Consider the following 72,089-nt stretch of genomic DNA (forward strand, 5'->3'; position numbering starts at 1 on the left):
GAAAATGACTCAAAAATATCATTTGAGGACCAGGGAGAAAAGAGCTCAGGGGGTCAACACAAAAATTGAAGACAAAAATATGGTTCTTGTTTACTCACTCATCAGAAACCATGCTGAAAAGTCAATAAATGTAAAAGAAACAATGTTGGAAAAATTTCATTTTGTGTATCAAGAGAGGTTCTAAGTCCTGTTAATGTTTTCAGAGCTGCTTTGGGATCCATACACATAACTGATGGCAAAAGATTTCACTTAGATTAGAATCTTTTATGACTCATGAAACCTTGCCTGGCTTAAGAATAAATTAATATTCTTAAGGGCAGTAGAGTAAAAGAATATGCTAATTACCTAACCTGTTTCAGTATCTGTTTCAGTGGCATATATTAATTGTAAGCAACTTTTCCTATCCCTTAATTTCCATCTACTGCATTTTTTTAATGTAAATTAATTGGATGCTCTTCAATGCTTATCTTTTTCATTGTTTTGCAACATGGGACAATCCTGATTGATTTCTGATTGAACTTCTCTTTTCCTGGTGAGGTCATTTTTGTTTTTCTCACTGGCTTTTCTTTACACATGCCTTCAAAATTCAGGTGCCCCTTGATTTTGTAGTCATTTTTCTGGATGCTCGCCCTGTTTGATCCATAGACTGCCATCAATTCCATTCATACAGAATGCCCTGGAATCCATAGCTCTACAATCCTATATTCCTATCTGTCTTCTTCATGTATTCCTTTGCATATTCCAAGGGCATCTTAAACTCAACATGCCTTGATGGAACTCATTACCAGGTTAGCATTTTTCTGTGGCATTCCATGTTTCCTGTTGTTTATAATTGTACCACAGAATCATCTAAATTCAAAAGCTTGCCATTGCCCCAGGTCCTCCTCTACTCCTCATATGCCGTATCCACACCCCAGCTCTATTCTCCTTTAGAATAAATCTCAAAGCCACATCCAGCTCTAGGCCACTGTGAGTTTGGGTTCCAGTCCTTGTAGGAACAAAAAAGAGATTTGGGATTTTGCCTTTGCCTCAGTCTCCATCCACACTGTCATTAGAGTGATCTTCCTAAAACACAGTGTTGATCTGCTAGTTTATTTCAAAAACTCCCATTGATATTCAGCTGGAGAGAGTATGCAATTCTATCTGAGGCTTGTCATCTAGACGTTTCTTTCTACCTTTGCCTACTTCCATTCTCCCTAACTCCAACCTCTCATGGTATGTATATATGTATGTATAACAGCACTAATTTCCTTCCCCTTCTCTAAATCTGCCTGCTGCCTTTACATATGGTCTTCAGCCTGTGATTTCGCTATCCTTATCCCCCCTTGGTAACTTATATTTACTGATCAAGACTTAGTTCAAATGTCATATTCTGAGTGATTACCCTGCACAGCCAGGCTCATTCTCATTTAAGCTACTACTACACTTTAAAAATAATATTTGTGGACTGTTTTCCTTCTAATTGTCTATTATTTATTCATGTGTCTTTTTTCAGCTCTTCTAGCACATTAGATTTTTGAGGGTCTCAAAACCCTCTCTTCTTTTCCTACTTTCCTCTATTTCATTTTACTCATTACTGTTCACTAATAGATATTCAATAAACTCTGGCTTAATATGAGAAATGCTATGATTTAGAATAGAAGGGCAGATAAGGTGCTTCCCAGATAAGGTCAAGTTAAAAGAGTTCATCATTACCAAGCCATTATTATATGAAATGTCAAAGGGACTTATGTAAAAAATAGAAAAAGATAAAAAACTATGAACAGTAAAATGACAACAAACTCACAGTTATCAACAAATGAGCCCCCCCCAAAACCCCCCAAAACTAAGCAAACACTAGAACAGGAACAGAATCACAGAAATGGACATCACACGGAGATTTTCAATGGGGAGGGGGAGGGGAAGAATGCAGAGGAACGTACAGGGAATGACAAGCATAATTGGTAGGTATAAAATAGACAGGGAGAGGTAAAGAATGGTATAGGAAACAGAGAAGTCAAATAACTTATATGTATAACCCATGGACATGAACTAAGGGGGGGAAATGCTGGAGGGTTGGGGGATGCAGGGCAAAGGGGGAATAACTGGAGAAAATTGGGATAACTAATAGCATAATCAATAAAATATACTTAAAAAAAGAAAAATGAAGGAAAGAAGAAAGCAATGTATTGTGAATAACCAAAAGACTGTCTGATCATGGGTAAATACATTTGTAATATATGATATAACTGCTCCCTGAAAAGAAAATACTAATGCATTTTGTCCCATTTCTTTCTTTTCTTTCATTTGATAGAACTACCTTAATTTTTTTCTCTATGTGGAAATTTTTATTAAAATTTGAGTGTTAAAAGAAAAAAATTTAAGATAAATATATCAATACATTCAGATTAATGTGTATTATGGTCATAGTTTGCAATAAACATTCTTAATTCAGTATATACTTAAATACCAAGTTATTGTACTGATGGAAACCATCCAGGATAGATTCTATTTATTTGGTATAGATTTTTTTTTGCTTAAAGTTTTTAATCAAACAGATGATCTATATTTTTTGTTGAAAGAAAAAATATCCAGATTTCCCTGGCATGTTCTGTGTATAGTCTACAATGAATTCTTGTGCATAATATAAATGTTCTGATGACATGCTAATTGCATTCTAAAAATAGTTTTCACAATTGAGAACTTTAGTTTTAAAGATCAAACAACGTCCTTAAGGGTGGTTTATTATTTTTTCAATCTTTGTTGAAAATAATTCTTTTATTTTTCTGAATTAGTCCCATTTCATTCTTATTGACTTTTTGTCAGCAAGATTCTTCTGGGCCTTTTAATTTGCACAGCACATACATGTCACCTTTAGTCACCCTTGCTCTCCCACTCGAGCATAGAAATTCAACAAATGCAAAATCTAAGATTTGACAGACAGCTGATAGATAATTATTTGTAGTTATAGAAGTTATTTAATTACAAATCTATTTCTAGGCAGTCACAGTGTTGAATAATGAGAATTTGACATTAGATGAAGCAGGCTGAAAAATCAACCTGCCATGTACTAACACTCATTTCATCTCTCTGAACCTCAGGATCTTCCTCTGTCAAACAGACATTTCACAGAGTTTATTTAAAAACAATAATATTTTTATACTAAAGCACTCTGTTCTTTAATCTTTTATTTTTGTTGTTACCCTTATAGTATTATTACCAACTTGTAGGTTGTCATTCTTCACAAAGTCACATGTCTTTATTCTTACATGTTTAAACTTCAGTCATCTTCTAAATAATATTCATTTGATGGAATATGCCTATTGAGACTTTTCTGTTGCTCAAAATAGTTTTCAGATTCATCGATTTTGTTGCCTTTTAGTGCTTCTGCTGTTTTTTTTTATTTTACCTGTTCCAAATGGGTAAAACATTTCCCTGTGAGGACATATTTCATCAGGGGAAACAAACAAAATAAAGTCACTCAGGGAAAGTTGGTGAATAGGGAGGGTGGGACAAAGGAATATTTCCATTTATGGTCAAAAATTGCTGAATACTCATCACAGTGTGGGCAGATGCACTCCAAAATCACTCATCATGAAATGGGCAAACACATTGAATCTGCAAAAAAAATTCACTGAAGTCAAACACAGCGTCTCACAACAACGCCAGTTGGTACACTGATACAGATAGGTTCCTAGAATATTCACCTAGAAGGAGAAGTCTGTTTTATAAGGGCCCCACCCTTTAGAAGATAATTCTGGATTTTTTTGGTCCCTCTCATATACTTAAAAAAGAAATATGGAATATATATACTTGAAGACATGTAGTCCATAACTTATAGTATGTTCCATTAAAAATTTACTCATTGGAAAAAACATGAAGAAAATGATCTTATATAATATTTTACTTACTTCAATGTATAATCAACAAACATTTATTGCATACTTATCTTTATGTGCAATATATTCTATACTGAGCAATGTGCAGAATATAATATTTTCTGACACAGGTAAGTTCTTATCTTCTGGAAGTGTACAATTCTACAAACAACTCACCCATTGATTATTTGAATTATTAATTCAATGGTAACATTTTCTCATCTAGCATTTATCTGACATGTACTTGATTGAGTATTCAAGTTTAGTCAAATGACTGATACTTCTAATATATCTAAAATATGCTTTTCATTACAGTTAAGTAATTATAAAATAATAATTATAGAAATGTAAATGTTAAAATAAAAAGCAATAGATGCCTTTCTGGTAATTTGTGGTAGAGATATTCTTTGAGGCACTTGAACAATTGGTAACAATTGTTTCTGAACTGCCATCTAGTTTTTCTCATTGTAAAGGATTTTGTTTGAAAAATATGTGTACATTTCACATCCTCAACTTTTTAGGATCTAGGGTTGCATTAAATGTTATGTGCTAGAACACAGTGATGAGCACACCACAGTCTGTGTCCTCAAGGAGTTAAAGCACATGCACACACTTATAGTATAGCACATGGTGTAAATGCCTTCTGAGGCAATTCACACAGAACTTGAAAAGTTTGATCTTGATGTCAGAAGTGCTGGATATGGCTATAGCACAGTAGGTAAGACTAGAGGCTGAACTGCTTAAGTTTAAATACAAATCCCACCAGTTACCATTTGCATGCAGTGTTGACTCTCCTAATTTGTCAGATTCGTCCTCACTGGTAAAATTTATATTCATACCTACCTCATAGGGTACTTGGGAGGATTAAATGACTCATTATAGGAAATAGCCTAGAATAGTTTTTAAAGCATGTTATCTGTTAAAAAAATGTGAACTTTATAAAATTGACCTATAACCTTTTATTTTTACTCTAAAAAAGTTACTTAGCTTCCTTTGTGAGTCCCATTTTCTTAACTTATAAAATGAAAGTGATAATATTTCATTGGCTGACTGTGAATCATGAATTAAAAAATCTAATGAATGGGTTTAATAAAGACAAAAATGGTAGCTGCTATTATAAATAAAGGGTCATAAACTACAGATAATTCAAGGGGTGGATTTGACTTTTCTTTCCTCCCTTTAAATCTCTTTCCCTGAATTACAGCTCAGAGAATATTGTAACAGGGTTGGAGAGGAGGAGAAGTCACACTATACCAGAGGTTGAGACCTGATTCTATTCTTGACAATGTATTTACAAAATAGATTGATTGACCAATGCCTGCAGAAGATAATTATGGCAGAGTCCTTTTCCTGCCATAAAGAAACTCATCATGGTGGCTCAAACCAATTATATTCTTCTATGTAGCTCAGAGGAAGTAATGGTGATCAGGAGGTCATATTGGACTTGAGCTATGGAAGATGTATTGGGAGAATGTGAACAAAGATGCAGAGACAGCCCTGGCTGGCGTAGTTCAGTGGATTGAGTGTGGGCTGCGAACCAAAGTGTTGCAGGTTTGATTCCCAGCCAGTGTACATGCCTGGGTTGCAGGCCATAACCCCCAGCAACTGCACATTGATGTTTCTCTCTCTCTCTATCTCCCTCCCTTCCCTCTCTGAAAAAATAAATAAAATCTTTAAAAAAAAAGATGCAGAGACAACATCCCAAAGGCATTGTGGTTTGAGAGAACAGTAAAACATTCAGTTAGCAACAGTAAACAACAGTTAGCCCTGTTAAAGTCTGAGGGACAGGTTGAGTTGATCAGCAGAAGCCATGCAATGAAGAATCTGCATTTAAGTAGTGAGCCCTGATTCCACAGGCTATGTGAAGTTAGTAATGATCTTGCTGCTGAGCAAAGCTGGTGCAAGAAGGACTCTTAGAGGAAAGTCAGTTTCTCAGCTTATTGATCCTGTAGACAAACTAACGGAACCTTTTTGTATCATATTACATTGAAATAAAAGGAAGTTCTCTGAACTTAATAAGCAATAGAAGAAATCATCCCACCACACCGGGTCCTTAATCATTCTTAGTTGTTGTGAGGGCTAAAAATACCTGAATAAGGCCCTAAAATATAAATATTGACCATTGAATTAGGGACAAGTAATTTGGGGTTAAACTCATATTCTATGCTTCAGTAACTCAGTAGTGAGAATATATGGTGTGACCAAGGAACGGAAGAGAAATACCTTGACATTTATGAAATATTTTACCCACTCACCCACCCCTAAGCCACGAGGACCTGCAGTGATTCTATTTCCCATTTAATTTAAAAATATTGTGCTATGGGAGTTTATTTCTTAACATGAGATACTTTCCAAATGTTTACACAAGTTTACAATGTTTAGCAGCATTAGGTATTCAGTTGCCTAATATGTGCATTTTATCGCAATGCTGTGATGCCAGTCAACAAGCACTAGCAAAACAATATTTTCACTAGCTGCCATTACCTTCATTAAACATCCAACCTCCCAGCGGGGCTCTAACTCCATAGGCAAACCCATCACCAGCTCCCACACTTCAAGAGAGTGCATAAGCACCAGCTGTCAATGGCGCTTTCAATCCAGCTGTCAAGCCAGGTGTGGTAGGCACAGCTTGGCTCTGATGTTAATGATGGATTAATCAAGGCGCTGTGTGTGTATGTGCAATGGAATTTGTGTGTACTCTGCTTCAGGCTGGGGTTGCAGGCAGTCTTCAGTGTATTCCTTGGGGGCTTCCTCTCTCCTTGCCAATAGGCCTCTACACTCCACTTCAAAAGCAAACAAACAGCTTATCTGAATTAAAGAACCCCCTGAGAAGTTCACCAAAGCTCCTGATCTTGACAGAAAACTCAGAGCTGCTTACTTGATAGATCGTGAAAGCAGGTGGAGGTATTCTTTCTCTCCTAACTTTTGCTGAGTAGACTGACCGGTGGGTATATTACTTATGCATCATAAACCAGTGACATGTTAGGATATCCATAGCTCTTAAGATAATAGGGTTTATCTGTATTAAAATATTTCCTGTAAACTCTCTTCTTCTTTTTAAAAATATTTTTGCAAGATGACCTTGATAAACTTGTTGGTGATTGGAGTTGTTTCTCCTTCCACATCGATTGCCTCTTAATCTTCAGTTAAGCTCTTCTCAAAGGCAACACACTTATACTATAAGTTATAGAAGTTATAAGTTATAGGGTTACAGAATTTTAAGGTATAGTCTCCATTTGCCCACTAGTCATGTCCTACCTGTTAACTTATGGCCAAGACTTGGGGACCTATTACTCAACAACTCAGATGTGTTGATCCCAAAAGTATATGCCATTGTACCTTGGATGAAAAGTGCAGTCTCCCATTTTTTTAGAAGAAATAGCAACAGTGTTAACAACAACACTAATAACTACAATTAATTGAGAACCTATTCAGTGCTGAACTCTAAGTATGTTATTTTCATAATCTCTTTATTAATCCATTTCACAAAAGTTAAACTATAGAGAAAGGAACTTCCCAAGCATGGTATAACTCATAACTAAGAAAGGAATGAATTTGGAAAAGAAAGATAGTGAAGAATCATGAGGGATTGATTAAGGGGAATGGGAGAAACCAGAAGGAAGCAAACCTAAGATGGGAGCAACCCAGAAATGATGGCACAAGGCCTGTAATGAAAAAATAGGAACTACTCTGTGGGATTAGGGATGATTGAGAAATGGCATGAAGAGGAGTTTGAACTGGACTGTATTTTTCTCACAAAGAGGAACTGCTATCAATTCAGTTTTTAGAAGATAATGGCAATAAAGAGGATGCATTGAGGGGAGTTGTCTGATAAGAGAACAATATTAAGAGTGGTATCACTGAGGTGCACGCCTTACCCCAGGCAGACAGAAAAGCACAAGTATGAACAGTGCACATTCACTGACCTACAGCCTGCTCTGGGAAGCTGCCTGACCAGGGCAATGTGTGACCAGTCCACATATGAGTACTTGCCTCTTCATAATAATAATGGCTGACATCTGAGTGCCTTCCAAACACTGCTTTAAATTCTTTACAAGTATTAACTAATTTAATCCTCATATTGAGGCTATGAGGCTATGAGTTACACACAGTGAAGTGTAGGAATTTGGTGATGAACCAATGGGATAAGGTGGTATGTTAGGTAGATTATTATTTTATTTTATTTTTTATTATTTTATTTTCTGTTAGTGGCTATAGTTTTCCACGCAGTAATATTTATAATGTAAATTTAGATTTTATATCCATTGTTGTCAATAACAAGTTGTCATTTTGTCTGAGAATTCTCCAAATAGGTGTAGAATTTTGGAGACTGCATTTTTTGGAAAAGTTTAACATTTGAAGAATGGCAATTAGTTCATACTATATACTGATACCAGGAGAATATTTTATACACTACCTTGCAAGTTCTCACCAGAAAAATTAATTTGGAATGGCTTAAATGTGTACTATTGTCAAATGGATTTAAAACAGAGTGAAGGAACCCTAAGCAAAGGCTAATGATAGCAATAATAATGATAAATCACAATGCACTGGGTTAGGAACAAGGAGCACAACTGGCTGCTTAAGATGTCTTGGTAATGTTAAAGCTGCAAAAAGCATTAATAAATGAGTATGTAGTATTGTAATCTGAAATCTTTTGACAGATATCTTGGCCCTTGCTCCATATAGTTCCATGTTGCTATTATTATTTAATTAAAGATTAAAAAAATCATACCAATTAGCCTGCATAGTATCTCAAGTATCACAAATATTTCAAGAACTGTCATTTGTTATTTATTTACATTATACAGCCAGGACCCCTCATTTGCCAAGGGAACAAATTCTTAGTTTTCAAGGTAAAGAGAAAGAGAAATCTACAGAGTTTAATTTTAGTCAATAACAATTTTTTGCAACATTCATACCACTGGAGTTCTCAGGAGTCATAAGTATTTAAACCCCCAAACCTGTGTTAACCAGCTTGTGTGTAGCTTAAAATAGTCATAACAGAAACATTGAAAATAAATTTAAAAACAAAAGTATATTCATTTTAAAAAGATTTTCTATAAAATAATATAGTGTATATGCAAATTGTCTTAGATATGACAATTTGTAATGGTATTTGCTTGACAATGTTTACACTTGTTAATGACTTCAGTGACTTCCCTTATGAATGATGATTGATCTACTTAATTATCATATTAAATCCTTGATCATATGCCATTAGGTTAGATGTAATAAGTGATCTGTGTGATTTTTAGTGTAATAAACTAATTAGACTAATTAAAATCAATATGTGTGCCAATATTATACTTTGAATCCAAATGCTCCTTCTTACTGTGCTGGCTTAAAATCAGTAACTCAGTAAAAAGGATCTAATGCTGATTTATGAGCACTTGAGGGCCATGAGGCAGAATAAATTGCTTGTGGTTGTAAGGACAGCATTAGTGAAGGATAAGATACTAAGTGCATTTGTAAGGTCAGCAGGAAGGGTGTCCTTACACATGTAGTTATATGGCACCTTAAACCTCCTCTTCATATATCAGAACATCCCAGGAAAATTATTTGCCAGTGTGAGTACCCTGCACTTGTTCATAAATAACTTTGCAAAAATACAAGCATTCCAATTAGTAGTCAGTGTACCATCTAATGAAAATACACATATTTAGTTTAATGGATGTTTTTCAATAATTGATTTATTTTCTGTTAGAGTGAAGGAAACACATTCTAAAGTAGAGGTTAAATAAAAATGCATAATTCTTTAACTTTGAATCATCCATTATGAATTTAAAAATCTATAGAAATTTTAGAGAACCTATAGATAAATTCTTTAAAACTAAGCCCCCATGATGCTTTTTTGAGGAAGCCTTCCCTGACTCTCAAAGTTATAATGTATCATTCCATGCTCACTGAAATGCTGCTTCTTTCTTTTCTTTCACTATTTATCCAAAACTTAATTGTATGTTTGATTGATTAATGGTGATTGAACTTCTGGACTGTAAACTCCATAAGGGCAGGGACTACACCTTGATTCTCCCCTCTAACACTGCACAGCACACAGAAAACAAAATCTGTTTATTTAATTTTCTTTTAAATGTATGTAAGTTTATTTGCTATTTCTAAAGTTTAAGTAAATTTTATATTATTTACAAAGTAATCTAATTTTTTAGATTACTACAGTAGTCAAATACTATAATATGTTAAAATTTGTCTTTGGAAATAATCTTTAGTGATTTGATTGTGAAGCTATGTAAAGGAGACTGACTCTGAAGGTATTTACTGCAGCCCATTCAGAACCCATCTCCCATTCTTTTCTTCACATTCTCCATGGTTTCCATTCATCATGCATTCATTTATTCAAAAATAAACACATGCTTATTGAGAATTTATGTGGGGCATGATTCATGGTTCTTTGATAAAGACTGGTCCAAAGTTACTCTCATCTAGGAAAAAAGATAAGACATACGTGGATAGCTCTAATCTGAAATGATATGAGATAAATCTTAGAGAGTCTCAAATAACAACTAAAATTTAAAGAGGGGCCAGTGACTTTCTAGAAGGGTAATTGGGGAAGGCTTGGTAATGGAGTTCATTCAAACTGAACTTGGTGGCTCTAAAGAGATCTCTGTCAGGTGGGGATGGGAAGTGACCATGCTTGAGTGAATGAGAGCATGATAAACCTGCTTATGTTAACATAAGGTGAACTCCTGTAATCCAAACCAACTGGATGGGTGGGGGTAGCAGTCTAAATATAGATTATTCCTTCCTATTGCTTTCAAATACTTAGAATAATTGTGAGTTTTATAAAGTGATAACTAATAAAGGTTGTAAGTAATTTTTTTAAGTGAAGTATATGTATAAGTAATATTACAGGTTGTTGAGAACTGCTAACCTGTAATAAGATGCATGGATGAAACTGGAGAGCATTATGCTAAGTGAAATAAGCCAGGTGGTGAAAGACAAGTACCATATGATCTCACCTATAAGTGGAATCTAATCAACAAAACAAACAAGCAAGCAAAATATAATTAGAAACATTGAAATAAAGAACAAACTGACAGTAACCAGAGGGGAGGTGAGAGGGGATGATTGGGGAAAATAAGGGAAGGTCCATCAAGGAACATGTATAAAGGACCCTGGACAAAGCCAAAGGGCTTAGGTTCATGGGTGGGAAGTGGAGATGGGTGGGGTGAGGGGCTATGGTGGGGTGAAAATGGAGACAACTGTACTTGAATTACAATAAAAAAAGAGAATCTTATGGGACACTGATTTCAAGCCATTCATTCTAACAATATTTTATTACATAAAAAAAGCATGCACTAAATTTCCTTGGTGGTGGAGGGGAGGGATAAATGATATCAATAGATACATTAAAAGAGTCTTGTGAGGAGTGCTCTTAAATCTTAGGTGAAACCCTAGTAATAGCTAACATAGATAAGGATGGACCTCCTCTCATTAGAACTAGGATTAGTCTATTCTCTTGTCCTTATCCTCATTTTTTGAAACAGAATCTAAAAGCTTCTCATTCCTGCTCAATACAGAATGAAAACACTTGTGTGGGGTCACACAAGTTATGAGACATGGAGTTACCTCAGAGTACTGACAATTCCAGGTAAACATATTTTATTGTTATTATTTTTATCCCCACATGGAGCTTCAAATGAAGACTGAGTAGTCAGTTGTGCCATTGTTTGGCTTTATGATTTTAGGCAAATAGCTCAAATTCAAGTTTTGAGTTAAACAATAGCTAATTTTCCTCCCAATTATATTGTTCTATGATTCCACTAGCAATAGTATTTTAATCCTCATGGAACTATTTAAATTAAAAGTCTTTTAATAGAATAATCCTCTAGTGGAATTAAATAATGTGACAAAATAAAATCAGATCATGTTTTTAAGAAACAAAGTATAAATGGAATTTAGATACTTTGGAGGAATAGTGTTTTGGGTAGGGAGGCTGTCACATAGGCAAGATCTACTGAGAATGTTGCTTTTTAGAGTTAGAACTAATGTTCTTACTTCAGTTTTGTTTTTTATATTTAATAATCCCCACCAGTTGCCTAAATTGCTTCCCTTCCTGTGCCCATGTGTCTATACCTGTTTCTTTTTCTGTATCTCTTTCTCTATAGCCTCCTCCTGTCTCTCAACTGATGAATTCCTAGCCTGAAGAGTAAAGATGTGTGTAAACAAGATGGTATGATTTATCTGAAATATTTATTTTATTTTTTCTAAATAGGCATATATTTCAATCTAAATGTATTTATTTTGATAATCTATCATTTATTTGCCCTACTAAGCCTTCAAGGAACAAAAGCTACATTATATCTGTCTAAATAGTTAATGGCTATACCATGATATTTTTATCATTGTTCACTAAATATCTCTAGTTCATTTTTCCAGGATGTCCAGTGGTCTTTGACTTTTAATAGTGGTTGCTGAAAAAAATAGATGACTGTGTGCTTTGCTTTTTTGAGGCCAGTCTCTATTATTTGATTCCTATAAATGAAAATAGGCTTCATTGACAAAACAGCAGTAATACCATTTCACTATGCTGATGGAATTTTGCCTCATCTCCCTGTCATGAGTCAGGCTACCTGTAGTGTTAAATTGGAAAGGGCATTGGCCTTCAGTTGTGACCTTAGATTGGTCTTCTCTCTGCTACATATGAGCATGTGACTCAAAGCAATTCATTGAAAAGCATGGATGATAGCATCTTTTGTACTTTAGCATTATAGAGATTATGTGAAATACTATATGTAAGGCAATCAATAAACTCCAAAACACTATAAAAATTAAGATTTACTATTAATTCTTTCAAGTAATGAGTGTCACTTGTATGTCTAATCCTTGGACAAATATGAATTTTATATTGCTATGATGTAGAAATGAAAGTTAAAAATTACAATCTGTGTACCAAAGACTGCAGGTAATTAGAATAAGCCTTTGACTTTAAAGGGAGTTGAATAATAAACAAGCAATCAAAACAGGGGTCCCAGAAAAAAATATATTATGTTATTTCTGATTGAGGTTGAATGATAGGACTTGAATTAGCTATATATTTATAGGTGTAAACATGTTCAACACTCTAATATCTAATGTATTTGTGTCCTAAGTAAACTTTGTGAACTATTTTAAATCAATGGCATAAAGCAGGGAGTTACACATTGTAGTTATACATATTTCTAGGAATCAAATATATACATACATAAATTGTTTGTGACTTACTTTATTTGACATTCTAATAGTGATAGTAAAATTATACAATTATATATACGCCTACATATATTTTAACTTTGAGTGTGCAAGTGTTATTTTCATATTGTGTTCAACAAAATATTTAAAAGGATATATATTAAAAGGCATTTTATATATTTTTTAGCATTGGAAGTTTTGCAGTTATCAAGGGACATTTTAATATTATAATAGTGCATGCTTAATATGTCATTTTATGTTTAACATGTAGTTGAAATTAAGACATTTTCCAGGTGAACACTTACACTGATTTTAGTAGCATCCTACTTTTGATTTGTTATTTTCAAAGTGGCACTTTACAAAAAGAGGAGTTCAAACCACAAACATTTTATTGTCATGCTTAATGTATTGTTTGTGCATTTTGGGAACAGGTTTATTTTTTAGAAGTTTTTGTATTTATTTTAAGGAATTACCTTTCTTGTCCTTTTTTGTGTGCTAAGTGATATTTTTGAATTTTTTGAAACACTGATTTTCAAATACATAGATAGTCATGTCACTCTCAAGAGTTTTTGTTGATGGTCGCCATGTAGGACCAGGTCACTACCTTCTTGTGTACATATGATACGAGACCCCATCTATTTTAATAATTATGAACACATTTTATGCTTGTGTGCATAATTGTCTCTCCATATTAGATTAGAGGGCATGGCTATATCTCATTTTCCTCACTACTCCTGCTCTGTAGATTTGGGCCTGACATTTGCTAGTTTCTCAAATAATATTTTTGGAAAAAATATTGAAATAGGAAATACTATTGAAATATTTTGTTTATTTTGCTGGTAGGAAAATAATACCAGCTAAGAAAGAATTTCAGCTTTCTAAATTCTGCCTTTGAGAAATATCAAATTCTTCATGTGTGTTAGCAACAGTCTTTTCATATAATGACTCCAATATACCTATAACATGCCATCTGATTCTTTATATACAAAAGGCACTGAATATGTGTAATAGAAATTTTTAAAAACTATTATAAGACTCAAAGAAGACTGTAGCTGAGAAAGTTTTTTGTAACAGTAAAAGGCTATAGAAATGTAGTACTTAGCAGAAGACATTAGAAGTTATAGCACTGATAGTTGTCACTGTCATCATTAATGACATGGGTTTGTTCTGGTGAGGCAGTCATTGCTCATCAGCCAGGCTTCCTATCACCATGTACAAAATCTTAGTTACTCTCGACTTCATACCTGGAATACCTACCTACTCATCCCTTCACTTATCCTTATCTCTGTAGTATTAAACAAGCTTGCATCAAATCCATTCATGGAATTCTTCACTGACTTTACAGGATATTGGTCACCTTTGTCACTTTTGTATCTGACACATAGAATCCACTTGTACTTTTTCTGATAATAACAACTTAAATATATGTTTTAGTGTTGTTCAAATCATTAAGTTGCACCACATATACCTAGCTTGGGCATGTCAACCAAGTAGACCAATTGAATTTTAAATTCTTAGAAGAAGACATCATTAGAACTGATTAATCTTTGTGTTTTAGATTTTTTTCATTATTTCTGTCATCTAGTTCTCTAAGCTGTCTCTGCATCTTCCAAGTCAGTGCTTCAACTCAAAAAACTATTTTTCATGTATTGTGAACTATGCTATAACTTTCTGATAAATCCCCTCTTGATACAAGTTAATTTTGGTTATGCATGACAAAAAACACTGATACTTGGTTCATATATCTGTTAGTATCATGATTATTATACCTAATTAGAAGGAGTGTTTGCTGTGTGTGTGATTTTAACTCCTTTTCAATGCTTGAGACTTTACATGGTTTTTGATTCTTTATATGTACATATTTATATAATACTGAATGAACAATTTACCAATAAGCGATATCCAATTGAAGTATAAATAGCAGAAATATGAACTTTAAATATTATGGTATATTTCCTGTGGTGTTTAAGTTATAATACCTACCTGCATTTATGCTGTCAAAGGGAATGGCTCAAAATAACATAACTAAAAGGCAATTACTTCACCCTTTCCATGTTTAATAACAAGCAGACAGAAAAGTGTTGTTTCCTAAAGCCAAAAATCAATATTAGGGGTTTATGATCCAATCATCCTGTGCATAGAAATAACTTAAATTTCCAACTAATATATAAGATCACTAATGTTTTTTAGCCACAAAATTAACACAACATTCAGGTAAAAATTCTGAAGTTGGTTTCTAACCAAAACAATATCCAGTTATGATCTTATTATTTAATTAGATTTTACTTTAGTTTAGTATTTTTTAATGGATAATGTTATCTCTTTTTGCTCACTGGCTATGTAAGTATGAAGGTTGAGAAAAACAAATGATCATCTCATAAGTTACATTTATAAATACAAACAACAATAGACATTAAAAAAGTAATAATTTTATGTCTAGGCATGAATTCTATAAACAAAGTGAACATCTCTCTGAAGATTAGATGGACAATGGTTTATGGCCCTTTCAATTACTTGATTTGGGAATGCTAGAAAATTTTTTTTTCTCTTTGAAAATACATTTTAGAATATGTCATTCAACTTAGAGAACTTAGTGAAAAGTTTAGTGATTTATGTTTGTTGCCTTTGTCATTTTTTTACTTGTATTGAATTATGGCCATATTGTGTTTGTTTATGTTATGTTTATTAGTATTATTATTTTAAATTCGTGCCTCACTGCTTGCAGACTTGCTCTTGATTGGTACAGTATGACAACAGGTAATGGAGACAATCGCAGTAAAACAGTCATCATCACTGCTGGGATGAGAATCCCCTCTTCTTTGCGTTTTTTAACCTTCCTCAGCTGGAAAGTTTTGACATCTGCTGGTTTGGGACAAGGCTGAACAGCTGTCAGCAGTGGGGTAGCTGCTTTCAGCAGCAGTTGGCGGGATGGCAGGGTGCCAGCTTGTACCATCTGTGTGCCTGACATTTCATTCTAATTAACAGTAGGGTTAATTGTTCTGGCAGGCTCCAATGTAGTGTCTAACATTACCCAAGGGAAACATGTACAAGTGGCGGAGTGGCAGGGAGCTGGGGACAGCACTGCTAACAAACCCATCGAGGGAGAGTGGTTAACAACTACTGATGATTTTACTAGCTGGCCACATGCAATAAGGCGGAGGGATTTTTTATTCTGATGAATTATGCCAGGACTGGAATGATGTAGAAGGAATCAAGCTTAGAAAAGCTGAGACTGCTGCCTTAGGGCAATTGTGAGGGAACAATTTGCATGTTATTACTGCATATTCATACCTAATTGTGTTAGACTTTGCTAATAGAGCAGAATGACAGTATGAAAAATCAGGACACTGCTTTAGAGGCAACAAAGCCAGTGTTTTTTCTTCCTACACTGTGAGTGCTGAATGATCATTTAGACATTTAGTTGCTCAATATGACAAGTCTACTATTTGTTACCTTGACATATTATAATTTATAAAGCAGTATTCTAATTTTATTTTTAGTTTATTCTTCTCATTTTATACAATATTCATGATAGCAATTTGAATGGGGGATATTCATAGCTATTGTGAAGAGTTGTGATTCAAATAAAACTATATTTCGTATGAAGCATTACCAGTGTTTTATGATGTATTAATTTTAATGTTTAAGTAGCTTTTTCATATGTTAATATAACATACACCAAGAGTTGATGAGAAATCCTTATTATAGTGGTGCTCATTCACATTGCCTTAGTTAATGTCTCAACATTTCCATTATATAAAGGGTTATTTTTAGTGTGGCTTGGACAAAGAAATTGTCAGGTGGTAGAGAGCTAAAAGTCTGCTGTTTTAGAAAAGTGGCTATGTACTGATTCACTTAATATCTAATTCTATCTTCTAACCGATAATATTCTTAAGAAATCTCAAACACAGTAGTATACTTTTTATGTTATCCCACAATGCCTTTTGAAATGTTTTTATGTTATCTCAGAGAAGACAATGCATTTGAAAATGTAGCTTTAGAAATCCACTTTTAAAAACTGGAAAGATCTATTTTTCTTTCTAATTTTATTTCTTTTAGTTTGTAAGGCCATAGTCATATCCTCAAGTTGCCTCAATCTCACATTTAAATATCCATATTGTATTGCTTGCTCTGAGAGTCCAAAAAAAGGTGAAGATAATGAATTGGGGAAAACTTTTCAGTAGTTTTGTTTTTGTTTGTTTTGGTTAAATTAAAGTACAATGAAAATTTTAAATTTAATTCTTTAACTTTTCTTAATTTATTGATTTTAGAAAGAGAAGAAGGAAGAGGGAGGGGGAGAGAGGAGAGAGAGAGACGTCAATTTGTTGTTCCACTTATTTACACATTCATTAGTTGATTTTTGTATGTGCCCTGCAAACATGAAACCTTGGCATATTGGATGACACTCTAACCAACTGCACAACCCAACCAGGATTATTTCTTGTTAATTTATTTCTTGATTAATTTATTTCTTGTAATTTCTGTTTTTTTCAAAGTTTAACATATTTAGTTCATAATTTATTCTAAGCTTTTATTCTATACTAAGCAGTGTTCCTTGTAAGTAAAAATTTTGCCTTATGCTGGTTTGCTTTGTGCTTTCTTTTTGGCTTAAAACACAACTCTTTTCCAAAATAAATGTGGTTAGTTAAATAATATATAGTATAAAATCTTTCTTAACTTGTATTTAAATTTAAAACCATGGAATTTTATAAGTACTACATAGTTGCAGCTTAACTATGTAGTAAGATATTAGAGGACTGTAATTCAAACAAGATATGATATGGCTCGGTTAATTTACGAGATCCTAAAATATTGACTATTGGTTGGTAATCTCATGGCTTTGGACATAGAATTTTAGTCCCCCACATAAGTAATGTCCTATATTTGTACATTTCTGACTTAGAGGGTAAATAGAGACTTTTCTTAAGTATATGAGTCATCTCTCAACCAAAAATATGCTTTGTTACCCTTTGTGTGTTTTTGTCAAATTTTTATATATGTTTTTTAAAGAATGAAAGTTAATACATCATTTTACAACCTTATTCTAATATATCATCCAAATTTAAGCAGTTACAGAACACCTCAGTTGAAGTCCAAGCATAAAAAGATTTCATAGAATATAAATCTAACTGCTTTTTCCAAATATGTTGTGTTGCATCAGACTGTTTTTTTCTAACTCTAACTGTTGAAGGGGAAAAAAAGTAGAATTACCAATGAAAACCAAACCAAAGCGAAAGCAAACAAACAAACAGGGAACTAACTTCAACCTCTATTGCATAGGGTTCTATGCTATAGCAAAATAGGATTAGAGAAATAGAATACATTTTATAATAGTTTTACTATATTCTTTCTGCAGCATTCTCACATTGGGGCCAGGGACTATTTACTTACCCTTTAAACTGGATCATTCCATGTTTGGCTATCCTTAACTGCAAGGGAGTGAGATATTGATTGTTTTCCTTTAAAAGTGAAAGGGAGTTACTTGTATCAGAGTTATTTTTTGTTCCATAAGTTAATAAACTTCAAACATAACCTATATAGTTAAAAGTTTAAGAGAAATCAATAATATAATGTAGCTATAACTTTTCATGGGTATTATTTGTGAAGCAAAATTCTTTCCTTTGTGTATTTTTATCTGTTTTATAAATGAAAATATGTGGAACCATTAAAGTGAAGAAAGAAAATTGCTATTCTAAAACCAATAAGTGTGCCTTTTAAATTTATTTTCCTTTTCTTATTTATTTTTAATGAATTTATTGAGGTGACAATAGTTAGTAAAATTATATAGGTTTTAGCTGTATAATTCTATATCACATCATCTGTATATAGCATTGTGTGTTCACCACTTCATGTCAAGTCTCCTTCCACCTTCCATTGCCATTTATTCCCCCTTTACCTTCTTCTACTTCTTCCCACCTCCTTTCCCTCTGGTAATCACCATACTATTGTCTGTGTATATGAGGTTTTTTTTCTTAAATCCTTCACCTTTTTTACCCAGTCCCCCCATCCCCTCCCCTCAGACAGCTGGCAGTCTGTTGTCTATGAGTCTCTTTCTATTTTGTTTGTTAGTTTATTTTTTTCCATGTTTCCACATATAAGTGAAATCATATGGCACTAGTTTTTCTCTGACTGGCTTATTTCACTTAGCATAATACTCCCCAGGTCTATCTATACTGGTGCAAAAGGTAAAATTTTCTCCTTTTTCACACCTGAGTAATATTCCATCGTGTAAATGTACAACTCAACAGCAAAAAGTAAACAAACAATCCAATTAAAAAAGGGCAGCCCTGGCTGGGTTGCTCAGTTGGTTAGAGCACCCTCCCATGAACCAAAAGGTTGCAGGTTCTATTTCCTGTCAGGGCACATACCTATGTTGTGGGTTTGATCCCAAGTTGAGGTGAGTACAGTAGGCAACCCATTAATGTTTCTCTCACATTGATGTTTCTTTAGCTTCATTATCTCTAAAAAATCAATAAAAATGTGTCCTCAAGTGAGGATTTAAAAAATGGGCAAAGGACCTGAATAGACACTTCCCCAAAGGGCCCATATGAATGGCCTATAGACATGAAAAGATGTTCAGCATCACTAATTATGAGAGAAATACAAATGAAAACCACAATGAGATATGACCTCACACCTATAAGAATGGCTATCATCAATAAATCAACAACAAAAAACAAGTGTTGGCAAGGATGTGGAGAAAAGGGAATCCTTGTGCACTGTTGGTGGAAATGTAGATTGGTGCAGCCACTGTGAAAAACAGTATGAAGTATCTTCAAAAAATTAAAAATTGAACCATCTTATGACCCAAAAATTCCACTTCTAGGACTATATCTGAAGAAACACAAAACACTAATTAGAAAGAATATACCCCTCTATATTATTGCAGTGTTATTTACAATCACCATGGTTTAGAAGCAGGACAAGGCCTTTGATTTTTGAGCCACATTTTTTATTGGTTTCTAAGGATAACTTCATGATCACTTTTATCATTATTTACTTCCAGAAGGTTTTATTACTTGTTTTCTTTTAATTTTCTTTTGGTGTCTCCTGTACAAGCAAATGTTCAATGAATGTTGAGATAAATTCATTCCAACTCATATCTGCAGAGTTTATAGTACAACTGCTTTAGCTGACTCTCAATCTTACAAATACACCCCATGATTTCCCACAATACCAAAGATCACATTTACCTTTCAGGCAAAGGCATGGTTCACTCACTGGTATTCTGGCAGCCTGCTGCATAGTTGCAGGCAAAAAAAAAATGAGTCATGGCAAAGTTGGCTGGTATATAAGTGGTTTGTAAAAGCACTCAGCATCAAATACTTCTCTCACTTTCCCTGGAGTCTGAACACAGCTGTTAGCTACTCCTCTTAGAGCAAACTTATCAGTAAATATACAACATATTTTCTTAGAACATGTGATGAGACACCATGTATCTGGGAAGGATCATGCAAAGCTAGCAACTCAATTCATTACACATATATCTCATACAACACTGGGCAGACCATGGATGATTCTGAAAGTACCAGAAATATTGTATTTTTACATCATTTAATGCAACTATTGGAAATCACTGAAAAAAAGTTAACCAAGCAAACAAACAAGGTACTTCTTACACCAGACAAAACACCCAAACAATGGGTATAAACTGGGACATTCATTCCTGAACAAACTGGCATGTGTGGTCATCATATCACATATTCACTTCCATGAATAATGGTTGTTTCTGAATTTCCTATTCTTGTTTGGACTATTGACTGAGCTGATAGCCAGAACAGAAGCTGCCAGTGTGTCTGCTCCATCCAGGAGTCTAGCTTCCCTGAGCTTCTGTCCTGATTCCTGCTGATACTCTGGTTTTCAGAGATGTCTATCTTGGGTTTGAGGCCAGACAAATTTTTATTTTCCCTTTATATATTTTATGAATCACTACCATGTACTCAGGGCATAGTGTATATATCAAAGTACATTTATTTGCCATCTTGAGTAGAACTTTCAAAGATTTTTTTTCAGCAAAAATCTTTGCCCCATTCTGTAGTATCAAAATGCCTCAAAATATAAAATATAGTATCAAAATATAAAACACCTCTTTTATATGTTAATATAATTTCATAAAACAAAATTACTTAGAAAATTCTCATCTTTAATTAATAAATACTTACTTAGAAGTTCTAACATCACTAAACTCAAGACAAAAATTAATTTGAAATAATTATATTAAAATAGAAATAAACTTGTCTTGATTATTTCCATTTGTATGTTTAGTTTTCATTGGAAAACTAACATTTTTTGAAATAGCAATAATTCTGGTTGTAGCAAAGCTAAACTGTAAATTTTGTTACCAGCATGTAGTGGAAATTTAATTTCTCTTCTTCACAGCAATCAAGTGTTACTTCTATGATCATATTAAAAATATTAGATATGAAACTATATGTGAACTAATGAACATAGAGTCACCTGAGCAAAATAATAATTTGAAATCTAAGTTACAGATTGCATTTTACTCTTTGCTATACTTTCTTGAAGAATATTGTTATGGAATATTTTGGAGTAGAGTGATTATGAATTTAAATAATTTGTTATGTTAAGAGGAACATATTGATATTTTTAAATAATAAAATTTACATTCATCATTTTTCCTGTTAATAATACAGAAAAATTTGAAAACAATCATTTAATTTGTACAGTTTTGAAAATACATTTCTGATATATCTTATAGACATTAAAACAAGCTATGGATTTTGAGGGATTTGGACATATGTACATTAATTGCAATAAATTAGTTCAGTTCTCATTTCATGTGCTTAAATAAAAATAGCATTTATTATGATTGAATGATAGAATTTGGATATGATATAAAACATTCTCAGTAAGAAACTAGTGTAATGGCATGAATTGTGAATGTTCAGGTTAACGGCAGTTATTTTAGTTAAAAAATAGTGTTCTGAATATGATGAGCAATAGGAAGATAGGAAATAGAGATAGGAGACCAATTATAGAAGTCCATTAATGCTAAACAAAAAGCTTTGGCTTTTATCCCTTGAGCCGATGGGAGGAGGAAAAAATTTTTATTTAAGGGGCTATCACGATCTGATTTGTGCTTCAATGAGATAGATATATTGGAACAGGAAGTTGAGAGAACATTTAGAAAGCCAGTGTCTCAGAGAGGTAACCAGAGTGGTGTTTGTAGATATAAAAAAGAGAGAATAGACAGAACACTATTTTGGAGTTAAAATAAGAAAGGGATTGTTAACAAAAAATAAGAAAATATTGATTTTGGAGCCTGGGTGATGGAAATGTGGTGGTGTCAATGGGAGTAATAAGTAGCATGCAAAGAAGTCTGGTTAGAGAATGAAGATGATAGCTCCAGTGTTGACAATGTTTAATTTGTGGTATTGGCAGGACATTCAGGTGATTGCCACTGGCCTGCTGGGAATGTGACTGCTGCACATTTGTTTCTTCAAATGACCACTTGAAAAAGAAATCTAAAGCTTCCCTTGAAGTCCAAAAGAAAATCACATTAGCATCACTGTCGGGAAGTCTAATCAAAATGTAATTTACAAGGTATGTGTTTTGTGATGCCTTTTGCATTCATCTTTAATTCTCCTACAATGGACTCACTGTATATTCAAAAAGCATTTGGTAAAGTTTGATGGTCTGGTTATGAGCTGAACTGTGTCCCCCACCTTTTACCCTAGGATATGTTCAAGTCCTAACCGTCCCTCCCTTCCAGTACCTCAGAATGTCATCTTATTTGGAAATAAGGTCATTGGTTAAAATGAGGATACGCCAGGGGAGAGAGGCTTCTAATCCAATTTGACCTGTGTCCTTATAAGGAGAAGGCCCTGTGAAGACAGAGACACACAGGGGGAATGCCATGTGAAGATGAAAGTAGTGATTGGAACTATGCTGCTGCCAAGCTAAGTAATGTTTCAGATTGCTGGCTAACCATCAGAAAGAAGCAAGGAGAGTTTCCCCTCCAGGTTTCAGACAGAACACTTCCCTGACACCTTGATCTTAGACTTCTAGGCTCCAGAACTGTGGGACCATACATTTCTCTTGTTCTAAAGCACCTGGTTTGTGGTGCTTTGTTATATCAGCCCTAGGATACTAACATGGAGAGTAACATAGGCGATGAGGTACATCAAACCAGTTTTCAGTCCCTTGCATGTTTATACTACATTTTCATGGAAGTGACAGCTGCATATGGGTGGCCACAAATGTATATTTTCAGAATTTCCTGAACTTTGGGGAACCATGCCTCAAACACCAGGTTAGTATTCTAACAATGTCCCTGGACATTTATTTTTAGACATTTCTTGGCAGCTCCATCTTCTATTTGTTTTTAAAAGGTGCAAATACTGTTCAGAACTACATACCAAGTTATAATTTCTATGAACCATTTAATATCTTTGGAGACTAAGCCCATGGAGATGGCACATCAAATTCACTTTAGGTTTAAGCAGCTTGGTGACAGTTTTTGAAAGGAATGTCTGGGTAGAGTTTTCTGGGATAATGAGAACCCATCATACATTATGAAAATGACATATTTATTACTTTTTGTACTCATTAGTTATTATATAATGTCTTTTGACATGAAAAATCTGGTCATTAATTCTTCCCTTGCTTGAATTTTGAAATATATAAACTAATTTTTATTTCCTTGGGCTATGAATGCTCAAGTAATTATTTTGGGGAACTTTTTTTGGGTAAAATATTCTTATAGACCATCACAAGATCCATTGACCATTTTCTTTACATTTAATTTTCTAAAGATATGTAAATATTAATCTTAATTTTGCAGATGTTTTTATTGAAGATAGTAATATTAAAGTTTCACCAATAATCAATTAGTTAATAAACAATTAATATCATTTATTCTTTTAACATAATTTAACACCTATTTCAACCTGTTTTTATTGAAAAGATTTCTATTTTTCTGTGATTCATTTTCTGCCCACTGCAAGCTTTAAAAGGAAAGTGACTGGATCTATTTCAACATATTCTCCAACTAAACTGGAAATAACAGTTCTTGCCTACAATTATTTCTAGTCAGATATGTTATGCTATTTTAAAGAATGATAAGTACTGAGCTAGTTTCTTCAATTCTTCTATCTTTGTACATGAAGAATTTTAAAGAACTTGGAAACACCTCAAGTTGTAGAAACCATGACATCTCATACTATTCAGACTGTTGATCACTCCTCTGTATGTAAATAAGAAAATGCATTGCATAATGGTTCCTTTCCATATTTTGAGTGTGTGTGAATAATTAATTGATGTGTACAGGTTCTCACTCACACAAAAGTACTGAATGAAATATATTTTTTTAGAAAGAAAAGTACCAGTGATTTTGATACATTTTGAAGGTCAGTAATGTTCAGCATAGAGCAATATGTGGAGAACAATAGCTCCTTAGAGAGTGGAAAACATGGTACTCTCATTATCCATAATCTCAGCTGGTCACCATAGTAACAGCATTTTACTATTTTCCAAAATGTAAGCCTTTATAGTTCCATAGACTTCACTTCCGAGGCCTCCAGACACGTGAGCGGCATCTAGTGGCTGAGACCTCAGCTGAAATTTTTGCGCTTTACTGCCTGTTGTTTTAGGTTCAAAACTGATGGCATGCACATGGAGCTAACTGTGCCCATATTTCACCCTCATTATGAGAAATATCTGTGGGTTGCCTACAAAAAAGAGTAAAATGTAAGTAAGAGAAGGTTATTTTACTACTCCTCCCATTAGGAATAATCGGGCAGGGGAATTGGAGAGTTGTAGAGGCACTGTGCATTATACAGAAGGACATTGGAAAGGTCCCGTTTTCCAAGATAGTGAAATGGTTGCTTGGAGAATGTGTAGAATTACTTTATGTAATTGGTAGTGTACGGGTTTACTGAAGATGTAAAGAAATTACTAAAGAATTCTGCGAGTAATCAGTGATGCTTATCCACTTTAATTTTCCTATCATGTATCTTCTGTCCTTTACTATGCAATTTTCAGAAACTTATGTAAAAGTGGTTATGATATATTTCAGATACTTACTGGAGTCAAGCCTAATTCTGATAGTGAATCAGGTAATTCAGTAACTGTATTTGGTCCTGAGGGAGGTAGCATAGAGGTTTGGAAAAACATGGACACTGGATGGAGACCCCCACATAGCTCTCTTTCTTTCGCTTCATAGATATGCATTCTTGAACAAAAGCTACAGCTATGGTTCTCAATCTTGGCTGCATATTAGGAGAAAATTCAGTATCCAGATTCCATCCTGGACCAATTGAAAGAGAATTTCTGAGAGTACAGTCTAAGCACAACTTGAAAAAATCTGAGCATTCACACTTCAGAAGTCATTGGTCTAACTTGAACCTTATTTTTAGCATTGTGAATCACTGACAATCAGCGATTCACTTGGGAACTGGTTAGAAATTAATACACATTTAAGTTTGAGACACAGTGAACACCCATGGAGATTATAATTTGGGAAGTCTCATGTGAGCCTGAGAATCTGTTTTTTAAAACTTAGATGTTCCTAAGTGTGTTTAGTTTCCTTTGTAACTGAGGCTACTACCTGACAGTTACTGAGAGGATTAAATACAGGCACTTAGGCAGACTGCCATGAACTACATGAATGTTGTTACTCATTCATGAATCAAGTTAAATTAATCAGCATTTATTGAGTATTTGTGTTCCAAGTGCTGGATCAGGGTTACATGAAAGAACTTAGTTAAATGACCCACACAGAGAAATCAGTCTTGGAAATAGGTACTTCTCAGTTCATAATTTTTATAATATTGTTCATTTGCTTATTTTATACATAGCACACACATTTTAACATAAAGAAACTTCAAAAATATTTTAATTCATAAAATGAGAGCTAAATGTTTACTATATTTCCAAATCTGTATTTAGCTTAGTGGAATTATTATTTTTTAAAGAATACAATACATTTCCTGCCTCTAAGAAATATACATTATAGATGGGTACTTGAAGCATGTTAAAGTAACCAAAAGATAATACCAGAATAAAATTATATAGATGAGCTAAATATACCTTTTTTAGAGATGTTGTAAATTTTTGAGAAAAGTTGTATGAGGTCTGGTTTTTTTTAAACAGATTCTAACATGGAGAATTTTGTGTGGGGAATTTATTTAGAGCCTCTTTTGGGAACAACACCAGTGTGGGAAGGTGGATGCAGGACTGGGTAGAGGGATGTATGAGATGCATTTGTACCAGATAACCCATCTCATCCCACAGGGTCCCTGATATTCCAAGAGAGATTCCTTCAAAAATCTCCCCACTTGAGGCCACAAGGCCAGGCCTTTGTACCTGCATCAACCAAACTGTATGTGAGCTGCCTCCAGGACAGGACGAAGGTGGAACCTTGGGGGAAGCAGTTCCCCTTGGTTGAAGACGACTCTCAAGGAAGGTTTCAACCTTGAGGCACCAGCAGCCAACATTCCAGGCAGCTAAGGGAATTGAGTTCTTCACTTTGATGGGTAAATCTGAAATCTGAGTAGTGAGTCACATTTATCACAGAAACACTTGTCTGTTTAAACATACCCAGGGGCTTTTTCAATCTAACTTTCAGTCTATCTCATATATAGACCCATTCTACATTTCAAGACTAATTTTTGCCATCTCTGAATAAAACCCTTTGCCCTAGCTAAACTAGAAAGCTGAAGTCTTCCTGGAACACATCTCAAGCCCTCTGATGATATGTTTTTGTTCCTTTCTGACTGTTCGCCTGAAATTTCCTGGTCCATTTTTCTTCACTTTTCATGGCCAACTTGTTAGTTTAATAACTGATTTGAGTACTATTGTTTCTAATGGAAACATCCAAGATAAGGTTCTCAAACTTGAATGTGCTTATAAGCCTCAAGATCTGGGTTTGTGCTGAAATGCAGATTCTGATCCAGTAGGTGTGGAGTAGAGTCTGAGGGTCTGCATTTCCAACCAGTGGCCATGCTGGTGTCACTGAAAAGGTTTACCTTGTCTGTACTTGAGCAGCTTTGATCGATATCATCTCTTATTTCATGTAAGCTATCTTTTAGTAGGGTTATTATTTGTATTAATAAAAATTAATTCCTTAACTAAAATGCAGGTTTCTGTACATTATATATATATATATATATATATATAGTAATTACATCTGATTTTTTTTATGTTTTCTCACAGCCCTTGACACAATGCTACTGTGTATTGGGAACTCTGTATATATCTGTTTATTGGTTTTGTAAGAAAGGATCAACATGTAGTTTGTGATTTTTCAAGCAGAGCATGTGAATTTTTAGGAGTTTGTAGTGTTATGCTTGCTGAATCAGAGCTACTGGCAGTGATATTTTCTGAGTAGCTTGTAGTAATGCTGTCCTGCCCTGGCTGCTGTGGCTTAGTGGATTGAGTGCCAGATTGCAAATCAAAGAGTCACTGGTTCGATCCCCAGTTAGGGCACATGCTGGGTTGCGGACCAGGTCCCCAGTAGGGGGCACACAAGAGGCAACCACACATTGATGTTTCTCTCCCTCTCTTCTCCCCTTCCCCTTTCTCTAAAAATAAATAAATTAAAATCTTTTTAAAAAGTGAAGCTATCCCTCCCCTACCCCAAACAGCAATGTATTCCACATCCTTACTGAGGAGTTTTGGAATACTTCTTTGGCTGTGGTTGAGCTGACCATACATCACATCAGGTCCAGGAGAAGATGCCATATCTTTATAATATTCAAGACACAGAAAATAAAATAATTGTAGCTAAAGAGTCATATATTTTTAGTTTCCATATTACAACCCAGTTAGTTTCTCCATTTCCTCTAGCTTCCAAGAAACCAGTGATACCTGTTTATGGCCCTTCCTGTTCTGGAGATGCAAATATGTTAACTCTGCAGAGCATCAATTGAAGAACAGTTTCAATCTTATTTCTAGGTAACTCTTGACATTAACATTTGATTGACAGCTGTAACAAAATAGCTACCTATTTTTTTTTACCCAGATTAATTTAATTTCTACCTTTTAAGTCTCTATTTTCCATCCCCTTACTCTTTTATTTTATGGTTTTAATTTTTTTTTTTGTAAAAAATGCAGACTAGGAACTGTGGTTCTTTCCTCAACTGATTTTAGATAAATTAATCAGAATGGGTAGTGGCTGAATCTAAAAATCATATATGTTGGGAATAAGCACCTTGAAGCTTCTCATTAGATAACCATCTTGTTATTAGGTAAGTCATGAATTTACTGCTAAGCCTGTGTCTGTTAATGACATAGTGTGTCACAACTGGCTGCCTTGGGCTATTGTCCAGGTGGACATTTTACTTTTGTCATCATTATAATTTTATATGTTTTGGTATAAAGTTATTGTTATTCAGACTATGAAAGAATTTTAAAGATGTTTTGCAGCATGCTTCTAATTCTTTAGGAAGCTAAGAGAGTTAATATTAAATATTTGATGAGGTACAATCATTTGAACAGACTCTAATAAGCCCTTTTAGTCAAAGACTACAGAATTGTAATGAGTATTTCTTGTTACTGGTTGACAGCATATGTATACTCATAAATTGGTTATTTTGTTTGAAACTTGAGCAGTAAGCATGGCTGTGCATGTTGATGTTATTACACAAATCAAATATGTTTAAAGAGGCTGGGTTAGCAGAGTCTCAATATTAAAAGCCATGGTTGATTCTTTCTTTTGGTCTTAATTTCTGTATCTCTTTATAATTGATTAATGGTCATTGGCAAAGTGAGTATGAATAATTTATGATTCACATAGCTGCTGGCTTATTAATTGTTTAATTTCAGAGAAAATAACTATCTATTAAGGAAATTCAAGTCATCACTCTGAGCAGCCAAATAAATTTATACAGTTTGTTATGGCATTGTCTAGAAATAGTCAGTGCATCAGACACATACTGTATTTCTTACTGAGCTTAAAAAGAAGGATATTAATAAAATATTGAAAATATTTTTAAAAGTAAAACGGAGCAAATGATTTGGCATGACTAAAGAATGTGTACTCTGTGTTTTCTACCTTTAAATGTTTCCTTCTGCTTTGGTGATTCTATGTAACCCACCAACCATAAAATTAAGTTAATTGATGAGTGATGCTTATCCTGTAGAAGAAAACATAATTATAGAAAATAAAGTTTTAATTAACATTAGATGTATTACAATTTCTTTGGAGTATAGGCAAATGATTTTCTGAGAAACTAAAAGAAAAGACACATAATGTGTGAAAAATTGGCTTCCTTTAGCAACTGAATGGAAAAACACTGCTGTCTTAGAAATATACATATTATTCTCATCATACTTGGTAATAATTTCATTGGTCTTAGAATTATTGCTGAAAATCAAAGGCTGATATAAATTGTATTTAGGATAAATGTTTATTGTTTTCCCTTGTTTGGTAGAATACTTTCCAATAAATCTAAAAAATGAAAGTTTTAACAGCATTAAAAATAATTTTAAATGGAGTTGAAAAAGACAAATTTTACTTTCTTGAACCATAACTTATAATGTTATATGTTCAAAGACAGGGTTTGTAAAATGGTCAATGTAGTTGATTTTTTCTGTCTTTAATGGATTTTGGTTGTGTGACCAAGTCCATTTCCCATTAGAGAGTGGGAGTACTGTTTGCCCTGAAGGTGGAGTGTGTTTGGATACAGAAGCAGAAGAAATGAAATGATGTTAATGGTTTCTCCTCTCCATCATCTCTTTCGTGCACTTAGCACACATCATCTGCAGCCCTTGGCAAGCAGCTACAGAGGCCACAGTGCTAAGATGTGGAAGGGAGCCTGAGCTTCACTTTGGTAAATATTCCCACTTTCATGTATCCTTTTTGAGAGCTGGGAAGACAGGATCAAATAATGCCATGTGATCTTATAAAATAAAAGTAAAAAAGAACAAAATAGTATGTGTATGTGGAAAAACAAGGAATGAATGGTATTTTTGTTATCTTGGTTATGTATGGACAGGTCCCACTTTTCCTAGTGCACTGTTAGCTCCTTACAGGCACGATGGCCCATGTTTAATTTAGTTTTGTATAACATGTTTTTATATGAATAAAGTGTGGGTATGGGCTGACATTTGCTTAGATTTCCACAATGTTACATCCAAATAATTTCTCCATCAACAAATGTTAAACATCCTGACTCTTTCTTCGTTCTCTTATGTTTCTGAATATTCTCAAAGTCACACATGCCCAGCATCCTCCTATACACATTAGCTTAAAAATTAAGACATTCTTGTTACTCTTTTGCTCAGGGCTAACCTTTATATTGGTTCAATTGATTGCTGCCTCTAGAGCACTGCTCTATCATTTATTTTCTCTCTTACTTTAAGGACTTTTCCCTCTTTTATGGCTGCTTCTCAGCTTAGTAGCAAGCTCACAGTTCAACCACAATAAAATAATGACATAAAAAAATTGATAAATCAACCTAATTTGAGCAGGTACCCAACTTCAGCTGTTACTACATCTCTCTTCTTCCTGAGTCACCTAAGCTTTTCAAGAAAGGCATTACTATGACTCCAATTCTTTTCTTCCCATTTGTGGCCAGCCCAATGTATTGCAAGTTGAGTTTACTCATTGATGTAGGTTGTTTAGAATATATTTTAGATTCTAAGCTATTGTTATTTTCATGATTTGTAAATACCTTTTCCTGGTAGATAGAACATTTTTTTCCCTCAAAGAAGTGGCCACTGATTTTGTTTAACTCCTCTATTTCCCTTCCCCCCCTTTTTTTTTCATTTCATTGATGCTTGTTTTGTCTTATGTTTTTATTTCTTTAATCTTCTCCTAAATTTCAGTCTGTGAACATTTAAGTTATTAATGTTTACTCTTTTTCCCTTTACATATGTCTTTTCTAAAATTATTGTTTAAGATTGTATATTTTCTTCTTTTATTAAATTTTATTGTTGTCTAGTACAGTTGTGTATGTTTTCTTAATAACACTTGAACTTCCCCCCAAAGATTGACAAGTAATATTTTCATTATTCAATGTTATATATTTATAAATGTTTATTATGCTTTCTTCTTTATATCATGTGACATTTGGAAATATCTTTTAAAATGTACAAGTTTGCTTTTCTGTTTTTTAAAATATTTTTATTTTAATTTAATATTATATACAGAGACATGTTATCATATTTTTCCATGGAATTCTGTGGCTAGGCCTCTTGGTGTAGCACATGATTAATACTAAGAGATTGTCATGTATGTGTATAAGAAAATATATGATTTCACGGTCAGGTGTTGAGTGCTTTTTAGATGTGTGAATATACTTATTAATTGTCTTACTAAAAAATTTTACATATTTACTAATTTTTTGTCTTCTTGTTTTTAGTTATTGAGAAAATTTTGTTAACATTTCCTACCACAATATGGATTTTCTCTTTGCTTGTAATTATTTCATTTATTGCATTTTATTTCTGAGATTATAATTTTACTACCTTTTCTTCTCCTTAATTGATAAAATTTCTTTTTTCTTAATTATCTGTTGAATGATTTGAAGTGTAAACATGCTATTGTGGTTATTTACTAGACTTTAATATACACACATAACAAATCTGTTAATAATATAATTTACTATCTTTGTTTTTCTGAAAAAGCATGTGTTTTATCATCCCCTTTGAATGATAGTTTGACTGGGTATTGAAATATGGGTTGAGACTTATTTTATTTTTGTACATTGAATATATAACCCTATTGATGCATGTTTTTTATTGGTGCTTGCTGGAAGTCTTGTAATTCTTTCATAGGTAATATGCATTATCTCCATAGTTTCTTTTGAGATTTTTTCCCTTTGTTTTTGTTTTATAGATTTATTACCATGTGTCCAGATGTGGATTTATTTTTATTTTCTCAAAGGAAACATTGTGCTTTTCTTTCAACTAGTCTAGGAATTTTTCCATCTGTATTACTTCAATATGCCTCTTTTCACTTTTTTTCTATTCTTTTACACTGAAATTCCTATTAAAGATATGTTATAATTCATCATTATAATCTCTATGCCTCTTAACTTCACTAGTCTGTCTGTTTTAAAAAATTTATTTCTATTGCTATCTTTGTACATACCATGTAATTTTCTCAGATTTATTTTTCAGTTAACTAACTTTCACTTTAGCTACTTCTAATAGCGTGTTTAACCAATTGACCTAATTTTTTATTAAGATAACTTTGTATTTCAGTATTACAAAACAGAGCACTTCTATTTTATTCATTCTCAAATATGTTTGTTCTTTTATGTGAAATCATGTAGTGTTTCTTCTTTATGCTTTAATCACTTTAAAGATATTTTATTTTATATACTCTCCATGATACTGTTTTATTTTTTGCTGTTCCTACAGTCTAATTGTACTGTCCACTGCAGCTGATAATTATTTTTCATTATTGAGTGTCTCCTGTTGTGTTTTGTTATTATAGCTTGCATATCTTGAGGGAGGCAGTGTGTGTGTGTATGTGTGTGTGTGTGTGTTGCTATCATGAGGGAATGTTCTACAATACAAGCTTGTTTTACTCCCATCATGTGTTCCAGAAGTATCAGTAGACTGGATGGATGGCCATTACCATGCCATAGCATTGATATGACATTTATATGAATTTAGATCCCAAGATCATTTAAGGTGCAAGCCTGTGATTACATTTACTAGGATCATGTTTCTTAGTTACTTTCTGTGTTACTGGAAAATTTTTCTAGATTTTTTTCTTCAGTGGGAATCTGGTAAGCTCAAAGTATAGACTTAATATACTCCAACTTCCTGTCTTCCAGGATCTTAAGTTTTCTTCCTTTTCACCATGTGGTCACTATAGCCGAAGGCCAAAATTCTTATACTAACAGGGTCACTGCACCTGTAACCTGGAATAGGCAGAGTAGATCATATACTAAATGACCTGTGTTTTATTTAAGCTAAATGTATTGACATGTCTATTGTTTATATTTTGAATGCTTTTTTTGTAATTTTAAAATATTGAGGTATAATTGACATACATACAACATTATATTAGTTTCAGTTGTACAACAGTCATTTGGGAGCACTGAATCCTAACCACTAGACCACCAGGGAAATTTGACAATGGGGACGGACTCATAGATGGAGAGCAGGATGACAGCTAGTCGGAGGGAGGTTAGGGAGTGGTAAGATTGAGCAAAAAAGAAAAGGACTCATGGACATGAACAACAGTGTGGTGTTTACTGGGGGGAGAGGGTATAAGACAACTAAAAGGTAATGGAAAAAATAGAATAAAATCTATCACTAACACACCCCCCAAAAAATAAAAATGTAATTTAAATATCTCACTTCATGAGTACATTATGGTTTTGGACAAGAAACACTAGAGATACAGGCATGGAAGAAAGACCATGTAAGGTCACAGGGAGAAGGTGGCTCTCTGCAAGCCAAGGATAGAGGCCACAGGAGAAACCAAACCTGCTCACACCTTTATGGACTCTTGAGAACCAGAACTATAAAAACATAAATATCTGTTGTTTAAGGAAAAAATGAATATACTCTTGATATTTGTGTATATTGTGAAATCACCACAATAAGTTAGAATATAACTTATTCTATAAGTTATATTTTGTGAGATCACCACAAAATAACTAGAGTCATTATGTGATTCATTATACCCCCAAGAATTGTTTATCCTATAACTAGAAATTTGTACCTTTAGACTCCCTTTACCTATTTAGCCCATCCCTCACCCCTCTGCCTCTGGTAATCATCCATCTGTTCTCTGTATCTGTGAGTAATGTGTTTTTTCCTCTAGATTCCATGTGTCATGAGATTATATGGTATTTGTCTTTGTCTGACTTATTTTACTTAGTCATGATGCCCTCAAGGTCCATTCATGTTGTCACAAATGGCAGTAATTGACCTTTTTTTAAAAAAATATAAATATGTTTTATTTTTTCAGTTGTTTTAACAAATGCCTTTTATTTATTTATTTTATTGCTGGTAAAGTACAGTTGTCTCTATTGCCCCCACCCACCTTGCCTCCCTGCCCCACCCCTTCCTATCTCCCACCCTGGAATTTACCCCCTTTGGCTTTGTCTATGTGTCCTTTATACATATTCCTCGACAGACCTTCCCCTATTTTTCCGCATTATCTCTCTCCCTCCTCCTCTCTGGTTACTGTTAGTTTGTTCACTGTATCAGTTTATTTCAATATCTCTGGTTATATTTTGCTTGCTTATTTGTTTCATTGATTAGATTCTACTTATATGTGAGATCATATGGTATATGCCTTTTACCACCTGGCTTATTTCACTTAGCATAATACTCTCCAGTTCTATCCATGCTGTTGGGAAAGGTACAAATTCCTTCTTTTTCTCTGCTGCATAGTATTCCACCCTGTAAATGTACCATAGATTTTTTATCCACTCATTTACTGATGAGCACTTAGGTTGCTTCCAGCACTTGGCTATTGTAAATAACACTGCTGTGAACATTGGGGTGCATAAATCCTTTTGAATTAGTATTTCAGGGTTCTTAGGGTATAATCCCAACAGTAGAATTGCTGGGTTAAAAGGCAGTTCCATTTTAGTTTTCTGAGGAAATTCCATTTTTATGTTACAGTTTTACCCTGGAAGTCTTACTCTTTACTTATACATTATCATGTAAAAAAATAATTACTGCTTGTTAATCTCTCAATGATGATTTGGTCATCCAAATGAGCATCAGTTATTTCTATTTGCTTTAGGTCTAGTTATAGGAAGCCTACATGCAGATTAAAAGGCATGGGCAAATGGCTGAAGGAGCACTGACTTTACAAACTTCTCACTGACTCAAACTTTCTACATACTTGCTAAAATTTCTTGCCATTTTGTCTTTTAGCCACATGTCTCACACAGGTGGCTTTACATTTACAGGTGGGTAGTAGTGAGGCTAAATAATGGCCCCAAATATAACAAGTGCTAATCCCCGAAGCCTCTCAACACTATATTATTTAGAAAAGACCTTGAGATGGGGTGTATGTCCTGCAGTACTGCCTGGGTCCTGAGTGCGCTCTTAAGTGCCTTGGTAAGGGAGGGCAGAGGGAGATTTGACATGGTGGAGTAGAAGGAGATATAGGGTCACCAAGTTTGTGGTAATTCATTCCAGCAGCCACAGAAACTAATGTAGGTAGTTAACATGACTGCTTTTCTTCAAAGTTAGATAGTAGAGTAGTGACTGCACCATAGTCTCATCCTGATGTCTTCAGATATGGCCATAGAACTCAAAGTACATGCAGGGTAGGGTAATTACTTCAGCATTGGGTTAAGGGAACTGGATCTGCGTTCAGGATCTATGCATTTGAATCTCACCTCTTACTAGTTTTCTAACTTTGGACAGATTATTTAACCACTATAGATAAAGTACCTTTATCTATAAAATAGGGATAATAATAGTTATACCCATGAAATACAATAACAGTTGCAATAACTGTTGCAACACAGTTGTAGGAGGTGTTAACACACTTGTAGGAGGTGTTAAGAGGATGAAAGTTGATATAAATTGAGCAAATAGTAGGTTGATAATGAATGCTGGTTATTTTTGTTATTTTTGTCCTAACATATGGACCATAAGCATTGTTTTTCATTGTGTTCAGTTTGTTAATAGGGTTTAAATAAATATTACTTAACACAAATATTTTGTACTATAGTATTTGGAGTTACTTTTTTATATATTTTTTTAATTCATCCTCCAATGACACTGTTACAAATATAACATCAGGTCACAACTATTCCAAATTTATAATATTTTTAAAAGGTACCAGGGGTTAGGCCTTTAACTTACTTTTTTTTAAAGATTTTATTTGTTTATTTTTTAGAGAGGGAAAGGAGGGAGAAAGAGAGAGAAACATCAATGTGTGATTGCTGGGGGCCACGGCCCACAACCCAGGCATGTGCTCTGACTGGGAATCAAACCTGTGACTCTTTGGTTCACAGTCCGCACTCAATCTACTGAACTATGCCAGCCAGGGCTCCAAATGTATAATATTTAAATTGAACCATTTTATGGTACATAATACTGTATTTCTTTAAAGAAAAATTCAGATCAAATCTTGTGATGGGCTACTTTTTAAATAAAATATGCAAAATATTAAATTTTTAGTGAATATCATCTTATTTTGTTGTATGCATAATGTAACATTGCAGGAGGCAGGATATTGTCTAATAATATTCCCAGAAAATATATTGTCTAATAATATTGCCAGAAAATAACCATTTTGGGGGGTAGTTCTATAGTGTTAAGCCTATTTTTTTCCTTTTGTTTATTTGGTGCTAAATTGTCAATGTCTTCTTACTCCCCATTGCACACATATTGATTTCCACAGCTGTATATTAGCTCACCAAAGCCCTTCATATTTTATCACTTATTTGGTGCAATAAAAATATTATTTTTCCATAAACTCTGTCTTTGAAACTTTTCAATTATCATTACTGTAAATAGGGATTTGGTGGAGAAGTAAAATAAACCCGAGCTTTCTCCTTTTTTCCTACCTCCCTCCCTTCCTTCCTCTTTCTTCCTCTAACTTAGGAGTAGAAGATAATGACAGTGTTTGACCCATTCTGGGGGCTGGGCATCCACAAGGTATCCAGAGATAGGCAATGCAGATTTGTGCCACCTTTACAGAGCAGTTCAGTGCAGCATTCTACATCACACTGGCTATGTGGTACAGCCTTCCTATTCTATTCAGGTAAGAATTTCTCAGTCGTTTTTGCTGCCCATTGCACACTATATCTGTGCTTCAAGGTCAAATTGGAATGACCTACTTATCCTTTCAGCCAAATTTAGAGAAAATATGTAAATTAGTTTGACTAACATTCAGAGACATTTATTCTCACATTTAAATATTTTTCTCAGTTGACTTTTGCCCTTGTATTTTCCTTCTTACAATCATTACAAATTAATTTAAAATGAGATGGAAAGGTCAATGTCTTTTTTGGGGGGCGGGGGTAAATGTTTGCTATGCCTTTTCCACATGTTTAAAAATTTCAGCAAAGTGCAAACTATTTTACTATTCCATGTTATTTTTACATTTTGTAAAATAAGCTAACAATACAAAACTCTTTCATTGTATCACCTTTTTTCTCTATTCTTTTAAAGTCAATGAAGAAAATGAATATCCAATGAAGCACTGTTTCACCAAAACCCAAGTCATTCGGAGGGTGGACAGCCCAATGGAGTCATTCTACATTGCAGAGGTCTTGCAAATGAGATTTAAAAACCAATTCAGATTGTCAGGGAGAAAGAAGAGGAATCTAAATTTATTGTAAAAGAATTTTAAGGGTTAAAAAGTACATTTTGAAAGCCAGTGGTTTAGTAAACCTCGAGAGATGAATACACTACAGTGCAGGCAGACCTTGTTTTTACACTTTACAAGTATAAATTTTTAAACCTACTGAAGCAATATTTTTAAATCTAGTTATATTTTACTAGCATGTTTTATTTCAAGGAAATATTTGATAGTGTTTTTAAATTAACATTTAGATTATTTTATAATAACTTTTTATGGATTTTCAAATAATCGAGATTTGTAAATCAGTGAACTTCTATTAACTAATGCTGTATCATTTGCTGAGTTCCAAAAAAACCCGATTTTTTTCTCACTGAGATGCTACTTTTAAATCACCATTAATAGTTTTAAATCCTTATTTGGATGTACTGTTACCTTATTGGGTGATTATATTTCATCAAACTGTTTTTAATTTTTTACTAAAATTGGGTAATAACAGGTTTTTAGGAGCAATTTTAATGTGAAAGCAACTGTCTATAAAACCACGTTTTATCATTTGATGAGAGTCTTCTAAGGATTTTGAAAACTTCAGCAAATGACAATTTTAGCATTAATGTTTTTAAAGATAATTATAGAATTTTTAGTGTCCATCATCAATTTTGTGTATGAGAAATTGATAGGCTTCCCTTGCATTATTTTTTTGCCCCCATGGGCATCTTCTGTCACAATTGTCATCAATATTCTCCTAACATGAGGAGCAAGGAGGTGAGTGATCGGAGGAAAGGCGGCGACCTGGTGAGCTCTTCAGTCTTTGGAGCACCTGTTATCCATGGATTTCAAAGCACTTAATTCTGTTTGATGGTCTTGTGAGTTAAGAAGTGCTTTACTTGGCTGTGAGCTTGTCGTAGATCTCTTGTACATTATTGGAAAATACAAGCCCTAAGCTATTTTCCTGACTCCTGGGTCAATGTTTAGGTCAAGAGATGACACTTGAGCTTTGGCTAATGGGCATTGTAAGGTAATGGTTAACATTACTAGTACTTTGTTTTCTGTTTATCCATATGTACAAAACCTACAAAATTAAATCCTTATACTGCATAATCTTAGTAGATGGAAAATTATAATCTCCCGTGGAAATATAAATAATTTAAGGAACATGTGATTGTGCCATGAACAACTGAAATTGAAGAAAAGAATGACTGAAAAAGACGTGATAAAATATAATTTGGGGGAACTACATCAAGGCATAAACCTCTTAGGAGATGTTTATAGGCTTTGACTTTGTAAAGTAACTTTGCATTTGGCTGTGTTTATTAGCTAATGGGAATGTATTTCTGTACACTGAACAAGCATTTTTTGGCAGGCAAACTGCACAAGCTACAATGAGCTTCAATGTAGTGCTTTCATAGCCCCTTCCCACTGAGTTGAAAGCCTTCTTATATTCTCTCAAGTGTGTTTCTTTTCCCATGGAGGATGGCTTTGTTGGAAATTGCTTCCTCTCTCTTGATTATTGAATCAGATATTATATTCAGTTCTTCAATACTTTATAGAATGTTGGTGAAAATGAAATATAATGAGTGTGATTCTTTTCTATATTTTGAAGGCTATGTAGATTCAGCTCTAAAGAATTTAGTGGGATGAAGCAAGGATTGGAAAAGGGTTATTATTTAACTGACTTTTCTATTTCTCTGTAACTGCTCCCTCTGCCTCCCTGCCTCCACCATTATAACGCTTTTCCTTTCCAGCATTTTCTTTATATTTTGATAGCCAGAGTCAGCCCTCAGCATCCCTATGTCTCCCTTGAGCACACCCACTTGCTCTAAACCAAAAGACTCACATAGACCAAAGGCAATTTGCTGTAATTCCCAAACAGACCAGGGTTCTATATTCCTATATTCTAGATTTCTGTTTTCATTTTATTCCTTGTTTTTCACCATTGATATTAACCTGACCTTAGAATGTTGTTCATCTACTAAGAAAAACTAAAATGCAATTAAAGTATACAAAATGAATATAGAAACATGTATACCCACATTTCAATTCAAATATCAAAGAGTGAAGAAGTCCCAAACTTTTGATATACTTCAACTTTGCCATTTCAAAGTTATACTGTGTATCATAAAACTCTGAAAAATATCTCGTCACAGTTATACTCTAATATTTCTTCCTTCTTGGGTGGGCATACTGTAATTACTATACTTGACCCATTTATGCCCAAATGTATCTAGTTGATAGATCATAAACTCTAAAGCCAAACTCTTTTGAGTCTATCTTTCAGATCCTCCCTGTGCCCGAGATTTCTCATTTATAAAATGAAGATAGGATTGCTGCATTAAATGAGTTGATAGATATAGTGCTTGACATGGGCATGTAGTACATACCATCTAAGTGTTTTCTTCCATTGTTCCTTATTCATTATCAAAATATTTTAATCCCTGAGTGTGGGCTGGGAACCAAAGTGTCCCAGGTTCGATTCCCAGCCAGGGTACATGCCTGGGTTACAGGCCATAACCCCCAGCAACCACATATTGATGTTTCTCTCTCTCTCTCTCTCTCTCTCTCTCTCTCATCTCCCTCCCTTCACTCTCTAAAAATGAATAAATAAAATCTTAAAAAAATTAAAAAAAATTTAATCCCAATCTGAGGATATGTTTACTTATTTGTGAGAGACAGACAGACATTGATATGAGAGAGAAACATTGAAAGTTGTTTCCCATATGCACCTTGAGTGGGGATTGAACCTGCAACCTAGGTAAGTATCCTGATCAGGGATTGAACATGCAACCTTTTCACATACAAGACAACACTCCAGTCAATGAAGCCATCCACCCAGGACTCATTATCAAAGATTTACTGAGCTCTTATTATGTGTCATAATGATGACAATGCTAACAGTATTGAAGGGCCAATATTAATTAAATAACCAAATAAATGTTTCAAGTTGTGTTAAACATATCAAGTAAAGTGCAGGTAAATAAGAAATACAGATGATATAAAATAAGACTGGAAGACAGGGAAATCTGATTTATTTTGGAGGAATTGGCAAGTCTTCAGTGAATAAGAAACATTTGAGCCCTGGCTGGTGTCAATCAGTAGACTGAGCACTGACCTGCAAGCCAAAGGGTTGCTGGTTTGATTCCCAGATCAGGGCACATGCCTGGGTTGTGGGCCAGGTCCCCAGTAAGGGGCACATGAAAGGCAACCACACATTGATATTTCTCTTCCTCTCTCTTTCTCCCTCCCTCCTCTTCTGTCTCAAAATAAATAAAATCTTTTTCTTTAAAAAAAGAAGAGACATTTAAAATGATATCCAAAGGATTATAAGAGTTCATCAGTTAGGGGTAGGAGGAGTGTTCTAGAAGAACTTGCCAAAGTTAGAGAAGAGGTGATTAATGCTGTAGTGTTTGAAAGAGTGAGAAGAAAATCTAATATCAGTAGAAATAATCCACCCATTTAAACAAAGGAATACTAAGAGACTGGGACAGATGCAGATAAGTTCATAGGCTTGATGGCAGGCAGTTTTCCCTTCCTTACATCTATTTACTCTTTGAAATACAAGGTGATGCTGTCTTCTGAGAAGGAGGTTTTCCCAGAGAGTGCTGGAGATTTGAGAACTATGCAGTGGTAGTCCTCTGAAATCTTTGTGCGGAGAACAGGAAAGTGATTTGGCCAATGAATGCATGAATTACCAAGAAGTTTTGAGTATTCTGTTAAGGTTTGTGATTGATTAATATATATAAAGGTGTCAATACTCCCTGCTGTTGGTTTTCTCTATTAGGGCTCAAATATCTGAGATCAGGGCTGAAGAAAGACTATTCAGACCCTTTAAATTTAGGGTCTTTCAATATGCAAAGACAGAGGAAAAGGGGGATTAGGTCGTACAAATCCAGTGCTTATAATCATGTTCCATGAGATCTTAACTTGGTAAGGAGGAAGGTGAAATTAACTAAGAGAAATACTAGATGGGTCAACAAATTCAAGTTTTCAGTTGCAATGAGTTTTAGCATTGTAGTTAGTATAGTTAAATAATAACAAAGGTAGTAAAAGAAAAACTAGTAGTGGTCAGAGAGAATTCTTAAAATACCAATGTTAAGGTTGGAAGAGTTCAGAGATAACAAGGTCCAGTGTTCATCTGGGATGGTGGATGACTAAAGAGAAGGTCATTGATGGTGAAAACTTAACAAAATCGAGAGCCTAGGGTTTGGAATTAGTTGTGCATGTGGCTTTTAAAATCTCCCATGGTGATGGCAGAAATTGTTATGAATAGAGAAATTGTGAGCTAAGTGCTAAGATTTCAACAAATGTGAGAGTTGGGATCTTGACAGATGTGATTGTGTGAGTAATATAGTAGAATGGAACGAGCTTCAAAAAAGCAGAGTTTTATTATAAAAGCATAAGGGAATGATTGTCTGGAGATATTGACATGAACATTTCATAAAGGAAAAAGCAATTTTGCAACTTGCTTTTGAAAGAAAGTATGGTTTTCATGATTTTCCTCATAATTTGTCATTAAAATACATTCTTTTGATTTTCACATAATTAAAGGTGGAATGTCAGTTTTGGCTTAGGGCCTAAAATGTCCTTTTAAATCTTGCCTGGCTTTGGAAATTTCAGTATTATTTAGAGAGCTTTGTTTTATATATAAACATAAATACACACACATTCACATTCTTTCTGTAGGTAGAAGCACCATTATATCAGATATTTGATAGTATACTCCTAGACTATAAGTATTCAAAGATTATGAAAATATGCTAAGGTAAACTATATTTATAAACCCAAATATTTAAACTACACAACAGAAAAAATTATGATGAATTAAATATGTTTTAAAATATTTGCATACAACTTTATCCTGGCTCATGCATTGTAAAGGTGGCTTAATCACTCATAAGAAATTACCTGCTTCTTTTTTCATGAAGCATGACATTTCAATTGCACAGCCAATTAAAGAATTACATGAAAAGACTGAAATGATTTACTGTATGGAAAGCATCAAGACCAAGGTTACCATGGTGAACCACCTTTCTGCACATCCAAGGCCAAGTGAGAGTGACCATCAATGGGCAACCTTCAGTTGTAACCTAGTACGGAATTACTCTGTTAGTTGATTTCCTTTTCAAATAATAAAAGTGACTATACTGGATCTGTTACCATTATTTACTTATGTTAAATTTGTAATTTTAAAGCCAGCATTGTAGTTAAGAAATTATTAGAAGAGCATTGGTGTTTTTCAGAATCTCATAAATTGCAGCTGTGCACCATAATCATTTCCTGAAAATGTGGATGGGTAGGAAATATTTACACTTTTTTAATGTAACTTGAAAGAGATTCAGTTGTATTGTAGTTTTTAATGTTTAACCAGAATCATCTTTATTGTAAATCCTATCTTTATTCCATTGGGATGGAGAGAACAAGTTTAGTGAATACATCTTATAAAATATTGTGATGCATAATACCTTAAAATATGTCCAAAATTCTGAGTTCATATATTGCTTTTTTTCAGATATATTTTGTTGATGCATAAAAAGACAACTGTACTAATAAATGTCTCTTGAATACACATGGTATAAGAAAATGAAAGCCTTTGGGTTATGAATCTTGGATTTAAAGAGGCAATCATCAAATATTTAAAATAAAAATGCAGTAACACATGCTTCCTGTCATGTGTAAGTTTGGTGAATGTTATGACAAGGTTTTTAAAACATTCAGAGTTGGAGTATTTTCATGAAAATATTCATTAATTCAAACAGACATTCATATCTGGCAACCTGCATTTTAATTGTGATTTCTGGCTGCATTAGAAAATTGGTAATGCCATGAAAGGAAGGGTGAAATATATAGCAATCATGTTTAAATTATACATTATAAGGCATACATATCTGTATGTTGTCATATTATGCATTAAATTTAATGCATAAATCAGATTGTTATAATTCTGATGTTGCCAAAAGGCACAAAATATGACAAACAAGAAAAGGCATGTTGATATTATTATATTCAATAATTCAATGAGTATTTGTTTTATGTAAATTAACTTTCTGTTAATAAAAATTATACTAATTTATCATACTACTTCCATATGATAATTAAGTCTTTCTCTCTCTAGAAAATCATTACAAAATGTGAATAATGCATTGTTTAATATCTATATAAATATGATTTTACCATTAGATTAGTTCTAAGATGAAAGCATTATTGATTTCTGCAATAATTTTTATAATATTGCTACATTGCAGTCTTGAAGCTGCTAATCTCATTTTTGTGGAGAACTATATAAACTTAAAGCAGTGTTCAAACTTTCTGAAAGTAAACAATCTTAGATTTTGTAGAAGATATGCTTTTGGAAGTAAACAAAAAGTACTGAGAAGAACTTAGTGAAAAAGCTGAACTTCTATTCATACTGTATCCTGATATCAATGAAAAGAATATTGAAAGCCAATCTAATGAACTTTTGAGTTCTCTATATAACTTTCTTAAATTCAGTAGGAGTCACATTGAGTAGATTTAATAAACTCCAAAATGGCTGACTTCATACCATAAAAATGTTACAAAATACCACTTTGAGTGACAATAAATTGTAATATTGAAAAAAGTCACTGCCTATATTTGTTTTGCAAAAATTTGAGCATCATTATCTATTTCTCTTCACTTTTGTTACATCATTATTTTTAATAGTTTATTCAGGTCATATTATTATATTCATAGAACTTTATCAACTGAAGCATGCAACAGTTTCTATGGAGCCCTGTAAGTACTCACTTAGAATAGTGAGTATGTGATTGTCTACCACTATGCTGTAAATTTGAAACTAATACAAAAATTATGAATGTAAACTATAATTGAACAATAAAATTTAAAAAAGTGAGCATGTATTTTAGATGCCTAAAATACATTGCTTCAGAGGTCCAAGGATGTCATTAGAAGCCCAGATCATTTTGTCTTTCCTCTCTACAGATTCTCTTTACATTATTGTTTTTGATGTAATGCTCACAAATTTTTTAACCTAGTTTAAACAAACTAGGATTTCCCCTTGAAAGAAGGCCAGTGAAATGAAGGAAGATCCACTTTAAAGTTTAGGTAGCAGCCCTGGGTGGTGTGGCTTAGTGGACTGAGTGCTGACCTGTGAACCAAAGGGTCAAGGGGTTTGATTCCTGGTCAGGGCACATGCCTGGGTTTCGGGCCAGGTCTCCAGTAGGGGGTGCATGAGATGCAACTACACATTGATGTTTCCCTCTCCTTCTTTCTCCCTTCCCCTCTGTCTAAAAATAAATAAATAAAATCTTAAAAAAATAAAAATAAAGTTTATGTAGCAAAATTCAGCATCCAAATAAAGAACTTTTAATGTACACTAATTAGATATATATACTCTACATTATCACTGGAACTTCTGTAATATTGTTAGGTGGAGCCACATGAAGTTTCTGATATTTCCACATTTTTGACTCATAATAATAGTATTTTCATACAGTTTGACATAAAATTCCATGCATATGTGGTCATTATTGTATGAAGTATTTCACTGTATCTGCTGTACCTTTGTATAATGTACTATCAATCAATAGTTTATGTAAGCAACTGGTTCTAAGGAAGGGACTTCACAATGTAGCCTGATAGTCTTCAAAGGTACTGATATAGAACTTTATATTTTAGTCAGGGCTCTGCCACTACCTCACTGAACCCCATTAAGTGATCCACATAACTTCTCTGAGTCTTGGTTTTTTACATGTGTCGTAGCGGTGTCACAATTAGGCTGCTTCAGATCACAAGTAACTGAAGCATAGCCAAGATGACTCAAACCAGTGGAAACAAGTCTGAAAAAGTACCATGGCTGCTTCAGAGGTCCAAGGATGTCATTAGGAGCCCAGATCATTTTGCCTTTCCTCTCTACAGATTCTCTGGACAGAAGAGCTCCTGCCCCTGGTGTCAGGATGGTTATAGCAGCATGATTTCCTCTCACAGCAATGTCCAAAGGGCACATACCTGTATTGTGACCTTTTATAAGGCCAAAAAATCTTCCCTAGGGACTGGGAAACATCACCTGAAATCTTATTGTCCAGAATTGTATTACACACCCATACCTAAATGAATCAAGGGAAGAGAGGAAAATACCATTTTTGTCTTAAGTGAATTAAAGGGCCCTTTCTTGAGAGCATGGATGCAGAAGTTGAGAAATTCAACAAAATTAGGTACTTCTAACCAAGAGGAAAAAAAAGGATGCTTACATAGGTACCTGCAATAGTCTGTGCTACACAAGTTTATGCAATGATACAATGATAAAAACATATGAAAAATTAGAAAGAAGTCAAGTTTAGATATTTTTCTATTTATTCTATAAAAGAATACTTAAATCTGGGTACACAAAGGTGAACTGATACAGAAACAATTCATGGGTAAGCGCATATAATAAAAGTAGATGTTTTAAAATAGAGTTACTTGTTAGGGTAAATGATGAGTTGTACAAGTGGCATGGGATGACCTGGAATGTGGGAACACATTAAATTCATTGGGAAGATAATTAGAATAGCAAAATTTGAAGAACATGTGGTTCATTTGATCAATATTCTGTAATTTTTTTAAATTCATTTATTTATTCATTCTTACCTGAGGACATGCTTATTCATTTTAGAGAGGTGGGAAGAGAGAGAGAGAGGGAGAGAAATATTGGTCAGTTGCCTCTCCTACTCATTTCTTCTGGGGACTGAACCCATAACCTAGGTATGTGCCTTGACCAGGACTCAAGCCCATGACACTTGGGTTTATGGGACATGATGCTCCAACCAACTAATTGGCCAGGGCTAATTAAAAAAAATTAAAACATTCTTAGATAAAACTTGAGTAAACTAAATGCCCAATTGTAAACTTAAAACTCATTGAGTTTAGCCCTGGTCAGGTAACTCAGTTGGTTAGAGCATCATCCCAATATGCGAGGTTTCGGGTTCCATTTCCTGTCAGGACACATAAAAGAATCAACCAGTGAGTGCATAAATAAGTGGGACAACAAATTAATGTCCCTCCCTATCTCTCGCCATTCCTTCTCTCTCTCAAAAAAACAATTTAAAAAACTTACTGTGTTTACTGATTTTTGCCTTAAGAAACTAAACTAATGCTTATAGAAGTCCAAACATCAAGATAGGAAAATCACCACTATGCTGAAGACAATGTATATATGTATGTGTGTGTGTGTGTGTGTGTGTGTGTATCACTGTTAATCATTCATCTTATAAATTCATATTGGCTGTATACTATGAGTGAATCATTTAACAAGGTTTTGTGGGTAGCACAAGCAGATTAAAAATTATAAATATGATAATTGAGAAAAATACACACACAAGGCAATATGAGGTAAATGCTATGTAGATATTATGGGTAGATTTCACCTGAGATGAACTTTCAAGAATCTAAAGTGGAATAAAATTAAATATTATGTTCTATACATGTTGTAAAATTATAAACCATTCTTAATTTTAATCTGAAATTATGACCTTCTATTTTTGGAGGTGGAATGCCCTAGCTTTAACGAAATGATTGTTTTAAAACTATTCTTACCTGACATAATTAAATATTGGATATGACAGACTCTGAATTTATTTTATTTTAATAAGCTTTTGCTCCATAAAATTTGGGTTTTGGAATATGACTAACAGAGACCAAGAAATACAGGCACTGAGTTTAGGAAATTCAGTTTAAATGAAATAATGAATCATCCCTGTGCAAGAGGAATCAGGAAATTTCTCACTTTCTGTAATCTGCCTTGCTTTTTCACATACTCAGCCCTGGGAAAAGATTATTCTCCCATAAGAAGCAAGCAAGGGATGTTATATGCACACTTATGTACATTTGGGGGGCAGAATGATGTCAGTGTGAGGAAGGAGGTGGCAATTAAGTGATTGGGCTGTAAAATGCTCCTCTTCGTGCAAAATAGATTGAAAGAAATGTAATGGTAATAACTGAGTCTGTATTCTCAATGTATTCATAGAAAAATATATAATTTGCTGTCATTTTATTGAGTATATGTTGAAAATAAACATTTTATTTTTAAAGGTAAATATGCTTAACATGAATGTTGGTTATGCCATAAACATAGGTGCCACAAACCCATTCTTTTAAAAATGCTTCACCTGGTTTATTAGTTGAAAAAACAAACATAAGGTGATCCATGAAACTGCTGCATACTGCCTGAGAATATTTGGCATTCTTAATTGGTTAATTTATCATAAATATATTTTTAATCTTAAGGGAAATTTTTCTTTGGTGTTTTTCAGACAACTCCTTTCTGAAGATATCTACTTGGAAGTACAAATGAAAACAATGCCAGACTGGAGAGAGGAAAACAGCATGATAATATAAAGTTATTTATAAAGAAACGATAAAATTATCATGATGAATTTCTATCTATTTGGTAACAATGTACTGTGTTTTCCAAACAAGAAAACAGATATTAAGCAGCTTATGTCACTAGATCAAACATGGGCATTGAGTAACTGAGTAGATTTAGAAAAATTAAATCACACAGTCTAAATCTTTTATGAAAATATTATGGTCTGTACTAGGAAACCTCTCAGGTTTTTTTGAAGTCACAAAGGTCTATGAATAACAGCATTTATGTTTCTTCATTTTTTCTTCAAATGTTTTTTTTAACTTTCTTTGAAGATATGACCTTTTGCCTGTAATGCAACAAAGTTCATTAAACTCATATATTTTACATACAAAATGAAACTCCAATTGTAATTTATTGCATCTAAGTAGAAGGCACACAAATGGTTATTCAGTTTGATCAAATTTCTGGATTATTTACAGAATTGAGTCAATGGAAATAACCTTTCATAACCTGTGGAGCAGTACATGGGGAAAATTAATACCTTAAAATAAGTTATAACAAAAGTATGAAATACCATTATATATGTAGTTGGAAGAACAAAGCTCTACTTTAATTTTGTTGTAGAAAGAAGAAAAACAAATGTCTCCCCTAGGATTATAAAGGTCAGTCAATGGAGTGTTACTTAACACAAAGTAAAGAAAGAACTTTTAACCTGCCAGATCTTCCTAGTTTTTCTTCTATGACACTAAAGAAAGCCAGTGAGGCAAAGGGTTCTATTATTTGGCAAAATTGTTATGAGCTCCATTATTCATGTACAAGCAGGATAAACTGAAACAATTTTCAGAAATAGCGTAAAGCATGGCCTACAATTTGGGCAAGGGAATATGAGCAGAGGATAATGTGTGTAGGACTATATCTCTCTTCCATAATGTGGTTACAGTAACTCTAAATATCATGGTTTAGTTTCATAAGTGTGTGTATGTGTGTATGATGCTTAATACATGAATAAGTGAATGGTATTTAAGAGGCCGATAAAGCAAGGACAAGGGAATTTTACTAATTTTCCACATTTTTAATAGCAAGAAGTCAATATATTTAAAAAAAGATCATTCTTTAGAAAGAGTTTAATTTTATAAGGTCAAGGTTTATTAGACATTTATTGTGTTGCATAACCATAACACTCACCATTATTTAGTCTTAGATTTCTATTTAATCAGATTCCATGTTCAATTCATACTCTTTTCACTATGATTTATCAACTTTAGAATATACAAATTTTGATTTATCTTTTTGTTGAAGAATGTTTGTCATCCACTAGCTTCCCCCCCCCATTTATGTGTGCTCCCCTCACAGGGCTTCAGGTTACTTTCTATTTCAGATTTTCTATCCATTCTTTGCCTTTGGACTTGAAGGACAACTTAGTACAGTAGTCCCTCTTATCTGCGGTTTTGTTTTCCTCAATTTCAGTTACCCATGATCAACCATGGTCTGAAAAAATTAAATCCAAAATTTCAGAAATAAATCATTCAAAAAATTTAAATTCTATGATTTTTTTGAGTAGCATGAAAGAATCTTGCAATGTCCCACCTGGGACATGACTTTTCCCATGCTATTGACTGTTGGTCACTTGCTGGGTGATCAGATTGATGGTCCTGGTATTGCAGTGCTTATGTTCAAGTCCCCCTTATTTTACTTAACAGTTGCCCTAAAGCACAAGAGTAGTGATGCTAGCAATTTAGGCATATCAAAGAGAAGCCATAAAGTGCTTCTTTTAAGCAAAAAGATGAGTTTAGTACAGCAATTTTCACACTTTTTCATCTCATGGCACATGTACTAATTACTAAAATTTTGTGGACTTGTTTTTGGTGATCCAACAAAACATAATACAATTTTGATTCATTGACACTGAGAAACTATTGTTGTGTTGGCTGTTGTCATTATTTTATTTGACAGTCTAAGGGAAAAGGGGTCAGTGCCCCTGACTAAATAGGCATTTCATATTTTAAAAATTCTTGCGGCACACAAGTTCAAAATTGCTGGTATAGTATGATAAGATCTTTTGAGAGAGAGAGAGAGGGAGAGGCATAGACAGAGAGAAAGGCAGAGTGAGAGAGATCACACTTATATAACTTTTATTACAGTGTATTATTATAATTATTCTATTTTATTATTAGTTATTATTGCTGATCTCTTACTGTGTCTAATTTATACATAAACCAAGCCTTATCATAAATGTATATGTATAGAAAAACACATAGTATATTACAGAGCTCAGTATTCTCTGCAGTTTGGGGCATCTAAATGGGAATCTTGGAATGTATCCTCCACAGATAAGGGGGCCCTCAGTAAGGCACACAATTCTTTTTTAAAGAATTGATTTTAGAGAAAGAGGAAGGGCAGGGAGAGAGAGAGAAACAATGATGTGAGAGAGAAATGTTGATTGGTTGCCTCCTACACACACCCCAACTATAGATCAAACCCAAAACCTAGGTATGAGCCCTGACCAGAGATTGAACCCACAGACTTTTAGTGTACAGGACAACCTTCCAACCAACTTAGCCACCTGACCAGGGTGAAAGGGCATGAAGTAAAGCATATGGTTCTTAGTGCACCTTACCCCAGGAGTGTGGATGCTCTCAGATGTTATAGACATTGCTCTACTACCTTGTGGCATTCCCTGAATGTTGCTGTGGAGACATCTGGAACCCAATTAATTTTTCCCTCTAATTGATGACTTCCTCCTACTGTCTGGATGCATAGATGAGTCTTTATGTTTGAAAAACATTGACTTCAAGTAGACATAACCTGGTCAGATTATTCTGTTACTTTTTCCTGGACTTGCTCCAATCCACAGTGCAGATTCAATTTTTCTTTATTTCAGAAAAAAATATTCTGGAATTTTACTCAATACATATTGTAAATTGTATCTGTTTTCTTGCCCATTGGTGTCCAGTATACACAAAACATATGGGTTTCCTTTTTATGTGTTTTTATAATGATATTTTTAATGAAGGCTGCATGGATGATATCTAATTATATAAAACTCTGCAACTTATTTTAGTGAATCAAATTACATTTTTGAAATTTAATGATAGTATCCTATTTCTCTTAAATTTTAATTTTTTAAACCTTAAAATCTAGGAAACTATAATTAAATCTGAAAATGCATAATCTCATTATAGTAGGATAAATTTTGTTGGTCAATTTACCATCACTCTAGGATTCTATTACAAAGAACAAATTGCCCTTTTAAGAGACTCATCTTTGTCACTGAAAAAGTACTTTAGGAAAAATAGAATATATATAGGATTATCACCTATATATTGTTTCTTAAAAATCTAACTTGAAATTAACTTTAATTTTGATGTAAAAACTTAACATTATTGAAACCAAAATTGAAACCAAAATTCATGTGTAATAACTTTTTATGGCCTTTTGTCCTATTTAATCATGTTTCACTGCAGACTCATCTGGGTGTATGAGCGAAGAAACAGAAGTTACTTATACAATCACAGGGAACTACTTGTATATGATGCACACACATGCCAAGTATTTCAGCAGTAGAAAAAGAGTGAGCTCAAGTCATATCTAATTAAAAATGAAACTCCCCAAAGAAATATGCATAGCATTAAATTCTAGTTTTCATAATTGGAATGAAAATTAAATAACTAAATTAGTATATATGCTCTGGAGTTCATCATTCCATCAAAATGATTTTTATTTCTCTTTATTGCTTTAATAATCACTCTCTAGTAAGTAACTGACCTGCTATAACAGCTGAACATATACTTGAAGTTTTTATTTTTTTACAGTAAATTTATGTAGTTTTAGCAAATACAGTGCTCCTCGCCTAATCAATTCAATTAATATATTAATATTGAGGGGAACTTTGGCATATTCCAGGACCAGTATCAATTATGTGCAGAAGGCTTTTGAGTTGCCAGCAATGTGAATCCTTCAAACACTAGAGAAGGATCTGTACTTCTTTCTACCTCCATGATAAGAACTGTATTGAATAACATTTTTTATTTGTGTGCTCTGCTCTCCTAAGATGTCAGTCATCTTTTTGTTCAATGTAGAGGTTACGGGTACCATATTTATTGGTTTGTAACTCGTACTAATAGGAAAAGTCTGTTTTACCCAATGGCAGAGACCAGAGTTTCTCATCTTCAGCACTATTGATATTTTTGACTGGATAATACTTTTTTTCAGGTGTCAGGAATGGGGGAAAATGAACTTTCCTATGCATGATGGGATGTTTGGCAGTCTCTGTCTTTTACTCATTAGATGCCAGCAACATTACCTCACTCCAGCAGATATGTCTATAGACAATGCCAAATGACCCTGGGGTGGTTGTGCGGAGCGGGCAAAACTGGACGAGTTGAGAACCACTGTCCTAGACATTACTACTACCTTTTACTACCTCTAGACTTAAGCATATTTTTGGCAAAGTTTATATTTGGGATGCATTTAAATTGGGGCCAGGTCAGGCTAAATGTATATGCAGAATTGTATTATCTTATATAATATTTTGTTTAAAATTAAATGTCAAATATATTTTTCTGTTTCTGAGTTCCACTTGTAAAACATAGTATTAAATTCTTTTAGCTGTTTTGGGGGGTATTTCCCTTCATAGATCCAAAATCCGAGAAGGGCTGTTTTGTGGGAGAAAACTGAAAATATACGGCTGGGCTGTGGTTTATTAGCTATAGTGGAACTGTGAGATCACAAATGTAAGAGGCCAGAAAGCTGCCATCCTTGTTACGCTAGGAAATAATATTTAATAAAACCAGTGCATGGGGCATATTGAAAGGCAGATAGACAATGGGTTACATAAGATCAAAGAGGTCTCGATAATATTATGTTTTCTTAATATTTCTACATAGAGAAGAAATACAGATAAGCCTATTTGAAAAGCTTTTTCTATATGCAGTTTGTAAGTTGACTGAAAGTTGGATAGTTTGGGATCTCAAATAGTAAAAAGGGGAAAACTAATTGATTCTGTTTTATTAAATATAGCAAACATAATTCTCAGCCAGAAATATGTGCCAACAGAGCTCAAAGGTCTTATCAGTGGGGCTGACTTCTTACTATTGTTTCTCAAAAGAAGGCAAAAGGTAGAACTCACAGGCCAATAAAAAGATTTGAGTCATCAAATTTCTAAGCTACATCCAGAGAGAAAATGGTCTTTGTTTACTCCAATATAGAATTGATCAGAAGCAAAGTGGCTGAATACCCATTGTTTTTGAGACAATTAGATTTCCAGAGAAACTACAAGCTTCATTTACAGAAGCTCACCTCTATAACAACCTCCAGAACCCAAATTCCACGAGCAGAAGGAGACACTGCAATGTGAACTACTGGTTGTTGCTGTGAGGTTGCTGCTCCATAGACTAATCAAGGAACTTTCTAGACTGTTGAGAATGGCACTTATGTGATTTATGTTTAGCAGGATTTGAAAATGCTGTGGATACCTTATTCTCCCACTCTCCCAATGGGACATTTAATTTGTGCAAACTTATTTCTACTTTATCCTGTATAATGGACACATAGATTGATGACTTGTCTTATTTTTGAAGACAGTGGTCCATGAGGAGCCATATATAGACTTAAAGGGGAAACTATGTATCACACAGCGTTCTGGGCTTTGTTCTCAATGCATCATTATGATTGAATTTAGGAGTTGCTTCTCTTGGAAAGGGAGTTTGCACAGGTAATAAGTACCCAGAAGAGAAAACTGGAAGGTTTCCAACTGTTTCTCCAATATGCCTTTTCCACTTATTTTTAATATTAGAATCCTCAGGTTTTAAGAGGGCACATGGCCACTATGAAAAAAAAAATCAATTCACCAGCTTCCCTTGCTGTGTGGCTATATGTGTGGCCATATGACCAACTTTCATGTGTACCATTTTTAAAGGAAAGATTCATGATCTTTGCTTTTTCTTCCCCTGTTTTCCACTGTCTGGGTATAAGTGAGATAGGATGTCATAATATGCAAGGCAGATGTTGACAACACTCTACAAACCACAGGGTCCTAGGTGTAAGGACCTTGAGAACTTGCTGATTTTCCTGAAAAAGTTATATAAGTTCTGACTTTTATGTGAGAGAGTAATTACTTTCTTCTGTGTGTATCAATATGAGGTGTTTTTTTTTGTTTGTTTCTATCACATGCAGCCAAACATTTATCCTATCTAAAATATGTCAAATGAGAGGATTTTTTTTTCAGAATCTGCTGATCCTTGAGTATCTATATTTAAGGGTTAAGTACTATCAAGTTAAGTGCTCTTACTTTGGGGCAGCCAAATGTCAGTAGTTGCACTTTCAATCAAGTAGATAATTTCATTCAAAGAGGAATCTTAAATCATTTGCCTGTTACTACATGGATTGTCAGTTAAGACACTTGGCAATCAACATTTTTGGAGTGTGTGAAATAATGGGGCTGGGGGAGGATTATTCAATTTAAGCATTATTTTACATGATCTTCCAATTTTTTATCAAGTGTACTCTCTCACTTCTTCCTCTCAGCTAAACCTGGTACCCCCCAATACAAAACTCTCATTTAATTTCTACAGTTAGTACTCTTCCCCCTTCATGTTTGAGAAATGTTTTTGCTCTGCTACAGGAATGCGAAGTTGCTCACATAATCTTTCCATTTTCAACCAAACTATTATATGTACTTTCAAGGTGCCTGGTGCCTCTAACTTATGAATTCCTTTTAGAATCTTGTGATTGGCTTGCATTTTGTTATCTTTTCACTTTACTGGAAACTCATAACAGATATACCACTCAGAGTTCAATTGGAGAAGTAGAATAACAGGGAGGTTATGTATGTTAGACATTTTAAAGGATTTGTTCCAGGAATTTGACCTTCCATTATTGTGAGAACTATTTAAGCAGTATCTCCAGGGTTCCCGTTTTTGCATTTGATGCTGTGGTTTCAAGTCCACAGGAAAAAAATAGTTCACAGTGAGTTAGAGAGAAAAAAAGCTAGCATCTATAATAATGAGTTGGAGTCAATGAGAAAAGACTGAAGCCTTAGTTTGTGTTGCTCTGCAAATATTCTTGTTTTTGCATCCCGTGCTGAAACTTGAAGTCCTTATGTCAGGCTTTCAGGAAGTAAATAAAATTAAAAAGAGTGACAGAGAAAGAGCATGTTGGAAGGCATAGAATGAACTGCTTTTTATATGGACAGGTCAACACACTGTCCATTCTTTTTACCTATGATTTTAATAGTGTATATGTCCCACAGAAGCCAAGGCCCTTTTTCATGGAGCTAAACACATAGAACTGGCACCATAATGAGAGAAACTAAAGAAAAATCCAGAGGAATATGGACCAGCTGCAGTCCTGGCTATTGACTCATGCTAGGAGGTAGCCAGTAGATAAGCAAAAATGTGTGGAGTTTACACAAAGTCTGCTGCTTCAACTCTGTTCCAGATATTTCCCCACAAGAATGTCTTAAACAGCCCATCAATTGGAAACATGCAAGAAAGGGAATTCTGAGAAATATAGTTCAGCTTAGCCAAGCTGACATGACATATCAACCATAGTAGATCAAGGAAAGCTATAGTTGAACTCTTATTTCTCATGTACTGGTTAATATTCCTCATTTTCTCCATTCCCAAACCAATTTTTCTACCTTTCTCAGTCTTTCTTTACAACACAGGAGGTTGGCATATATCTATCAAGTGCATCACACAGACTGTCTCACACTCTGGCTTCTGGTTAGTGCTTGGCCAAAGGAAGGTGCTGGAATGAGGAGTGAGCAAGCAATGGGAAAGGTTGGGAAGTATTTCACTCTCTCCAGGTCTCGTTGTGAGTCCTGCAGGGACTAGATTCCATGGTGTCCATAGCTGCTTTCCTGAGGCTCCTCTTTTGTATCTCAGTTCTTTCTTAGCTTCTGAAACACTAACTGCCCCTCTTGTCCTTCAGGTCTAGGGCTAGTAATGATGCTCCATCATTACTAGTCCCTAGGTATCCAGCATCCTTTCAAATCTCCTTAACACTTTCTTCACAGGTATAAACAGTCCCTTCAATGCATGACCTTTAATTAAACCCTTTAGAGTGTGACAGGAACTTGGTTCCATTTATTTTCAAAATCCATGTGCATTTATTTCTTTTATGTATTTATTGAGGTTTTGGACAATGTGTTAAAAATACATGTTTATCTATTCTTTACTAAATTGGCATCTTAATTGATCATGCTCTTCCCACTAGACAGAAATTTTGGCTCTGTGCACTATTAGCCACCAGCACACTTCTCCATATTTAAAATTTTCTCATGGTTTGGAACTTTCAATGCATTCCCTTCATTTTGAAATATCAAGCAACTAGATATTTAATCAGTAAGTATATGAATATATAGGATGGGAGTTCCCCCCTTTCTTTCAAACATAGACCTTTTTAGGTTATATCTGTATCCTTTGTCTTTGCTTCTTCCAGCATTTGACAGATTGTTTCATTTATTAGACCCTCAAGAAAGGTACATTGGGTAAAAGAGAGCTCAGAGATCATAAAAAGACTGAGTGGAAGGACTATGCAATACTTTTCAAAATTTTCTTAACCAACTCTCTCTTCATTATGTGTAGCTTGTGTAATAGCCATCGAAGTCCAAGTTGCTCCCTGATGCATTTTTACTGTGCTCAAACACAGCTTCCAGAGTACCTTAGATTGTTACATGGTCTAGGCAAATTGACATCTACTTGATAATGTCTAAGGTGGTTAGAATGATTCTAGGTAAGTTGGACTTTTACAAATGTTTTTAAAAGAGAACCAAAAACATGAAGATAACTATTTGTAGCTGGGGGAGCTGACAATTTTTTTTCTCTATTTTATCAAATCTTCCATTTTCTCTCATATCAAAAACTTTTAAGATCTCCTGATTTTTTAAAAAAATCTTATTTATTTATTTTTAGAGAGAGAGGAAGAAAGGGAGAAAGAGAGGTAGATCAACATCAATGTGCGGTTGCCCCTCATGTGGCCCCCACAGGGGACCTGGGCTGCCACCCAGGCATTCGCCCTGGCTAGAAATAGAACCAGCAACCCTTTGGTTCACAGCCCACACTCAATCCATTGAGCTACATCAGCCAGGGCTAAACTCTCCTGATTTTAATGAAACAATGAATTAAATATGGTTTCATTAAACTAAACAGAAATCATATAGGTCAACCTTTCCTTTGTTTTTTTCCCTCTAATAAATATATCTGTTCTCTGTTCTCGATATAAACAGGTGTGTTTTCTTTCCTTATTAAAATTTGGATTATTAGAATCTATTAAATCTCTTTGATTATTAGAAACCACAGATGTAATTTCTCCCATTATTTCCAAATGAAGTTAGATGAACAATAATAATTTTTAATAATTATAGTATGAGGAAAATATAGAGGTAAATATAGGTATAAAGAAAGTAATAACAGGAGAGGACAGAGACCCAAGATAGCAGAGGAGGAAGTAGAAGCTACATTAACCACCTCCAACAACAATTTGGATTACAATTAAATTGTGGAGAAATTCTCATGAACAACCAACTGAACACTGGCCTGAGAGAAGCCTTATAACCAATGACAGACAGAAGAAACCACCTTAGCACAAAGAGACTGGTAGGGAATGCAGAGGAAGTGAAAGTTGGCTAGCTGGGCTCCCACCGGTGACGGCTGAAGCTCTGAATGGATATTTCAGTGGCCAGGGGGATTCCTTCTGAGAAGTGTGGGGTCTAAACCCCAAGCAGGGCTCCTCTGCCTACAGTACCAGATCTGGGAAAGGAACCTAGATAACACCCAGCTGTGAGAAGCCACATGATTTCTGTCTACCAGGGAGAGATGACTGCACATACAGAAGGCCTCTTAATAGGCCAACATACAAAATTTTGTTTTCAGCCACTTACCTTGAGCTCCTGCAGAGGGAGAGAAGATTGGAGTACAGAAGTATGAGGAGAGTCTGGGGATGGTGGCTCTGGGGAGAGAACAGAAAGAACAGCCACCAAGATCTCAGGGCTGAGTCATCCACAATACTGCAGGTACCATCTTTCTCAGGCAGTGCACTCTCTCCAAGTGGCATCAACTAAGGGGAAGCGATAGCCCCACTCACAGGAATTATGCTGCCCTACCCTGTGACACTTAATACAGGCTGTTGAGTGCAGCTAGAGGTTATATCAGTATTAGTTTAATAACTAAGGCAGTTCTCTTGTAGAGCTGAGATTTTAGCTGACCCTCCCTGGGCCCTCCCTGTGCTGGTAAAAGTAGGTCTTTTTGTTTATTTGTTTTGCTTTGATTGTCAACTTGAATACAGATATATTTATTTAAAGAGAAATTTACTTATTTAATTTTATTTGACTGTACTCAATTTTAAAATCACATTATTTTAAATGCCATAGTAATAAACAAACATTGGTATACTCATGTTGTCATTCTATGAAACAACTATACTAAAACTCTTCACTTGCATGAGTGCTTTATAGTACTTGAATATAATAAAAAGGATTTTATGAAAATTTAAAAAGAATAAATTCTAAATGGATTAAAGACTTTACTGTTAGACCTGAAACCATAAATATCATTAAAGAAAACATAAGCAACAAAATCTTGGACATTGCTCATACAAATTTTTTTATTGGGTATCCCTCCCTAGGCAAAGGAAAAAAAGAACAAATGGGACTTCATCAAACTAAAAAGTTTGTGTACAGCAAAGAAAATTATCAACAAGTTAAAATACAACCCATAGAATTGGAGAATATGTTTGCTGATATATCTGATAAGAGGTTAATATCTAAAATTCATAAAGAACTTATAAAACTGAACACTAAAAACCAAAACAACTTCATTTTAAAAAAGGGGAATTTCAGGGGAAAAGGGGAAGGGTTTACAGAAACAAGTATAAAGGACACATGGATAAAAACTAGGGGTGGGTGAAAAGGGGAGGGAGGAGGGGAGGGCTGGGTGGGTGGGCTGAGATGGGAGTAAAAGATAGAAAATTGTACTGCAACAACAATTAAAATAAATTTTAAAAAATGGACAAAGGACCTGAATAGACATTTTTCCAAAGAGGATATACAGATAACCAATAGACATATGAAAAGATGCTCAATATCACTAATCACCAGAGATATAGAAATTAAAACCACAATGAGATGTCATCTCACATCTGTCAGAATGGCTATCTTTAATAAATCAGTAAATATGTGCTGGTAAGGATGTGGAGAAAAGGAAATACTTTTGCCCTGTTGTTGGGAATGCAGATTTGTGCATCACCATGAAAGCTGTATGGAAATAACTCAAAAATTAAATATAGAACTGCCTTTTGATCCAGTGATCTCACTTCTGGGAATATATCCAAAGGCCCCCAAAACATTAATTTAAAAGAATATAAGCACCCCTTTGTTCACTGCAGCATTATTTACAATTGCCAATATTTGGAAACAGCCCAAGTGTCTATCAGTAGATAAGTGAATAAAACAACTACGGGATATTTATACAATGGAATTCTGTTCTGCTGTAAAACAGGAGAAAATTTTACTCTTTGAAACGGTATGAATGGACCTAGAGAATACTACGCTAAGTGAAATAAGCCAGTCAGAGAAACACAAATACCATTTGATTTCATTCCTATTTGGAATCTAATGAACAAACGGAGCTAACAAGGAAAATAGAGATAGACTCATAGGTAGAGAGCAGGATGACAGCTAAGTGTGGGAGATTTTAGGGGGTGGCAGGATTCACTAAAAAGGAAAAAGGTCTCATGGACATGAACAACAGTATGGTGATTTCTAGGGGGAGGGGAGTATAAGGGGACTGACTAAATGGTAATGGAAGAAAATACAATAAAGATTCAAAAAGAAAGAAAGAAAAGTAGGCCAGTCTCAAAAACTGAGAGGTCCTCCTACTTTCAGGAATGAAGGCAACAAAGAGTCATTCAAGGCTTTTGAACAGAGCAGAAAAGGATGTAACAGGTGTTTAGGAAGATTATCACACCTAGAGTATCAGTGTTCCAAGTAGAAGAGATAGTACCTAACCCAGCAAATATAAGAAGGGATGAATAAAAAAAGATATTTAAAAGGAGGAGAAAGATAATTTTGTTACTAAATTCATTTAGGGGAAAGGGATGGCAGTAGAAGATAAACTGTATGAATACATGATTCCAATACTCTGAGATTTTTAATTCAAATTTTGGAGTGATTATGTAATATCACTGGAAGAAATAGAGGTAAGATTAGTCTGAGTCACCAAAGCAAAAAAATATCATTTATTTTAAGTTTTAAGTACACTGTTTACTGAAAGTATCTATAATGCTAAATATACATTTTTCTTTGAAAGAGTACAAGTGAATGCCAATTATTTGAGAAAATGTGGATTAGTCAGCAGAAATCTAAGTTAGAGTGTTCACATTTTCTCTGAATTCCAGGTTTAAATATTATATTCAGAAAATTATTGTGACCTAATAACTAAAGAAGTTTAAAAACTGTCTAGCTTATATTTTATGTGATATTTTCTACCCTTTCCTAAGCAGAAAAATAATTTACCAATAAATTTGAGAGTTCTCTGTAAGAAAAAATATCGATTTATAAGACATATAATTTGTTACATAAGACTAAATAAGACTAATGAAAAACATTTAATTGATAAACTATATTCTCCCTCCATCCCATTACAGCAGCAAACACCTTGTTTTATTTATATATTAGTAATCAGTAACAATAATATAGCTTTATGTTGATGTTATGCACATAAATTGTGAGACTATTAATAAGTTATAATACTTTAAATCCAATGTTACATCATCATTTAGAAATGGAAAGTTGACAGGTATTTAGCCCCTAACTTTGATTTTAGTTCTCACCTGAACTGTTCATAAAACTAATAGACAAGGACTAACAATGTTCTTATAATAATTTTTCCTCCTGGGAAGTAAGAAAAAGTTATTTTACTTCTTTGAAATGTATGGAATGGATATTAAGTACCCCACCTTCACTATTTATATCCAAAAATTTAATTGATAATATGTAATCAAAAAGGCAATAATTTATTTAATACTTGAATAATCTTCAAAAGTTATGATAAAGAAAGTTAAAAATAAAATGAATGGTTTTCCTTTTTGTCTGAATTTTTCAATTACATGGAACACTTTCTATACATGTATTATTCTGGCATGCCATCAAATCATGTTAGAACTGAGACTGACAGTGAAATTTCTGGTGTGATCTGTGAATGCTCCTCATTCATTGCAGCATTGATTGTTGAAAAATTCAGCTTCTTGGGTGTTGAGTTTTGTAAATACTTTATTAATTTTGGATATTAACCTCTTATCAGATGTATTGGAAAATGTATTCTCCCATTCTGTGGGTTGTTTTTGTATTTTGTTCATGATTTCTTTTGCTGTACACAGACTTTTTAGTTTGATGAAGTCCCATTTGTTTATTTTTTCTTGTTTCCCTTCCCTAGGGAGGTATACCCAATAAAAAATTTCCATGAGCAATGTCAGAGATTTTGCTGCTTATGTTTTCTTTTAGGATTTTTATGGTTTCAGGTCTAACATTAAGGTCTGATACATTTGAATTTATTCTTGTGGTTGGCATAAGAAGATGGCCTATTTTCATTTTTTCTCCATGTATCTGCCCAATTTTCCCAACACCATTTATTGAATATACTACCTTTTTAAAAAGATTTTATTTATTTATTTTTAGAGAGGGAAGGTGGGAGAAAGAGAGAGAAACATCAATGTGTAGTTGCTGGGGGCTGTGGCCTGCAACCCAAGCATGTGCCCTGACTGGGAATCGAACCTGCAATGCTTTTGGTTCTCAGCCCATGTTCCATCCACTGAGCTATGCCAGCCAGGTTGAATATACTATTTTTTGCTCATTGTATGTGTTTGCTTCCTCTGTCAAATATTAATAGACTATAAAGTTGTGGGTTTATTTATGGACTTTCTATCCTGTTCCATTGATCTTTGTGTCTGTTTTAATGCCAGTACCAGGCTGTTTTGATTACTATGGCCTTGTAGTATAGTTTGATAGTAGGTAATGTCATTACTCTAACTCTGTTCTTTTCCAGGATTCCTCTTGCTATGAGGGACCTTCAAAGAACCCAATTAAAAAATGGCAAAGGACCTGAATAGACACATCTCCAAAGGACATACAGATGGCCAATAGATATATGAAAAGATGCTCAATGTCACTAATCATCAGAGACATGCAAATAAAAGCCACAATGAGATACTATCTCACACCTTTCAGAATGTCTAGCATCAATAAATCAAAAAATAATGAGTGCTGGTGAGTATGTAGAGAAAAGGGAATCCTTTTGCACTGTTTGTGGGATTGTGGACTGGTGCAACCACTGTAGAAAGCAGTGTGCAGATACCTCAAACAACTAAAAGTAGACCCTGGCTGGTGTGGCTCAGTGGACGTCATGACAGTGTGTGAACCAAAGGGTCACTGGTTCAATTCCTTGTCAGGGCACATACCTGGGTTGTGGGCCAGGTTCCCAGTGGGGGGTGCATAAGAGGCAACCACACACTGATGTTTCTCTCCTTTTCTCCCTCCCTTCCCCTCAGTCTAAAATTAAATAAATGAAATACGTAAAAATTTAAACATGGATCTTCCATTTGACCCAGTGACTCTGCATCTAGGAATGTATTCGAAGGAACGCAAAACATGAATTCAAAAGAACATAAGCACCCCTATGTTCAATGCAGCATTATTTATACTTGACAAGGTATGGAAGCAGCCAAAATATCCATCGATAGATGAGTAGATAAAACAACTATGGGACATTTACAACAATGGAATCCTACTCGGCTGTAAAACAGAAACAAATTTTACCTTTTGCAACAGTATGGATGGACCTGGAGAACATTATGCTAAGTGAAATAAGCCAGTCAGAGAAAGACAAATACCATATGATTTCACTCATATGTGGAATCTAATGAATGAACTGAATTAACAAGCAAAATAGAAACAGACTCATAGATGGAGAACAGATGATAGCTAGTGGGGAGGGGAATTTTGAGGGTGGAGGGATTGAGCAAAAAAGGACAAAAGGGCTTAGTGACATGGACACCAGTATGGTGATTGTTAGGGGAAGGGGATTATACAGGGACTAAATAGTAAGAGGAGCAATGCAATAAAGATGAAATAATAAAAAAAATTTGCTGAACATATGCTATTTTAAGTTAACATATCATGATATGCATGAGCATTTTGTAACTAGTGAGCTTCCCCTGTCCTTTCTACAAGGCTAGGTCTTTATGACTATTTTTAGCTAATGAGATGTAAATAGCATTGTTAACGGTCACTTATGGGTTGTCACTTAGGAATTTAAGAACTGGCCATGGAACTCTATGTTGCCTCTTCCATGGGTCTAGAAAGTCTGAAAGTCTTGTGAATGAAGGAACCTAGATTCTTGAATACAGGAGAAACATCACTGATTTACCTTAAGTTTCTAGGAGTAAGTAATAAATTTCTAATTATTGAAATTGGGGATTTCTCTTAATGACAGCCCATATATACTTCTGTATCTCTAGCTTCTAATTATTTTTTCTAAATTCTCAGTTTCTTATTGATCACATAGTACTGATTAAAATACATAAATAACAATGAATCATTATTTTGGAAAATTTGTTTAATGTAACTATTAGAATAAATGCTATTCATATGTGTGTGTGTGTGTGCATGTGTGAGCACACACACACACATATGATTTCATTCCTATCTGGAATCTAATGAACAAACTGAACTAACAAGGAAAATAGAGATAGACTCAAGGGAGAGAGCAGGATAAAGTGGGGGACTTTAGGGGGTGGCAGGATTCAGTAAAAAGGAAAAAGGACTGATGGACATGGACAACAGTATAGTGATTTCTGGGGGGAGGGGAGTATAAGGGGACTAAATGGTAATGGAAGAAGATACAATAAAGATATATATACATAGGTATGTGTATATATACATATATAGCTCATTTATATTTTATTTAATAATTCAGCAAATTATTTATTGAGGGTCTACATGTGTGAGACATTGTTTCTCTTAGGTCCTAATAATATACAATGAATGAAAATAATAAAAAGAACTGTCCTAATAAATCTTGAATTCTGCTCTTAGAGACAGACAATAAATGATACAATTATGTCAAATATATAGGCTAAAGAAAAAAATAAAGCAAAGAATGGTGATGAGATAAGATTGTTGGGTTAAATCTTAGAATGAGTGAGAAAGAATTTTTTAAATTATTTTATTGTTGTTCAATTATAGTTTTCTGTGTTTACTACCCAACACTCTCCCCACCCCAGCAAACCTCCCTCCCTCCCTTGCTTCAACCCCCCCCCCATTGGTTTTGTCTATGTGTCCCTTATAGTTGTTCCTGAAAACTCTTCTCCTGTATCCCCCATTATCACCTCCCACCTCCCGTGTGGTGACTATCAGAATCTTAATTTCAAAATTCTTAATTTCAATGTCTCTGATTATATTTTGTTTGCTTTTTTCTTTTTGTTGATTAGGTTCCATTTAAAGGTGAGGTCATATGATATGTGTCCCTCACTGCCTGGCTGATTTCACTTATCATAATGCTTTCCAGTTCCATCCAAGCTGTTGCAAAGGGTAGGAGTTCCCTCTTTCTCTCTGCTGTGTAGTATTCCATTGTGTAAATGTACTATTATTTTTTGATTCATTCATTTACTGATGGGCACCTAGGTTGCTTCCAGTAATTGGTTATTATAAATTGTGTTGCTATAAATTTTGGGTTGCATAGGTTTTTTGGATTGGTGTTTCAGGATTCTTAGGATATAATCGCAGCAGTGTCATTGCTGGGTGAAAAGGCAGTTCTGTTTTTAGTTTTCTGAGGAAATTCCATACTGTTTTCTGTAGTGGTTGCACCAGTCTGCAATCCCAACAACAGTGCACTAAGGTTCCCTTTTCTCCACAACCTCTCCAATATTTGTTGATTTATTTAAGATGGCCATTCTCACCTTTGTGAAGTGGTATCTCCTTGTGCTTTTAATTTGCATCTTCCTGATGGCTAGTGATGCTGAGCATCTTTTCATATGTCTCTAGGTCCTCTGTATGTCCTTGGAGAAGTGTCTGTTCAAGTCTTTTGCCCATTTTTAATTGGGTTGTTTGTCTTTCTGGAGTGGAGTCATGTGAGTTCTTTATATATTTTGGAGATTAAACCCTTGTCTGAGGTATCAACAGCAAATATGTATTCCTATATGGTTGGTTCCATTTCCATTTTAATACTGTTTTCTTCAGACATGCTGAAGCTTTTTTATTTGATGAGGTCCCATTTCTTTATTCTTTCCTTTATGTCCCTTTCTCTCAGGTACATAAGGGTGAAGATATTGCTATGTGGAATGTCTAAGATTTTCCTGTCTATATTTTCCTCTAGGATTTATATGGTGTCATGACTTATATTTAAGTCTTTTATACACCTTGAATTTATCATTGTGTGTGGTGTAAGATGATGATCAAGTTTCATTTTTTTGCATGTAGCTGTCCAGATGTCCCAACACCATTTGTTGAAGAGACTATTTTTACTCCATTTTATGCTACTGCCCCGTTTGTCAAATATTAATTGACCATAGAGACTTGGGTTATTTTGGGCTCTCTGTACTATTCCATTGGTCTATGTGTCTATTATTATGACGGTACTAGGCTGTTTTGATTACAATGGCCTTGTAATACATTTTGATATCAGGCATTGTGATCCCACTTACTTTGTTCTTCTTTCTAAAAATTGCTACAGTTATTCAGGGTCATTTGTGGTTCCACATAAGTTTCTGAAATGTTTTTTCTATATCTGTGAAATATGTCATTGGTATGTTAATAGGGGTTGCATTGAATCTGTAAATTATTTTGGGTAGTATGGACATTTTGATAATGCTAATTCTTCCAATCCTTGAGCATGGTACATGCTTCCATTTGTTTGTGTCTTCCTTAATTTCTTTTTTCAGTGTTGTGTAGTTTTCTGAGTATAGGTCTTTTACCTCCTTGGTTAGGTTTATTCATAGGTAATTTTTTGTGGTGCTATATCAAATGGGATTTTTTTCCTGATTTCTATTTCTGATATTTGATTGTGTACAAAAATGCCTTTGGTTTTTGGGTATTGACTTTGTACCCCAGTGTTTTTTTCAAATTCACTTATTAGGTTGAATAGTTTTCTGGTGGAGTCTATAGGGTTTTCCATGTACACTACCATGTCATATGCCAACAATGACAGATTGACTTCTTACTTTCCAATTTGGGAGCTTTTTATTTCTTTTTCTTATCTGATTGCTGTGGCTAGGACTTCCAATACTATGTTGAATAGAAGTGGTGAAAACAGACAACCTTGTCTTGTTCCTGATCTTAGTGAGAAAACTTTTAATTTTTGCCTGTTGGTTATGATGTTGGCTGTAGGTTTCTCCTATGTGCCCTTTATTATATAGAGGTATGCTCCCTCTATTTCCACTTTGTGGAGTGTTTTAATCATAAATGGGTGCTGTACCTTATCAATGTATTGATATGATCACATGATTTTTGTCTTTGCTTTTATTTATGTGATGCATTACATTTATTTTATTTTTTCGAATTTATTGTTTTTTTTTAATTTTATTTAAATTGTTGTTGCAGTACAATTTTTTATCTTTTACTTCCATCCCAACCCACCCACCCAACCCTCCTCTCCTCCCTCCCATTTCCACCCTCCCCTAGTTTTTATCTATACGTCCTTATATTCATTCCTGTAAAGCCTTCCCCTTTTCCCCTGAAATTCCCTCTCCTCTCCCCTCTGAACTCTGTCAGTCTGTTCTTTATTTCAGTGTCTTTGGTTATATTTTGCTTATTTCTTTGTTTTGTTGTTTAGGTTCCTGTCAAAGGTGAGATCATAAGGTATTTGTCTTTCACTGCCTGGCTTATTTCGCTTAGCATAATACTTTCTAGCTTCATCCATGCTGTCACAAAGGGTAGAACCTCCTTCTTTCTTTCTGCTGCATAGAATTCCATTGTGTAAATGTACCATAGTTTTTTGATCCATTCATTTACCAATTGGCATCTAGGTTGCTTAAGAACCCTAAAACACCAACCCCAATGTTCATAGCAATTTAGCATTACATTTATTGATTTGTGAATATTGTACCATTCTTGCATCCCTGGGATGAATCCCATTTAATCATGGTGTATGATCTTTTTAATATATTGCTGGATGTGGTTTGCTGATATTTTGTTGAGGATGTTAGTGTCTATGTTCATCAGAGATATTGGCCTGAAGTTTTCTTTCTGTGATGTGCCTGTCTGGTTTTGAGATTAGGATGATGCTGGCTTCATAAAAAGAGTTTGAGAGTCTTTCACCTTCTTGAATTTTTTGGACTAGTCTGTGAAGGATAGGGGTTGGCTCACCCTTAAATACTTTGTAAAATTCTCCTGTGAAACTGTCTGGTCCAGGGCTTTGTGTGCTGGGAGTTTTTTTTTATTACTGCTTCAATTTCATCAGGTGTTATTGGTCTGTTCAGGCTTTCTGCTTCTTCTTCAATCAGTTTTGGAAGATTATACATTTCTAGAAATTTGTCCATTTCACATAGGTTTTCAAATTTCTTGGTATATAAGAAATTACTACCAAATTACTTGTAGTTATTTCTTGCAATCCTTCATATTTCTGTGGCATCAGTTATAATCTCTCTTCTTTCATTTATGACTGTGTTTATTTGTGTTGTCTCTCTTTTTTTTCTTGATGAGTCTGCTTAAAGGCTTGTTGATTTTGTTTTTCTTTTCAAAGAATCAGCTCCTGGATTTATTGATTCTTAGAATTGTGCTTTTAGTGTCTATGCCATTTAATTCTGCTCTGATCTTGGTTATTTCCTTCCTTCTATGTGCTCTCGGCTGTCTTTGCTGTTGTTCCTCAAGTTCTCATAGCCTGTAAGGTTAGGTTGCTTATTTGAAATGTTTATATCTTTTTTAGGTAGGCCTGTATTTCTATGAACTTCCCTCTCAAGACTGCCTTCGCTGTGTCCCATAAGTTTTGAATTGTTGTGAGTTCATTTTTATTTGTTTCCAGAAATTTTTTGATTTTCTCCTTGATCTCCTTTTTGACCCATTCATTGTTTAATAGCATGCTATTCAATCTCCATTAGTTTGAGTGTTTTTAAGTATTTTCCTTGAGGTTAGTTTCTAGTCTCAGTCTCTTGTGGTTGGAGAAAGTGCTTTATAATGATTTCAATTTTCTGAATTTGTTGAGGCTTGTTTTGTGTCCTATCATGTGGTCTATGAAAATATTCCACATGCATTTAAAAGAAGGTGTATTTTGCTTTTTGGGGATGAGAGGTTCTATATATATCAGTTAAGTCCATTTGATCTAGGGCATGGTTCAATGCCACAATATCTTTGATGATATTTTGTTTGAAAGATGTATCCATCTTGACAGTGGGGTGTGAAAATCCCCTACTATAATTGTGTCACTGTCAATATCTTTCTTGAAGTCCTGCAAGATTTTCTTTATGTATTTGGGTGCTCCTATATCAAGTGCATATATATTTACAGTATTTATGTCTTCTTGATAGTTCTTCTTTTGAGTATTTTGAAGTGACCATCTGGGTCTCTTTTTATGGCTCTTTTTTGAAGTCTATTTTTTCTGATATGAGTATTCCTACCCTGACTTCTTTTTTTCATGTTCATTTCCTTGGAATATATGTTTCCAGCCCTTCACTTTTAGTCTGTGTAGGTCTTTTTTTCTGAGGTGGGTATGTGTTGGGGGGCTCCACCCACAGGCCCCCCCTAGCTGCCACAGATGAGAATAAGTCTACCAGATGTGATCTGCTTGAGGAGGAAAGGTGGCCAATCTCTCAAAGGAGAAGGGCCAAGAGCCTTTTCCTCAGTGGGCTTTTATTGGGTTCATTTTGTACAGGAATACAGGTAAAGCTCATTAATCATTATCAGGCACTAAGGATCAAACAGTAGGTAGCATACAAAGAACTCTGAGGGCCTATTTTGAGTTAGGGTCAGATAGTCAAATAGACATAAAACTTTGAGGAACAAACTCACTTCCTGCTTGGACACTTATCATTTAATTGAGAGCATTCTAAACAAAGCAGGTTTCACAGAAATTTACATATTCTTTCTTAGGCCTGATCACCCTAGGGAACCCTTTCCAACACAGGGCTGCACCCACCACTGGCATTGTTTCGGGCTTAAGGCATTGTCTCAGGTTTAAGTCAGGCAGGGGAAGTAAGGCAGCCAAAAGATTAGGAGACTTCTTGCAGACAGAATGAGGACTCAGGCTGTGTAAAAGCTGAGGGGTGAGGGTCCATCACCTTGTTTTGCTATAGCCCCCCCAAGTCCTTCCCTGGGGCCTCCCTGTGATCATGCTTGTCTTAGATCATCCCTCCTTTGAGGGATCTTACTGGTCTTTGGCTAACTGATCAAGCATTGGGGACCAGGCAGGGTGAAGTAAAGGGAGCAGAGGTGGTGCCTCTGCCAGGGAGCTAAGCTTTGTCTCCTTAGTGGCTTATGGTCAGAAGGTCGCTCACTCACCCTTAGCCATGGGTGCGGGGGCGGGGGGGGCTTATAGCTTTTGAAACCAGGCAGGGCAATCCCCAACAGAATATGTGTGGGTCTTGTTTTCTTATCCATTCAGCCATTCTATGTCTTTTCGTTGGAGCATTTAATCCATTTATGTTTAAGGTTATTACTGATAGGATCTTATTCATTGCCATTTTTTCATATCAGTGTTCCTCCCTCCCTCACTCTTTTTTTCCTTTTCTTAAAGCAGACCCTTTAGCATCTCTTGCATAGCTGGTTTGGATGAGGTATATTCTTTGAGGCTTCTTTTGTCTGGGAAACTTCTTATTTTGACTTCCATTGTAATTGAGAGCCTTTGTTTTTCATTACTTGGAATATTGCTTGCCAATCTGTTCTGGCTTGGATCATTTCCATTGAGATGTCAGCTGCTAGTCATATTAGGGATCCCTCGTATGTTATTTCCTATTTCTCTCTTACTGTCTTTAAGATTCTCTCTTTGTCTTGGAATTTTGCCATTTTAATTATGATGTGTCTGGAAGTGGGCATCTTTGGGTTCCTCTTGATTGGCACTCTTTGTGTGTCCTGGATTTGTGTGGCTTTTTCTCACATCAAATTAGGGAAGTTTTCCACCATTCCTTTTTCAAGCAGGTTTTCTACCTCTTGCTTTCCTTTTTCTCCTTCTGGTATCCCTATTATATGGATATTATTTTGTTTCATGTTTTCTTTCAGTACCCTTAACACCTCTTCATTCTTTCTGAGTCTTTTTTCCTTTTCTTGCTCTTTTTGGGTATGTTTTTCTACCTTGTCATCCAGCTCACTAATTCAATCTTCTGCTTCATCTAGCCTGTTTTTGATTCCTTCTACTGTGTTCTTGAATTCAGAAATCATGTTCTTTATATCCTCTTGGCCCTTGTTGATAATTTCTATTTCCTTTTTCATGTTGATATAGTTTATGGTGAGTTCATTGTAGTTTTCCTGTAGTTTTTGGTAATTCTCTGTGAGCTTATTGAGCTTCTTCATAACCATTGCTTTGAACTTAATATCTGATAGTTGACTTGCTTCTATTTTATTTAGCATTCTTTTTGAGACTTCCTCTTTTCCTTTCATTTGGGGATTGTTTCTTTGTCTTCCCATTTTTTTTTGAGACTCTTCTTGTTAGCCTGTGCTTCTTAGTGTTCTATTCTGACTCCCTGGGTTTATGGTGTGAACTTCTATTGTAGGAGACCTGTGATATTTAGTAGTGCAGTCTCCTTGATCTCCTGAGCTTGCTGGTCTTGGGCTGTCATTTATGTTGGTTCTCTGTATGTCTTTGGGTTTTGATTGTTGTTGGGTCTTTGGTGTGTTCTTCCTTCCAGCTGGTTAACTGTGGGTCACTCCACCCACCATGTCTTGTATTCTGTTGTGCAGATGTGGATAAGTTGTGTTTAGGCTGGTCCTTCTGTCTGTGTCAGGTTTTGTGGTTTCTCTCACTATTGTTCAGTTGTCTGTTTTGGGTAATTTCTCCACCATTTAATTGTACTTCCAGATTGGCCCTGGGTGGAATTTAGTGTGGCTTCCACTCACTCCTTCGCTTTCTTCCATTATTATCTGTTGGTGATTCCTTTGTTGGTGGGTTCTCTCTTCCAGCAGGAATACTAGTGTTCATAGCTCCCACCTACTCTTTTATGTGATCAGTTGGAGGAGGAAGGTAAATGAATTAAAACAGTGGGAATGTATTCTATGGCCTTAAATTACCAAATCATAGAGAAAGAGTTAAGAGTTCCTTTGGATAAGTATAGTATTAACTGTGATATTTTATACAACTAGTCACTTTTAAGTCAGGGTGGAAAAAAGATAAGACTCTGGTAAGGGGAGGAAGGATTGTGAGCTGGAGCCAGAAAACCATGAGCTTGTAGGAAGTTAGATTATTAGATATAGTGAGAGTAAAGGATAGGAAATAGGTGTTGTGTGCAAGAGAATAGAGTTAACTACATTAATAATAAAGTTCCAGAAACAGTGAAGTGAGATAAGATCTGGGAGGGGTGCCATGTAGTATTTACAATTACATGGAACAAAAATTATTTAGAATGGCAATGGAGCAACAATCATATGACAGAATCTGTATAATCTGAATAACAAGAATAGGAAATACCCAACTTAGAGTAGTGTGCTATTGGGACACAAGTGAAGGGAAAGAAGGAAAATTGAAAATACACTGTGAAAAACAAGTCAAACAATGCAATTAAACAAACAAAATGAAAATTAAACAGAAAAAAATAGAAACAAAAAATACTGATAAAATGAAAGAAGTAATAATAATAATGCATATAAACAATAGCTTGCAGGTTCTCTGGAATAGTAAAGTGAAATTTGTCTCACTGTCTCAGTTGTTGGGATGTACCTTCTTTGGGATTGATTCTGACCCTTTCACAGGTCTAAGTTTTTTGTCTTACTTTTGGTGGATGTGGGGGGTGGGTGGAGATGAAGAAGAAAAAAAAAAGCCTCCTGTTGGCTTTAAAACAGCCAAGCAAGTTCTGCTGGTCTTCCTGGGTACAGCAGTCTGAGGGTGAATGGCTTTCACTTTTTTCCCATCCTGTGATTTTGTGTGGCTGACGGCCACATCTGAGCCATACTGTTCACAGTTGCCCAGCCTCCAGCCTAGTTACTCTGTTTGCAGCCAGGCCCCCATGCCCTTCTGCACTGGGCCTATACCCTCAGTCCACCAGGTGTGCTGTCTTTGAGGTGCACCAATTAGGGGAAACTGACACCATCTTCTTGCTCTTTGCTGTCCTAAATGCTGGCGACTCTGAGTCTCTTCAGGGTAGTTCAGTTCCTTCACTCAGTTAAGTCTTTCTGGGGATTGCTGACTCCCTGAACCCTGATGGTCTCCTCTGTGGGGAGGCACTTCCACTTTCCTCTTAGTGAGTCAGTCAACCCTCAAGGTAAGGATGCCACCATGGCTGAGGCTGCGGATGTGGGCATGCACCTCTGGGGCTTCAGGTGTGAGCACATGGCCTCTGCTGCTGCGACAGGAGTGCAGTCACAGGGTGGCAGTGTCCCTCGTACATT

This window comes from Phyllostomus hastatus, unplaced genomic scaffold (genome assembly GCF_019186645.2).
Source record: "Phyllostomus hastatus isolate PE091 unplaced genomic scaffold, TTU_PhHast_1.1 phas_contig_65, whole genome shotgun sequence".
NCBI classification, from domain to species: Eukaryota; Metazoa; Chordata; class Mammalia; order Chiroptera; family Phyllostomidae; genus Phyllostomus; species Phyllostomus hastatus.